This window comes from Ascidia mentula, chromosome 5, assembly GCF_947561715.1.
Source record: "Ascidia mentula chromosome 5, kaAscMent1.1, whole genome shotgun sequence".
NCBI classification, from domain to species: domain Eukaryota; kingdom Metazoa; phylum Chordata; class Ascidiacea; order Phlebobranchia; family Ascidiidae; genus Ascidia; species Ascidia mentula.
The window spans coordinates 8772693-8833640 of record NC_138570.1 but is presented as its reverse complement, the minus strand read 5'-3'; the positions used below and the strand labels follow the sequence as shown (position 1 = coordinate 8833640).

Genomic DNA, 60948 nt, shown 5'->3' with positions numbered 1-60948 from the left:
TGACGGTAATCGACCGCCATCTTTTAAATATTTTTTTGAATCTTTTAGGGCAATTCTTTGTTGAACCATTTGTGTACTCTTGTGTACCAACTTTCAAAAACTAAATTATCCTTTTATTTGGTTTGTTGTTTTGTGCGACAATATTTGGTCAGTATTTGATTCTATTATCTTGAATAATTGTGTTAAAAAATCACGAAAAAAAACAAAGATTTCCGGACGATATATGGAGCTCTGCCCTTTCTTGGAGTTATTTCGGTAAGCTTTTCATCCCATGACAGTCCAACGTAGGAGCCACGTAATGTTTTAGCTAAACATATAAAATGCAGACGAATACTGAAAACCTACCAAGATCCCGAAGCAAGAAAATTTTGATACGATGTTCCAATATAATTTAGGAATATATGACTATAAGAAAGTAAACAAACAAATAATATTGCATTCGATCAATTGTAAAAAAAATGTGCACAAAAATACAGAAAATGTTCGGATTCGGTCTGATTTATTCCTAACCAAGGTTGCCATACTCTCTTCATTTCTAAGATTAGTCCTTGTTTGTAACTGCTAAGCGTCCTTACTTTTAGGCATTTTCAAGCTGTGGCCTTGGTTTTTACCAATCCGAAAAAACGTCAAATCACAAACCTTTCTGCCGCCTTTTCTTTCGGTTCCACATCGGTGGCAACCCCGATAAGTGTGAAAGCATTACTGTCTGGATTTTACAACTGACTGTGTAATTGTGACCAGTTTAAAGTGCTGATACATGTTGCCACGGGTCTTTAGTGGAAAGCTTGCAATTATTGCGCTTTGGATTTGCGCTTAACGATACATGACATTAACTAATTTAAAATGAAAAGGAAACGCAAACCTTCTTCGCGTTACTTTGTTGTATTTTTTTCTAAATTTGTAATTGCTAAATATCTTATTGCCGAGTTACACTCGCTTAAGTTTGTTAAAGCACCCTAGGCGTAGTCACCAAGGTCTGCAGGCGTGTAATGTTAAGACTCATTTTACCACCACTGAACAAAGCAGCAAAGCAAGCATCAGGGATAGTAATAGCACAATCAAAGTAGGTCATCTAAACAGCGACAACCGAAAAAAATGGTCATGCTTTGTTGTGTTGCATAAAAAGGCCACTAAAACGACAGAGGCCTCTTATGGACTGTAGTCTCTTACCACAATATTTAAATCTACACCAGTTAAGTAGTAGAATTTTGCCATCAGCACTTTCATAAGTGACAGGAGAAACATATGAACAATGCGGTTGTCAGCATAACATGTCGTCTCAAGTTAACATCAACCACCGTAAATCAGTCCGAACCCCCGCCGAAAGTTATAGAAGCGCAGTTGCAGACTGTAGTATGAGTCGTTGGATGGGCAAACTGTAGCTCATCTTGTAAAGATGGCGTCACAAAAAAGGGAAACTTCCATATCTTTTAAGAATATAATACTACATTTGATATTTTTGTTGCAAGATAGCTTAGTTTGATACCATTCAAACAGAATTGACGAAATGCTGGCTGAAATAACTTCGGAACACTCGATATAGCAAGCGGGAAAAAATGTCAATGTCCTATTTCGTAATATTTTGTTATTTTTTGTTCGAAGGAATTCAAGAAGGTAAGTGTATAGTGATTGATTGTGTATAAATGTATATGTTTATCTTCCTAAACTCTAATTAATATTTTGTAATCAAACGCATACAGCGGTGATTCTGCCAACCCTGAACTTGTATTTGTTGAGTTATGGACCAAAGCAAGATTTCATTGGCATAATAATAGCTGCAGGAACGATCTCTAGTCTTGTGGCAGCTCCCATATTTGGACTGGTTTCGGATAAGATGCAGTCAATGAAATTGGTTCTTATCGTCGGCACTTGGTTTCAGCTTGTAGGTAAGAAAGCCTTGTTTCAAATTTAAAAATACAACTGTACTTACTTATGGGGAAAAGATACTGGCTCATATTGTAAGTAGAATTATGAGTAAATTCGTTTTCTTACAAAACCGTTATGCTGCAGTGCATACTTCGTGTGCGTTCTGTTGAACAGTCGTGCAACACGCAAACGTCCTATTGAGAAGCCAGCACTATGCTATGCGGTATTAACTTCCGTTACGTGCATGCAAGCCACATTGAAATTACAACACAAAGGCTGCGCATTAGCTGCGCGCGTGCAGACCGCTTGGTTATGTTTGCTTGTTCTTGTGCTGCCAGTTTTTTGTCATGTATTTTAACAATAGGGATTCTACTTGAATAAGGCGTGGCTAGTGTTTACGTCTGTTAACTGTGTTCATGTCTGATAACTGTGTGACATTGAATACAAGTGTTTGTTGTGTTCTGCAGGCTTGGCCACTACCTAGGAGAATTCGGGACACGTTTTTAACACATTAAGGCTAAAGAACTGCTGTGTAGCGTTTAACGCCGCCGATCCGTTGAAAAAGCACGACTGATTTCGCACAAATGGTTTGCATTCATTTCATTTCATTTGTTTATTTTTTGCCCAAAGTATTTCAGTTTAAATGGATGGGGAATGCGAGAGTATGGGCAGGGGGACGCTGGATGAACCTTCAGGTTTTCGGGGCCAAGCGTCACCCTTGGTGTAATTACTCAACAACACAAGATGAATAATGAAAACGAAAACATAAACATAAAGACGAACGGAAAAATTGTGCAAAAGTGAACAATGAAAATAAGAAAATTTTACAATAAGGAAATGTAAAGACGTTGTAGAAAACATAAATAGTAAATAACGAGAACAAAACAAACTACTTCAGTTACGCATGAGTACGGACAGATGCGTGCATGCTCTAGCGGCAGAAAGAAAAGCACGTGGTTCGCACATGTGCACGTGTTTGTCAACATTAAACATACTTTCAGTTGTATAGTTAAAAAAGATGTTGTTTGTAGTATTTTTTTAAAGCAAATTTTCCAGAGATTTTCATTTTTTGCGGCAATTCATTCCAAATTTTGGGACCTTGGTACAGCAGCGTATTCTGGGCAAATAGAGACTTCATTTTTGGAATAACATAATTTGAGCCATCTGCATGTCTGGTGAAATGGGAGTGTTTGTGCCATGACTGAGTAAAAAAATTATTGAAAAACAAAGGTAATTGATTAAAGTGATGCTTGTGCAAAATTTGAGCTGTTTTTAGTTTAACAATTTCAGGGAGTTTTAGAATTTCAAGAGTTTTGTATATGGGTGTAACATGACATGTTGCCTTGTTATAGGTTGCAGTGCGAAGAATAAATCATGCATTGACCAATTAACAGATTGGTTTATTACGTGACTTGTATATAGGCACGTACCAACAGGGCAGTACTATATCTTTACATTCCCAAGTGGGCAGTTGCTTTACCGCCGCTAAAATGACTTTCCACATTTATTTTCCAGCACATTTTCACTCTGTGCGACGAAATAGAGAAATGTTCGTTGAAAAAAAATCACACTAACCATGAAACAAACCCATGTTGTCAAGGGTCTTTAGCTTACAGTTTGTGCTCTTTGGAATTACGTATGATGAAGCATGACATTAGTTACCTTTTAAAATGTACGACAATCTGAACCCATTTTTGCAATACTTTTTTTGACCTATGCATTTTTAAGTGCAAAAATCAGCGTATCAGTACAACACATCGTGACAGCTAAGATATTATAGAAGTAGAAACTATTAAAAAACACCCTAGGCCTGGTCAGCAAGGTCTGCAGGCGTGTAATGCTAGGACACATTTTACCACCACTGAACAAAGCAGCAAAGCAATCATCGGGGGTGGTGGAGGTAACAACACAGTAAAAGTAGGTCATCTAAACAACGACAGCCGAAATAATTTATCTTTCTTTGTTTTGTACTTTGAAAGGCCACTGATACGACAGAACACTTGTGGACTGTCATAGTCTCTTACCTCAATATGTTTTAAATAGTAGGATTTTGCTATCAGCACTTTGATGAGTGGCAAGGGAAACTTATAGGCATTGCGGTTGTCAGCAGAATATACCATCTAAAGTTAACGTCGACAAAAATTAGAAGCGCAGTTGCACATTGTAATATGAGTCGTTATATGAGTGCATTCTGTAGCTTATCTTGTAAAGATAGCGTCACAAGAAAACTGAAACTTCTATGTCTGATCATATAATACTACATTTGAGTTTTTTTTTGCAGGATGATTTAGTTTTCTGTCATTCACACAGAATTGACGCAATGCTGACTGAAAAAACTTCGGAACATTCGATGTAGAAAGTTGGAAAAAATTCAATGTCTTATTTGATAATATTGTGTTATGTTTTGTTCGAAGGAATTCAAGATGGTAAGAATACATTGATTGTGCACAAATGTTCATCTTCCCGCATTCAAACTGTTATTTTGTTATCGAACGCACACAGCGGTGATTCTGCCAACCCTGAACTTGTATTTGTTGAGTTATGGACCAAAGCAAGATTTCATTGGCATTGTAATGGCAGCAGGAACGGTCTCTAGTCTTATGGCAGCTCCCATATTTGGACTAGTTTCGGATAAGCTGCAGTCAATCAAATTGGTTCTTATCGTCGGGATTGCGCTTCAGCTTGTAGGTAAGTTAGCCTCTTTTCAAACTTTAACTCGAAATAATTTTTGTAATAAGTTAAGGGAAAAACTACTGGCTCATATTGCGAATTATGAGTAAATCCGTTTTTCACAAGACGGTTATAACGCAGTGCATTCTTCGTGTGCGTTGGGCACGATTACCTTCTCGTCAATTTCCTTGTGTGAATAAATGTCTTAATCAAAACACGAACGTCCTATTAAGCAGCCAGCACTATGCAATGCGGTATTACCTTCCGTTACGTGTATGTATATATATTGAAATACGAATTAAAATTTTTAGCCGAAGTGACAAAAATACCACGTTAACCGACTTTACATTTTTTTTTCTCCCAGCAAGAAAATTGTTTTTTTCACATTGTAAAATCATCATCGTTTTTGTCCAGGATCTTTCTTGTACTTCATTGCAAACTCGGCGTATGTAATTCTTGCCGCAATCGTGATTACTTACGTGGGTTCAGGAACAATGTCATCTTTGCAAGGAAGTGTCGCCCGATCTGCCAATGGAGATGAAGTCGCTGCCTTTTCAAATGTGTACGCCACTTATCGGTTGGGTTACGTAGCCGGTGCCTTGTGCAATGTTCTATTCGACAAGCTGAATTTTTATGTGGGTCCATTTATTGTCAACGCGTACACTTCGCCTGGGGTAAGTGAAATGCTTTGTACGAATTATGCACTGAAATTTCACCAATTTACATAATTTTATGTCTCTAGCTTTTTTTCAATAAGGAAGCACTTAATCCCAAATTTGTTGTAGACTTTTTGTTTCATTTTTAAACGGCTTTGATGGAAATCTGTCTTTGTAGTTATTCATGGTGTTGCTCTGGGTGTTGTTCCAAGTTTTGTTGATTTGTTATTTCCGCGAAACCCGTCGAACATCGAATGATGACGCACAACATGAACCACTGTCTTGGCGAGTTTTATTCCAAGGTGAACGACGAAGTCTTCAATTACCAAAAACATATTGTTATATTTGGATTTGAACATATCTGCAAGTATTTATAATTCTGTAACTTGATACATTTTTGGTGTGGTTGTTATTGTTAATTTTCTGACATTTTGTCAACGTATTCTTAGTTATGTTCCGAGAGGAGGTCGTGGTTTGTCTTTATTCGTCGTTTATGTTAATGTTTGTGCAATCGTGTTTTACCACGTGGTTAACTCCTTTCACCAAGATCCATTTCGGTTGGGATGGTCTATATAACGCCATACTTATTGGAAGTCTAAGTATAATGGTATGTAAATGTCACGACTTAAAACTGCTGCAAAGCACACCCATATATTTTATATTTTTTATTCACAGACATTATTTGGTTACCTGTTGGTGTCAAAACTATCAAGAAAGGTTTCGGATCAGTCGATTTTGTTGTTGGGAACTTGCGCAATGTTTTTCGTTTATGTTATCTTTTTCGTATTGATGATGATATTGAAGTTCAAGGTTCGATTAGGTATTACTATATATAAGCGTACACATAACGTTGCTGGGTAAATCTAGTCAACTAAACAGCGTGCAGATTATGCAGCAATCATGATATGTTTTCCAGATGAAAAAATATCCTCAAAGTGGCAGGAGATAGTTTTCTCGTGTTGCTCTGTGGTTTCTTCGTTTTTCATGGCCTTTGTGGCAGCAGCTCAGCTTAGCATTTACTCAAAAATTGTGAACAAAGAACATATGGGTACGTACGACATATACCTTTGCCATAGAGCAAAATTCAGAATTCACATTGTAGGTGGATCGTGATAAATACGTGGTAGCCTATAACGAACAAGAGGTCATGTCTGTTGGAATTAGCTAAATTAAACTTGCATACTTTTGGTTGAAATTTTTCAGACATTTCTGTAGGCAAGTATGCATTGAAAAAATGTTTACCTTTACGATCAGCACCCAGCTAGTAGTGTGTGTCTTTTTGCAGATTTCTTTCAAGGCGTTAGTATGTTTGCTTATGGGTTAGGCCAATGCATTGGGCCTTTGTGGGCAACAGGATTGCTTGAAAATATGCCTATGCTTGTTTCAGTTTCTTGGGTATTGGTCACATTATCATTGGTAAGATATTTGAAATTTTGGAAGCAGTTATTGCGGTGGTAAGCATGACATTTATTATCAAATTCGTGTCTTGACTGGTTATTTGCCCATTTTGTCAGTTTCGTGATAATTTTAAGTCTAAATTGCGTTTTTTATTCTTCTGTTTAGGTTATGGTTGTTATTTCATACCAGCGACTTTCCATCACAATCGCTCCAAATGAACTCTCGATACCCGTCTCGGAATCTGATGAACCAACTGAAAAAACTTACTTGTTATCTGACAACTGAATATTGTAGTTGTTTTAGCACAAAATGTGTCGTCTCATAAGGGATGCATGATGCTTTTTACCTGTTTGGTGTGATCCACACGAAGCCATCATGTCACCACGCTGGTGAAATTGGCATCTTTTATCATATGATTGAATAAACGTCATCCAAGATTACAATACAGGTCTTACATTGATAAAGCCTAAAGCACACGATCTTCCAACAGAAAATGAAAAAAGAACCAACGTTTCTTCACGCTGATTAAACACTATTGTAAAGTTTTTTGAAAGGAAAACTCTCAAGGAATGAACCAGAATTTATGCAAGAAGTGAAACAAGGAAAGAGAAAGGATCAGCGTCAGAACGACTTTTACTTGTGCAAACCAACCCAAATGCGAATTTTGTTCTGTAAACGACATGGTCCATGTCTGCCTAATTAAAATAAAGCACGAACAGGCAGATATGTTGGTTACCACTAAACAATGCAGTATTGTGGTACTCTTTCACTTTAACCACCATGCGGCGCTACTGCTCTACATGTAATTTGACGACTGCCGCACATGCCACACAAGGTTTAACTGCCATGCACCATTAGCTTCTCAGACGCTCGAGACAAAGGTGTGAGCATGCAGGTCAGCTTAGCAATGCGTGAACATAACTGCTTTGATTGGTTCTTGTTGCTTGTCCTGTGCTCAACCCACAGTGAGTATACTTGTTATAGAACGTTTTGAAAATATTGTGTGTCAATGTATTGCATTTAGCCCGAACGTAGATGTTTTATGACATCACAAGGTTTGTCGGACTAACAAACCTAACCACGTGGGCGTACTAGCGTCAACTAAAGTGCGTTTTTGATGCAAATCGATTTCGAATATTGTTTATGCGTCATAGTGGAAAACACACACTAATACACGTTCCGACCTGTCATAACATAAAGTACCACGGAAATGTTGCAACTGTTTTATTATGCTTTTTGGGAACTTCATGCGATGCTCGTTAATTTTATCCAATGGAGATAACGACCTGTTTTGCCAGATTCGTTTCTAGTTGGTGGCATACTAACGTTTTCGTATGAGGGTTGTCAATCAGGCGAAAATGTGAGCGGGCTAACGTTTTTTCTAAGTATTTACCCATAAAATTATAACGCTCAGTAGCCTATCTATAATGTACTACGTAAATTTACTACTTATGGAATCCAAACTTTGCGGGTCATGTGCAACAGAATTTAAAACCTCGAGCCACGTAAAATAACGCACTTGGGACACCCCCGCCTTTTATATGACATTAATGCAGGAAACGAACATTCGAAAAAACAAAACATTGTTTGGCAACTAACTCTCTTAATAATTCGCAACATACGCCACAACAAATATTAGGTATTTAAAGGTATCAGAAAACTTAAAAAACTATAGGTCGTGAGAGTTTTGCGCCACCTAAATCGAAGGTTTCGCGAGCCACACTAATTGTAGCACTAAAATTGATTGTTATTTGTGGAATGATATTGTTTTATTGAGTACACTTGTACGTTTTATGAACAAATATGTATTCTCATTTATTGCGACAGAGAACAAAATTTAAACCTGATTGAAAATTGACTAATTTCGCAAATTGACTGAAATCGTTCGAATTGACCCGTTTACAGATACGCACGTACGAAACATAGCAGTACTATCTTGCATTTCAAAGTTACTTCACTTCCAAGCACATTTTTACTATGTGCGACGAATAGAGAAATACAAATTTTAACCTAGTTTTTAGGTTTCATGAAGATGTTTGCTGGTGAGACGTTTTCACATTTAAGAATGAAACAAATTTTAATTAAGGACAAGTGTTTTTCCTCAAACACATTTCGAGTGAGTAATTGACAAATTTCCTGTTGGCGGACCATGCGCCCACTCTACACAAACATTGGCACCCGTTTGTCCTAACAGTGACGTCCTGTGTTATTTTCGACGTAATCATGCCCTTTCGAGACCTTTCAATGTAAAAACAGGCTGTGTTGCAATACCAGGAAATTGAAAGAAAAAAAGATGCTCACCAAGCTTTGGAAAACTACGCAGCGCATTTAAAGTTTTATATTATTTACAACTGCATTTATAGATCTATCAGTTGTGTTATTTCATACGCATGATGAAAAAATGTTTAAATACGAGTTAGAAGTTAGACATAGACATAACAACCTTTATATATCTATGATCAAGTGCATATTAAATAAAGGAAACAATGATTTGCTGTCAGATAATACATCCCCCAACGGGCTGTCAAATAATTTCCTTGCACTATAACGAACCAGGTCTCTCAGCATAGTGCTGTGTTCTTTCCCCCTTTTCGGAAAATAACTAACTTGAATTATTTGTGTAGTGCGCTTTTCTGGCGGAAACTTAGACGGAGACTTTCGGATAAACGGCACTTATTCTGCGCAGGAGGTAAGTTTTTTCGTCTAATAAACACGACACGGTGATACATTGCCTTTAAACTGACAACCAGTTGATGCTAATCACCATACACATCCCTAACAGATCGAGAATGGGTTGGCTGTACAATTTCGAGACGGCGATATCTTGCTCGGGTCCCTGATACCGCAGCACAGCCGAGTCACGTCTACCGGGTTGTGTGGAAACATTACAAGTTATGGCGTTCAGGCTCTAGAGACGCTCAACATGCTTCTTGATAAGGTTATACTACTTTGTAGATTGTATTGCATTGTCCTTGCCCACTTGAGGTGGTTGACTTTTTCTTTTTTCTCAAGAATATTTTGTTTTTTAAATAATTGTTGTTAAATTTGGATCATTGCTTACTGTCGCTGCAATAAAATAAAGGTATTTGAACAGCAGTAGAGGTTCCAAAAATATAAATACATTATCACGTATATGACCAACCACCGAGCCAGATAGAATTGGTTGTGTTTGCTTTTATTTGAGCGTGCGTAAAAACGGTCTGTGTTGGATTCTCTCTGTGGGTGAATGTTTTAACGTCCCGGGGCAACACAACAGGTGAACGCCAACGATACGATTCTTCCTGGCGTGAAACTGGGAATGATTTCAATCGACACGTGTGGAGCCGACACCCACGCCGTACGAATGGTGAGGCATTCTCAAAAAAAAAATTTTTTTCATTGACCAACTATTTCTTATCTACGCAGACGGTTAGACGCACCTTTCCTTTGTTTTGGCAAAGTAATACAGCCTGCATGCACCCGAATGTACCTACCGACAGACTTAAAGAAGATAAACGACCCTTTGCCGGTTTCATTGGGGCGGTGCACAGCGACGTAACAATACTGGTGGCAAAAATTTTGCAAGTTTTTAACATTTCACAGGTATTGGTTTACACAAGTATGTCATGAATACACTATTGTAGTAATTTTCCGGGTGGTAACTGTTGACAAAGAGCAGCATAGCAGTAGCAGTAAGCTATAAAATATACCACATCAAAACGGCGTGGGCATGGTTAACTGCAAATTAAAGACTAGGTTTTTCTCACAAGTCGTGTTACGTTCTGTTAATCAGATATTATTTGGTGCAGATCAGCTTCTGGTCGACTAATCCGGAAATTAGCAACAAAAAGGAATACGCCACAGTGTTCCGAACAGTGCCCTCAGATGCCCACCAAGCACAGGCAATGCTCGACTTTGTCAAGATGAACGACTGGAATTACATCTCTGTGGTCTACAGCAATTCATTCTACGGAAGCCGGGCCTTCCAACGTATTTGCATATAGGCTATTTTTTGCAATGACTTATTGCGCTATCGAATGAGCCGAGTATATATGTTGGGCAGAAATTCGTTCGCGCAGTAAGACGATGGGAATTTGCATTGTCCACGAACTGAGCGTAAAGGATGACGCGCCGGACTCCGAATACGATGACTGGATGAAAAATCTCGTTCAAACGAAAGCCAGGGGTAGAGCCTTCGTATTTAACTCTAATTTTCACCTAAAAGGCCTTTATCAGTTTTACAGTAGCTGTTTTTAACTTTTTAATGCCTAATAAAGTTCAATCAAGGAACCAAAACGTCATTAAATTCAACATATTATTTACCGCAAAGGTATTCAAACCTATAATCTCCGGCATTATTCTGTCTATATTTCACCGCTTTCATTTGCAGTTGTCATCATTTTCACCGGATCGCCATCTGCTGACAGGCATCCGGTTCTTCGTGCTGCCTGGAAAGTCGCGCCAAGAAACTTTACTTGGATCGGATCCGACGGTTTTACTGAATCACTGCCCGATAACTGGAGAGATTATGAACACCGAGATGAATTTAAAGGTCAACATTTCTCCGCTCCCTGTATTTAGCCGTGCACTTGTTTCTAAGACAAAGTACAAACCACAACATAATTTCACAAGATTTCACATATTTGAAAACATTTAACCTAATGGATAGATTTTAGTAACGCTGACTTTAGCAACTTGACTGCAAACTGTTTCCGCGAGGTTAGTTTTGTGGTTAAGGTTCACCGCTGTTTGGTATTTTGGCGCATTCTTATGAGTTCAAACTGAGAGCAACCAACACAGCAATTCTACACGCGGCTATTGTTATCCAGGAGTAGTTGGGTTTCAACCGAAGGCAAAACGCGTGGTGGACTTGGATATTTATTTGGAGAACGTCGCTTTGAAAGATCGTTTGGGCAGCAAGAAATCACTTAACCCGTGGTTTGCGAAATACTTCGAGCAGACGAGAAATTGCACAATTAACGGTGAGCATTGGCAAAAAAATGTATCTTCTTCGACTTTGTTGATAATACGACAGCTAAATTTAAGCATACAGACTTTAAGGAAACCCTTGCATTGAAAACCAATATTATTGAAGCATATTATGTCATAGCGAGTAGCTTTCGTTAGGCCAACATGTACCTGTTTCTTTCGCTGCGTAGTTTCCAAGTCGCATCCGGGAAAATGCAACACAAGCGATCATTTAACGATCTCAACCCAATCCCCATCCACTCAGGTGAAAAAACTTTGTTGATATTTTTGTTCTCCACACTTTATACGCTGTGGTTTTCTTGCAGTACATTTCAGACGCTTTCTTGGCGTACGTTCATGCTTTGGATAATCTTCACAAGGACATCTGCAATGGGACCGACGGCCTTTGCAACGAGCTGAAATGTTCGGTGGGATCCAACCTCCTGGCCACTAAGCTGTTTCCGCACTTGCAAAACGTTTCTTTTCAAAGTAGATCTTTGTCAATCAATGAGACGTAAGAGTTTGTAGAGTAGTCGCTTATTTGTCGTTGTTTTGCAGATGCACATGGTGACCGGTTCCAATTCGACAAAAACCAAGACGGTCCCATTAAATACGATTTACTTACACTGACAGAATCAAGCAATACTTCTTGGGTCCCTATAGGACAATATATCAACGGACGTAAATGATCAAATGTTCCGTGAAATATGTTTATACTGGCTACATTGAGTTATTTAATTTCAGGACTTGATATTCACGATAAGATGAAACTAAAGAAAATAAAGCTTCGCAGCCCCTCTGTGTGTTCAGAAAAGTGCCAGAAGAATGAAAAAATTGTGCAAAAAGACAATGATGTGAGTAGCGATTGATCCCCTGCCAAAGTAAGGCTTATGTTTGTCGTCAAAGATGAAATACTAATTTGGATTAATTGTTTATGCATCCAGTGAAGAAAGCTGTTCATAAGTTTATGTTAATTATTGACTTATTATGTTAATAATCTAATATAAAAAACAAAGATTTTGGACTAAGAATAACCTTTAATCTATTCAGCAACTTTGCTGTTGGGATTGCATAAAATGTGACGAAAACTCTATTGTATCCGAAAACGGTACCCAGTGCGTTCCTTGTGGGGATAAAGAGAAACCTGATGATGAGTTTTTACTCTGCGTCGCGAGGGAAGTACGGTGGGTGATGGGAGTTGTTGAATTCAGAAATTTTAGGCAGAGGTTCTCCTATCAGTATCATACATGCATATCCTCTAGAACGACAGTGATATAAGACCTGATGACCGACTGGACAGATTAAGATTATAAAACCACCTTAGTAAATTGCTGCGAAGTACTAGAATCTAGTGATGTGTTGCGCCGGGTCCGGGTACCCGGCCGGATAATACACTTAATTTTACCGGATAGTTGGGAAAGCATTTTTGTCCTAAAAGCGGACAGACATTTCGCAAATTACTCGTTTTTGGGACCCAGTCTGTTATACTCGCCGACGTAAGATTTTTCTGTTATTTGTTATTAAGGTTTTTCGTGACGTATTATACCATATTAATAAATGCCCACGTTTAATTGTTCCACTCATGACAGGCTAACCTTAATATAGCATTCTGTTTGGCAATCAAACATTATTGCCATAATACACGAATCGGTGTTAACAAACTGCCGGATCCAAATTATCCGGCCGGATTTGATTACTAACTATCCGGATCCGGCCGGGCCGGATAATTTGGAACTGGGAACATCACTACTAGAATCCCGTTGACGCCTTTATTTCTATTTTCACCAAATCGTCGATGTTATGTCGTTAAAACCAACGCCTTATTTGTCTCTCGTCCAGTGGTGAAATCTCCAATATTTTACACAGAAATATTGCAGCGTCAGACGTGCGAACTGTGATTCCGGTAGTCGTTTCCACTCTGGGCATTTTAACCACTGCGGCTGTTATTGTGGTGTACGTAATAAACTGGAACACACCGATTGTAAAAGCCTGCTCAAAGGTAGGTGCGGTAACTGTATAAACGTCTCTATGGCGGGATACCATATTTTTCTCTCGCTGATGGGAACTAATTACCACTAAAAGTATAATATTGGGGAATTACATTGTATTGTTTGGTATTACACAATAATTGCAACTTTTAAAACACGAAACCATCCTATATAACGCGTGGCAAATAATGAGTATTTTGTGCTTCATCACTTCCACAGGAACTTTCCGTTTTCGTTTTCATCGGCGTTCTCCTCTGTCTTGCCTCCGGTTACGTCATGGCCGCCGGGGTGACGATGCGCACTTGTGCCACCGCACGGTCACTATTTGCCCTCGGTCCAGCGTTTATGTACAGTGGCCTGCTTACCAAAACCGTCCGAATTGTCATCATCTTCCAGTCGAAGACTGTGCTTAAATCATACGTAGGTGACATAATAAAACATAGCTAATCAGCGATAACGGGTAATGTCCATGTTGCAGATGAAGGCTTACATCAAATCGATGCCACAGGTCGTCTCCACGGCGGTACTTGTAGGCATTCAAGCATTTGTGCTTACTGTGTGGTTTCTTGTTAGTCCGAATGTTGTCATCAGTACCTTCACCGACAGTGGGGACTTGCACTACGATTGCGGGCAAGTTAACCTGAATAAAATAATGATAAATCTGATAAAATACATTGTGGCAAACACGCAGAAGGTAAACAGGTGTTAAATGCATATTGCAGTGGCATCAATGGCCCGGAGATTCTCATAGGATTAGCGTACCCTTCATCTCTCATCCTAACCTGCACAGTTTTGGCCACTGTCAACAGACACGTTCCGATTGGATTCAGGGAAACTCGATACATTGGTGAGAGTTTTTCCAAAATTATATTCACATCACACATACTGTAGTTAGGATTAAAACTATTAAGGTTTGCGCCAAACCCATTGCAAAATAAGATTAGAATATTTGTGTGAAGTCTGTGACGCACAACAGTGTTGCAAATAAGACTCCTCAAACGAACGAATCCATGCAGCATGTGCTGTTTTTGTCCTCTTCCCGTTTTTTGTCGCTCTAAAATGGCAGGACATGTTCTCTGTCGATGACCTTTCTCTGTTTCTAGGCTTCACAATGTACACCACGTGCGTCATTTGGTTAGCATTCTCCGCAATCGTACTCTCGAACCCAACGCAAGTGCGACTCCAGGTAAAATGCACCGATGAGAGTGAACAACATTTGTACTGTAATGTGCATCGTTTAAACACTTACAGATGATGACCAAGTCGTTGTGCTTGAGTCTCAGTGCCCTCACTGTGGTCGCGTGGATGTTCATACCACGGTGTTATGACATTTTGTTTCACCCTGAAAGAAACACGCGCGATGCTGTAATGGACTCATCTGTAGGAAGGTAACAACATATTTCGTGCACTGCTTGTGGCAACAAACCTTACATGCCATCATTTTTCATTTTACAGGAGCAGATCAAAATCGGATGGACAGGTAGTGTTGGAAAACAATGGAGCACAACACGGCCATTCACACAAAGCGACATTGTAATGTCAGTATGGATTGTATGTTATAGTACCTGTATCTTAGATATTGTCAATATATTTATGATGACGCAAACACCAGTTGATAATAGACTAATGCCAACAGGCGCGATATGACTATCGCTTGTCGTTTGTGTACATTCTTATTAAATTAGGCAGCAGCATCTGGAAAGGTTACAGACGTAGTGTGTTTGTTCAAGAAGTGGGTGTTGGCCTATACACCATTGACGGCATGTGTGACGCTGTAATGTCCAAACATCAATGTGGAGGTGTTGGATTTTTTGTTAGAGAACTCGTGTCAGAAATGTTCTAATTCTGTTTTGATTTATTTATAAATAAAATAACTAAAGTTAAACTTGTCCGTATCATTATCTACACCAAACACATGTGAAAGAAACGGACGCGATGCTCAAAATGTGCAAAAAGTACTTGCGGCGAGTAATTAATAACATTCAAATACAAATTTATGGCATCACATGTATAACTTGGTTTGATTTTTGTCACTGACATACGTTCACCTTTTACCGAAAGAAATCGTCACCATGTTTTCATTTACAGATGTAACACGAGCTAATGAGGAAGTCTGAATGTGAAATGAAAGAAACTTCCCAAACCCGATATGCCGTGTTGGACAGGCTTTCTATATACTCTCGAGCAACCACGGTTTCGCAAGCGGCTGCTGTTCCTCAATAACGAAACAAACCTTGATTTGAATTGAAATGTATATTTGCACTTTTCTGTAGAAAAGTTTCTTTGGAAACATATTTTTGTCAGGCGCTCAGCCAAGCTTTGAGCAAATGTTTTTTTTTTTCTTTACTGTGATAAGGAATTGTATGTTCAAATGCGAAAATATCGAAACAAACACTCAAATACTTTTAAGGACACGCATGGAGGCAAATACAGAACATTATTTACAAGAATAAAAAATTAATTTGAGAACATTATTTACAAAAATAAAAACCTCAATTGAGATATTGCACGGTCAACTTATAGAATGTAATTTTGCCACTGTGTAGAAGAGGAAGACGTATGCTACTTGGAGAGGTAATAATAGGAAAAGTGTAAAGTGGAGACAGGCAAAAATAGAAGTACTTCATCTAACATTTATCAGAAGCTATAGAAGAGAAATAGTCTGAAACGATAAACACGTTTTAGCAAAACCCTACAGAGTATTCATACAAGTTAGCTTTAATCATTTATAAACTAAAAATAGTACTAATGGGAATGTACAAAAGATGAAAAACCCAAGACAAAGGAAAATTAAATAAACATTTTATGCAGGATTTATTGCTTAGCAAAAGTAAAACTTAACAAAAAAGGGAAGAAAAAAATATTTAAATCAACATAAATAACCTTAGTGAGGTATATTTAAGCACGAAGCTAGAGAAATAGCAATTGCTGTATGTCGGTCACATCAAATGCAAGAGCAAAAGTGAAACCATTTCTTTACGAATTTGCCTTTTTTGCGGAGGAACTCTTTCGCATCCGGGTCTTGGCGTGATCTCCCGCTCAAGATTTCCTCCAAGAAATCAACTCGAAGATTTTGTCCGTCGGGTCCGTTAAAGTGGTAAAGCTGCGAAAGATACAGTTTTATATAGAACCATATTTCCATAGTTTCAACACCAGCCTTAATTAAAGCATGTTTGCGAATAGAGGTCTTAAGAAAGCTTAAAAGAGACAGTTTGTGCAACGAGAGGGGTGGAAAATATGCTAAGTACAAAGGTAGTCCAACTTACAGGTTTGTTTACTGCAAATGCGTAAAAATGTACAAAGTCAGGAGTGAAAGGGGTGAGGGAGGCGGTGAGATCACTGTCGTTGTCCGACTCCTGACGGGAGCCGGAGGAGCTGTTTGATGTCGGAGTGTGATGGGAGCTATCCGGTGTTTTCTCCTGCCACGCGATGTCGCTTGCGATGCTTTCTAAATTCGCAGCAAAGTAAGCGTGTGATTAAATTGATAGAATATATTGAAGAAAGTTATCGTTCGCTACTCGAATAATGCCCTAGAAAATTTGCAAAATTACAATATAAAATAACCTTGTGTCAAACGCTTTATTGTGTAATTTTGCAAACGTGAAGTTTCTACCTGTGTCACGCACAACAAGTGGCGTTAAAAAAGGTCGATTTCGGAATGAATATATTGAATAATGCCCTTGTAAACTGTCTTTATGCGATTTCTTTTTTTATTAGGCTAGTTTTCTTTCTTCGACTTGCCATTTGTCGTGTTTTACCAAAAAATAAGCTACCGAATTTTTAAATAAATTGCGTTAAAAAAAAGGAAAGCAAACTATTTTTTTTCAGAAATTGTCTCACCACAGCTGGAAGTGATGCTGTCGCCATATTCAATAAGGTCGGGAAGCTTTTTCTTCGAAAGGTTTCGAACAAACACCAGTTTGATGATTCCTTTCATCAGCATATTGCTGCACATTTCCTGGGCTTCCAGTTCAACTGCAATCAACGTGTTTGTCGTTAGAACAACTAAAAATCGCAGGGCGCGCTGCTAACCATTGGGAACAAACCTTCAACCGGATCTAACTTGCGTGAGAGGCTTTTTACTATGGTGAGAAATTGGTGACCAGCGAAAGACTTCTGCTGTCGGTAAAGATATCGCATCAGTGTCGCATCAAATCGGGTGGACAAAGCGTTCTGTGAAGACGCAGGACAGTTTAACAAACAAGCTCATACACACTTCTGGTATATGACAGGTTTTTTACGCAAATTTCTGCTTTCTTTGGGTGGATGGCGCTTAAATAAATATTGATAACAGACTTGTGTGCATACATCTGTGCGGTTGGATTGATATTTAGGTTTCTATGTTGCAGTGTGTCTATTTAAGACCGAAACTCAAACGATAGTCATTACCTTCAAGTCCTCTTCAACGTCATTGTATAGACCGACCACCTGTTTGGTTGGCATGACAAAGAGTTCGAGTACTGACAAGGTGTTTTGCAGGTCTTCCGACAAATCTTCTATCGCGAGTATCTCGAAAGAATTGAAAACTTTAAGCAAGGTTCGGTACGTCATTAAAAGGAAGAAGGCGCGAGACTTTGTAGACTCTCCGAAATCTTTGAGCATTTGGGTTTCTTGCGAAAGTTTCTTGAAAGGAAAATGCAAAATGATTTAAAAAATAAGCAAGGGAGCAAAAATCCACCTAAAACTGTGAAAATTAATGTTCTTCTAAATTTTAAATGTAATACTCATTTCATTTATATCAGTCACATATTTTGGCATTCAGTTAGAACAGTAGTAGTACGCGACGGCATTCCAGGTGGTACACGAGCACCTTTCTGCAAATTGCGGATATAGTGCGAATTTAAAAAATCGTAAGTGATCTCAAAATGTTTGTTACTTCATCCCCTAAGTTAGTCTGTAACACTCAACTAGGTGGTACGCGATGAAATTGTTTGTAACCACGTAACCACAAAAAGGTTGGGAATCACTGAGTTAGATTGTAAATACTTACTGACATAAGCTCCTTCCAGATAGCGTTTTGCACTTGCTTGATGACGGCATGCCCGCAAAACCATTCAGTGATTTTTTGTAAAACCCGGCTCAATAGCGCCACCACAGGCTGGCAGTGCTCTTCGCACGTGACCAAATCGCGGAGGAGGGAGGATCGCTTCAATTTGAGCCGCAAAGCAAATTTGTTGAGCGTCGCATGCAGCAGACTCACCACAGGTTGGGCGATGCGAAATCCCAGCATTCGGAAAAGCGTCTGAGAATCGGTTTTAACTGTTTCCTGAATCGTAATCTGAAACATAAACAACTGTTACCTTCAGAAGTGTCAAGACCAGGATAAAGTTATGGAAAAGTGTAACAAAAAGTGCGTTTGGCGCGAATTGTTCACAAACGTGAATATAAGTGTGCGTGTGGCGCTTTTTACATCGTTCACCACAAAGTACTTCAAATTGAACTTGACGTTGATGGCATTTCATAACGACTAAACATTGTTCTACTCTGCGGTCCGATGTCATGCGATCATTCACTTATCTCGTGACATTTCTGCGGCTTAGTCATAAACACAACGACTGAAGTCCATTAAGTCAAGTGTCGTCGCAATGTGTTTTCTGCTCTGCTGTATTTATAACTTTTATGTACTTTGAACAACCCTAAGTACTACAATGTAACGTATCCCCGTGCAGAAAATTATTCAGGTAAGTTGCCATATAATAAAGATCGCGGGATGCGTGGGTCAAGCTTACCCTCGTGTTGTCCAAAACACCAACCACTGACGAATCGGCGGATGAACATCCCTCAGTGGCGCTGCGTACTCTTAGCGCGGTTCCACCCAACAAACAACGTTCTGGTTCACTCGCCACGCATGTAGCCGATGTCGAGGATCTGTCTCTGTATCTGTCGCGTCCTCTCTTGTAATTTGCGTGGGTGGGCGAGCTTGCGTCTTTCGTAAGTGGAATTCTTCTTTTTCCTTCGTGGTCGTTGTTGTTGTCGTCGCATGAGGCGCCAGAGGGCCCGATTGTGGAAGACGAACGACTTTCCGAACTCACGTTGTTTATCTTTGGCGAGTTTGGGCCGCGGAGTCCTTCACTGGTGTTGCTGCTATCGGAGTCTACGTAATCCTGGAATGCATTTACATAGAGACTGAATAGCAGTTTGTGTTTATAATGTGTTGGACTGTTAGAAACTTTATGGCCATTTTTTGTCCAAAACTCCCCCTGTGGAAAAGTCTGTCAGATAGAAAATTAGTTAGAGGTTAGTTAGTTAACTTTTCATTACCAGGCCAGGGCGTTTGATTTGAATAGACAGAGTAGAACTGCCGTAACCTCTCATCGATGTTCCAGTTGACGAAATCTGGTGGATTTCCAATGCTTTGGAAAGTTGCTCCCAGATTGAATTCAGTCCTTCAGAAATGAGAAAGAGGCTGTTGGACCTGCGAGCCATCTGCAAACAATATCATTTGTTTCGAATTGAGAAACAATCGTATCATTAAAATTATAAAAATTCTGTTGAAATATTTGTTATTCGCACACTCATCCTTTACCGACTCTGATAAGACTTCTTCCGTCTCGCAATATACTAATTTTTTTTATGTATCGCACCAATGTCAGTACCTTGCTGTAAAGGGCGTTCTTTTTCAAAAAACTTTCCGATTTTATTTCCTCGTCGGTGCAAGGAAGATGATTTCCCTTAATCTGGTGGCGACAACAGCTGATAGTTCCATTAACCCTTCTGCAAAAACAAAAACACGTGATGCCACTTTTGAAGTTGGGCAAGCACCGCTGCACAGAAATACAAAAGATCGTTGACGTACCGTGCTTTCAACTCCCTCCGTTTTTTTCTTGTAACAAATTGTGAAACTTTCGATTTTGGGAACTTGCAGAGGTCCAAGTTCAACATGCAATCAGAGTATTGAGCAATAAAGCTGGACATCGCCTGAAACATTTCATATAACAGATGTAACAAGCTAAATACAATAGACAAGCCCCACGAGAAGGGGAGAAGTCGGTGCGACGTACCAGCAGGACCCACAAATACCCAAGACAGCAGGACCCACAATTGTGTGGCCATTACACAATTTCGTTTCAAAAACCGAGAGATTTCTATCGTGAAGACTTCCTCCCCTCCTGCAACGTCGTATGTGATCTCTATGGTCCTCCCAGTGGCACATTTTTTTAAAAATTAACGTAACAACGAAAAATCTTACCGACAAAACCGAAGTGGAAAAGGTTTCTTTGCTGGTGCAAGTAACCTTCCTATCTCTCCATTCGTTGGGGAGTTGATATATCGTTTCGAAGGTTTGTTTCGTAAACTCAATGAACCTTAATATCCAAAACACGGGTTTGTTAATGTTTAATCAACCTCAAAAAAGCTAAATCCTTTTCGACGGTTAAGACTTCGGTGGAAAACAGGAAATTAACCGCACAAGGAAAGAACGTAACTAAGCTTTTTACATGATAATAGATGTTGATAGATCTTAGATTGCTTAAGTATCCGAAATTGCATTTTGCAGGCAAATATGCATATGGCGTGTGGGCCAAGCTAAGTACACATATTTTCGTTTGTGCATGCGCTCGACCTTTGTAGCGAGTTGCAGATGATTGTGGGTGCGTGCATGTTTGCTGTAGGGCGTCCTATTAAAATACCGGGATGCAGTCACAGTCCCTGCGTGATTCAGCAGTTTCGGAAAGGTCATACATAGTTCCCTTACATACAGGGAATAAACAAAATGTATTTGTTGTAATTCAAAAAAAATCAGTACATTGGCAATCCCTTGGACAAAATAGCGATAAAAAATAGCCGTTTGTATTGTCGAATGTACGCTATAACATGCCCAACCAAGTGAATAATGCTGGTTATAACATAACATTGAACTTATTTTTTACAGCACTATGAAGGTCATAAACAAATTTCTGGAACCAACCTCTCGTTCAATAACCGGTGAAATATTAACTTGTTCACCGTAACAACATAAACTTTTAAGAGGGTCGAAAAGCCAATTTACCTACAACGTAGCGCAGCCCACCTGTTCAATGCCACAACTAGGTCAAGCGCGGATCGCGAAAAGCTGAACGAAACGGTTTCGCTCGCCCTAACACCACCAATGGCCGCTGTCCCGTCGGCGATGCATTCACCCGCTTCTGGGATAAACCTCGACTCGCTGAGGAGACCGTGGGTTGATTCGATGGGATGGTGATCGATGATCGTGTTCATTCTAAGTCGTCCCGCATCCTACGTGGGAGTGCAAAGTACATGTGCTAATTATAACATCGACAAACATACAAATCACACGCTCGTTATATGTTAGTTTGAGTTCAATGCCCTACAAATGTTGTTGTTGATTAGGCTTTGCCAGTGAGTATCGCACGCACTGTCTCCGAAAACCAAAACGCTGATGTCAATGCAAGGCTTTGATACTATTTTCCACAACTGTATTTTTATTAAAAATTGTTATAATAAAACAGAAATATCAAAAACAAAAATTTGTGTTATATGCCAGTCCACCAAAAAATGTCCGGACGTTAAAAACGTTCTTTTCAAACGGCTTGTATAGGAAAATTTAGTTAGATAAAAGAGTTGATCAACTACATTTTACCTCGTAGTTTCGCTGATCGACACCGGCAACTGCAGCGTTGCTTGTGTTTGGCTCCTCCACACGAGTAATAACGCAGTCGCTACTGGCGGCGCTGCTCGTTTCCTCATCTGTGACGTTTTGCGTAAAACTATTGGGAATGGGAACGTGGATGAAAACCGATTCGTCGTCTCTAACACATCTCATGATGTGATCTCCTATCATGCTACGGACGAATTGAATCCAAAAGGGAACAAGTTCACAGAAAATGGCTCTCCAAGATCTGTGGACGTCGGCATCTTGTAACTTGTATCCAGTATCGAACACCAATTTCTCAAACATCGCCAATCTGTAATCAAGAAAAAACAGTCCGAGTTGTATAGTGAAGTACATGGGCTAAAATCCCTAATGTTACGAGTTCAATTCAAGTATTGGCCAAAAAAAATGGATTGATTATTTTAAACTGCCACAGAATCGTGGCTTCACCACACCTGGATGCAAGAACAACCGATGCTTGTAAATCCGTTTTATTCCCCAGTTTTTCAGTTTGGAGCTTCGATCTTATCGATTCACCAAGCTGGGCGACGTCGTTGAGAACGCAGTCATACAGCACCCCAGCAGTTAGGAGGTCGATGTTTTGCACGTGCTGCTCAAATATTGACCGATAGTTGCAATCGTTTTGTTGCAGAGTGAAAATGGAATAGTCCACGCTTCGTAGCAGCGTTAAAGTAGGCGATTGACCAAATGCATCGTCGCATCCACAATTTAGGGGTTTGTTGCTATGGTAATCGTATGCGATCGCCCATCTGGTAAAATAAGTTTGGGTTTGGCAGTATGTCGACTTTAGTCTAAATTGCAAACAAAAACACAGTAAAGATTGCCAAAGATATAGTGTTACAATGCTGTTTTGGGTTATTGGGTTCACATTTGGCGTTTGCTTTTTTGTGTATGGAACACTGTATCGTTAAGACCCAAAAAATTTAATACGTACTCGAACCAGCGTTTAACGCAGTCTGGAAAATTGCACTCATGGCTTTCTCCGAACATAGATTGAAACTCGCAACATTTCTCGAGCAACGCGAGGATGGCGGTCAGTTGATCAAGTTCCGGCTTCCATTGTGTTATGAAGTGGCTCAAAAGCTGTTTGATCATCTCGATCATGTGATCTGTAAACGTTAGAGGCGTGCGATCAGGTGTTTCTGCTTTATACATGCACAAGTGCTTGAGTCAACCCCGCCAAAGGTTAGAAATGTTTGTAGTGCTCAAACAGGAACGGGCGATAACATTTTCGGCTCGTGAGTTAGTATATTCTCCTGCGTGTTGCATTTACGGTGCTACAAAGCAAATACCACACTCGTAAAGCTTGGTTATTGCACCATAGTCGATCAATCCAGAAACTTTCATTAGGGTTTTTATTAGTACAGATCATTTGTCATTTAAAAATTGCGTCACATGATCGTTTTTGCAAATGGTGACGCAATGGGGGAAGATTTCGGTCGGGGGTAAAACACAAACCCAAGTTGTCCGTTTTTATTTGACGAGACATTGCAACATTAATTTACCTTGTTGCGTTGGTTGCAAATTTAAACATCAACTTTATAGGGGTGCCAACGCCAGTGGTGCAACCAATATCTTAGACCCAATTAAATTTAATCCTCATGGTATTGTGTACCGATTGTGGTTTCAGAAGTATGGTGCAATAAGCTAAATTCGCACCTGTTAATTCCAACATAGACTCCAACTCGGGGATTAAAATAAAGTTTTCATCGGTTTTCCCAACAAGTATCAGCAAATCTGACATCTAAACAAGCACGTCAGACGTAAACTGATTGAATCAAGTATTTTTTATTCGAAGCATTACCTGACTCTTTAAATCTCGTAGGACCATCAAGTCACCAAACTGCAAAATTTCGTCTTCGCAGCATTCCTTGATGCACTGTAGAAATATCACGTGACGAGTGACCGCAGTAACCCTGTACAGTTGGCTAAATTCCGTCAGCAAACGCTCTGCCTTCGGGGGGAGACTGTTTTTGCCGCGGTGAATGCTTTCCCGTGAAGATGAAGACGAAATGTGGATACGTATTTCGGACATAGCGAGTGATACGCTGTCCGGACGTTCGATATTGCAGCCAGCTTCGTGTTTTAACATCTGTCGTACACATAGGTTTTTTTGTCTTTTTCATAACAATATATGCTTTTATCCATTGAGGCCAAAGCTCTTTTCTTCATAGATTTTGGTTGTAAAGCAAGAAATAAAAAAGTTTTACCTTCAGAAGTAAACTTCTGTAATCATCAACACGATTTCTGGGGGTCCTTAATGTATCATGGACACTTTTGTCTGAAGGAAAATTGTTTCCGAGTAATTTGAACATAGTTGTCTGCTCATCTGAACGCCATTTCTGATAATCATCTTTGGTCTTCAGACAAGAGAAATGTCAAAAAATGTTTTTCCCAAATATGTACACAGCATTTACATCAAAAAATTTACCCGAAAATGCTCAGGTTTGTAATATGGGTTTTCATTTTGTTCTACTTGGCGCAGGTGAATAAACAGTTGAAGCCTTGTGAGGTGGTCAAAACTGCTGTTTGCATCAAGTTCAAACAACATAGACTGATACTGGCGATGCTTGTCTTTTGAAAGGGGATGAAAAACCAATCGAAGGTAATGGCTTAGAATGTCCCTTGTACTCCTAAAAGCATAAAGGAAGCTTAACACTGAAGTAAAGAGATTTTTAAGTGAAGTTATTACCTTAAGCTTCTCTCTTGTAGAGGAATATCTGTAGAGTTTAGGAAACAAAAAAACGGTAAGTTGTTCTCAGATCTTTGAGTTAAACATTTGACTACTTGCCTTCTGTTTTATCAAGACACTTCTTTGCAACAACAGGACTTTGAACACACAGTGAAGAAGCTTTGTAAACATCAAAATCACCTGCAGGAAACCGATGGCTGCTGCGGCGTCGAGTTGATATGCTTGAGGAGGAAATATTGCCTGTAAATACAAACACATAATCATAACAAACACTAACAGACAAAAATAACACTATAAACAATACCTGCACTGCCAAATCCAACAAGATTATCACTGAATACACTGGACACATCACTGAATGAATCCGAATGGTTCCCTTGGACAGAGAGTTTAGCAGGAAGAGAGGCAAAAGACTGGCAATCATAATTTGAAGTCTGGAACTTTAGTGATTCACTGTAACTGGATCTTCCTCTTGCTCCAGGGAAAGTGTTTCCTTTGGTTATGGGTTGGCGAGATGGAGATCTTTGCACTTTTTTGTCTGGGCATTGATGAGGTTTGGCAACACTGTTGTATGTGAGTTGACTGAAATTTGAAAATCATAATCGGTATTTGATGAGTCCACAACGACACTCAATAAAAACAAAAAAATATTTCACCTCATTTCTGAAAATTTTTCTTGAATTTCTTTAGCGCAGGATGATTGACTGAAAAGAATATATGATAAAAACTACCTGATGACCATTTGTAAACACTTTAAATATATTTTTTTTAATGTAGAAGAAATTAAACTTTGTCTTCAATGTCATATTTTTGCACCTGATTAAATTTCCCACTGTGCTGAAACCTTCTTTTGTATCAGCATCAATCAGCATTCCAACCACCTTACAACACAAAATTTGTTCATCCATTGTTTCTTGTTCTTACATCCAGCAATTAGAAAGTTAAACTTTTATGCACGAAAATTTTTTGAACTATGTTATAACTGCAACAGCAAAAAAACAATTTGTTTCACCCATTAAGTAAAGTTAGATAAAGCAAATGACGTTCACCTATTCATTGAACAGAGCGTGCCATTTTAACCTGCAGTCACAGCAATAAAATGCCTTTTTTGCATTTGCGCAGCATTTGTCAACAGTAGTCTGCATTGACGTATGTTACGTCATATACAAAACGTATATTAATGCATCATCATAATCAAGTGAAACCACTTTTTCATAGCACATCATAAATTTGGCGACTACGTTATCTTCGTAAATTTGCATTTATACACTTTGCAAACCTTGCCGGTGTTTACATCAATAATCATCCATGCGAATCCAAAACTGCATGCTTGAATAATCAAACCAATCAAAGTCGTGCATGGCTGAACAGCTGATTCATAAAGTATTTGTGATTGTCTTTACGGTACTTTATTTTTTATGAATTTTGGTACCGCTATTACAAAGCAAACTGATGGTACAGTGTAAATGCAGTAAACTTCAGCATCAATAAGCTTTATAGATTAAAGATGTCTTCCCAAAATGTCCCTGGAAAATGTGGCTACCCAGTAATTGGAGAAACATCAGTGGAATTCTACAGGTATGCCACACTACTAACTTGTTTACCATTGTGTAAATAAACGTATTATTCCAAAATGTCGTAGAGATCCTGTGAAATACGTGTGTAGCCGAAATTCACACCATGATTCTCAAATATTCCTTGTTCGCCTTTTTAACAACCCCACAATTATTGTTTCCTCACCATGGTTGGTCAAAGAGTTACTGACAGGTAAGTGTTTAAAACGTTTGCTTGAGTGTCAACAAAATTTCTTGCCATAATAATAATAATTCCACACTAACTTGAAAAAATACCATTACCACTCCACCCATTAGCACTGATGGGACCTGATAAGTTATTGTCGTATCAACAATATAGGCCATGTTTGCCTAACACAAAGCAGATGATTTATAAAGTATGGTATGTAATGTCAACATACTCTGTAAATTAAGTTGTACATGTTCCATTAAGAACAACATAAGCGACGCTGTCGACTTACGTCTGCAATTAAGTTAATCTCTTAGTGGATAAAATTTCACGTCCTTATGTTTTTAACAAGTTTATATCTAAAATTTTAACTACAATCTGTAGACAGTAGTGACATGTCCCATAAAAAGTAATACTACTAACTCTTGCTATTTGCTAAACTGTTGGTGCCATCTTTCTGCCTTTTGTTTCAAGAAAAATATTTTGTCATTATTGAATAACACTATTGGTGTGTTGATGTTTTAGAGAAATTTGGTGATTTTGGATTTGGTTATAAAGCATTTCTGCATCGAATTTATGGAGACAACATCTTGTTTGAAGATGAGATACAAGCACAACATTTACGTTCACTTTTTCAACCTTTATTTCATGATTCTGCCAAATACCAGGACAATTTAAACAGGTAACAAATTGCATAAAAATACCTGTCTGATAAATATATATATTGTAACACATTAGTATGTTTGACATCTGTCGATTAAATTGTGCTGCAAATGTCAAAGGTTTTGGACTTAACCTGTGGTCTTTGATTTTGCAGTGTCATTAATCCATTCATATCATCGTTAAGAAACAGGTTAGTCAATGCATCATGGTTTGGAATATGCATGTTGAATGTTTTATTAATGAGCTCGCTTGTAATTTTTCGTCCAAGGGAAGATCCGGTTTCAATCTATGAAGAAATCAAGCTTATGATGACAAAAATGTGTTTACAGCTGTTTCTTGGGCTTGATGCTTCAACACCTGATGAAATTGTTGAAACACTTCCAGAACTTGCAACTAAGCATTGGCATGGTGCGAAACACATTTTTATTTTTTATATTTCACTTTATGTACAAACTTCTCATTGGTTGCAACCTATTGATGACTTTTAGTTTCACTAATATACACCCCCGATACATTATTGAAAATAATGCAAAATGTTAATTCACAACCGCTGTTTGCCAAAAATGTGTATTTTTAAAGGTATCATATCAGTTCCTGTCAGTTTTCGAATTCCAATGTCTGGTCCTTCTGGTTATAATCAAGCACTTCAAGCAAAAGAGAAGTTGCTCGCCATCATAAGAAATGTGATATCACAGACTACTGCACATACAGGTATGGTTGCAAGATGAAATGGGGTCAAACCAAACACACAATACATGCATAAATTGTATTTAAGCATATATTCCATATTCTGTATTTCCGATCTTGCAAAACAAAATTTAAAAAATTATTTTGCCATAAAACACTATAAACTAAATAAAGTGTGACTTTTAAAAACACTTCTATATCATTGCCCCGCCAAGAACAGCTGTAGCGTGTACCACTTTAGATTTTAATTCAGGAAGTCCAAATGTTTAAAACATGAAATGGAATGTTTAAAATTATGTGCTATATAGGTTAGGAACAACAGACTCTGTTTCATATTACAGTGGTTTATTGTGCCACCCACACACACTGCTTCCTTTCACGTCTGGCTAAAGAGTCATTAGGAAGGGCATTGTCTCAGCTTGTTTATGGCAAAATTAAGTCAGTAATCACCCAGCAATTCTTCCTTGGAACATAATCATGTGACAATCAATTTTTAGCGGTTTTTCAGACTTATCAATCATAAAATAAAGGTCCCCTAATTGGTAATGTATGGCTTAGCACTTCTATGATCATTATTGTTTAACTTGTACACCTGGCTTGTTTTCCAGCGTTTTCGTGGTTTTAGCATCAGCACATCTCATTTTTAAATCAAGATCTTTCTCACAGATTGCCCGAGCATTTTGGGCGAAATGAAATCGCTCAATTTTCCAAATCACAAAACAGTCGAACAACATCTTCTCATGTTCGTCTCAGCGCTCATTCCGAAGGCGTTCGCCTCCATTCTCACATCATTCGTAATCGTCATGTCGGGCAGCAACAAGGTATCACTAGGTCTATATGGGCACCGAATCACATTACAGTAAAGGGGCATTACTGGTATGGGTATGTAGGCGCTCTGGGGTCCCACAAAAATCTTACTATGTAAAAAAATAACTTTCGAACTTGAAATAAATGGGCTACGGACAGTGTCACTGTTTCGACCTATTACTATCTTCAGTGCAGTTGGGTGGACAAAGACGGCTCCTTTATCACTATTTACTAAATAAATAAAAGTGTTCTTCAATAAAGTAACAAGTTTCGGTTCGATGTCAGTTGATATGATTGAAAAAATCAATTTTGTACACTTTCCATAAACGTGATCAGTGCCATTCGAAAAAAATAAAGTTTATTTTTAAATCAAATCATAGGACCGTTGAAGGGTTAGTTCATATATATCCTCACGACGCGAGCTTATTTTTGGTGTTCCTGTCATTCCTTAGCCACAAAACGTCAATCTTTGCGGTGCACTAAATCTGCTGCACGTTTGTCGGTGGCGAAAATTGAGCGGTTGCAGTTAGGCTTGTGGTAGTGACTCCACCTTGTAAGTGTTAACAGTGTGAATATCGGATTTTTTTGCAGCGCGCTTGGAGAGAACGTGCCCGCAAAGAGGATGGCTTCCTGGAAGACGTGCTGCTGGAAGTTCAACGCTTGTGGCCTCCTTTCTTTGGCGGTCGAAGACTGGCCCTAAAAACCACAAAATTGGGGAACTACAAGATCCCAAAGGTATCAACGGGCCATTGTTTTCCGAACAAGTAGACATCTTAATTTGTACAAATGTTACAAAATTGGGCAATTTTCATGCACTGGATTATTTAATTGCGAAGCGTTTTATCGACAATATGCGTATTGTTCAGCTTCTAATTGTCAATGTCAAAACAATGGACTTTCAGTCGGTGAATTAATTTCGAACACGTTTCTGACACTGGGTGACGCTTGTGTGCCAGGAAGCGGACTTGCGGTTAATTCGTGACGTCATACCGGTCTGAGATATGCGACCAATTCTGAACAATATAGGAAGATCAATCTTCACAGTAACGCGCTTTAAATTGCCGCCTGCCGCCGCCGCTACGCTGACGAATTGAATTTGGCGGTAATTGGGGGTGATGTCAGCCCTCGCCGAACGATGAAAGTCGCGCTTTGTCCGACGGCGTGAGAAGTTAGATCGACCCGATGTCGGGGTAGCAGTGCTTTCCCTTCGATCGTCAGTCAACCGATTGCCACGTTTGCATGTAAATTGGGCGGGTGCTCCATTTCCGAGAAACAGCGGTATATATTGATAATAAATATTAAACGAGCTTAGATATATCCATAAATGGTTCGCAGTATCACACACTTATACCCAATGCCATTCACAATATTATGAAATTTAATATAAATTAGTGACGTGTTAGAGATAAGGGGTTTAAATAAGGTGTGGTCGACAGTTCCTAATTAAGTTCCACCATTTCAAATCGTTTGCTGCACATCTACCTCAAAATCTAGGAAAAGCGAAAATATGTACCTTTAGGCAATCCCATCGAGTGGTTGATTTTCCTTTATTGCTTCCTGCTCGGTATTAAAATTTTTGGCTTTTGTTTGTGGGCCTGACAAACAGCTCGCGTTTCAATCGTTTTGCCGCGCCGTAATTGCACCTGACATAGCCCGGCGGTTGCCAAACTTTTAGGAACCGCTTCGTCTGGCGGATCGTGATCCAAAATCTGCTAAAACATCGATTGAAATCCCGATCGGCGGGTGCCGGCTCACAACCCAAACAAGGACCGCCGCCATTTTTTGTCAACACCGAGGCGTAAATAATTGAAATCGTGGGCATGGCTGTCAAAGATTTCGAAAGACGCGTTTCATTAGCGCTGATGTCTAACATTTTAAGCCGGGCGATTGTTTAGAAATTTCGCCGTACTCTGGCCAAACGCTGACGGGTGAACAATACGCGGTTTTTGATTTAGTGATAATCCGACGCATTTGCGATTATCATTTCTGCTGGCTTCTGAGAGGAGGAACGAAACCTGTTTTGAAAGGTCCGCGAATCAGCTTTGCGGATGTTGCCCTCCGTAATCCAACTTGTGTTTGGACACGATTTTTCTACTCAATTCCATGTTTCTCCCTATGTACGTGACTGTGGTGGGAAAAAGAAAACGACTCGACATAAACAATCCTCTAATCCGTCGTAACGCCACTGTTCACTACAAAAAAAGACTGCCACCTTTTTTGGAAACATCAATCCGCCTACTTATATATACCAACTAGGTGTGCACCGCACGCCTATTGTAATGCGCGTGGAAATTAACGGTAGCTGTTGTTTGCAGGATTACGCCGTCGTGTACGCCGCCCATGTCGCCCACCGTGACCCGGAGGTCTTCCCGCGACCCGAAGAGTTTCTACCTGATCGCTGGCAAACCTGGTAACCACATGCATGTTTGTCTGCTCACATTTCTAAGATACTTGACTCACACGTGGGTAAAAGCAGATGCGACGTAAATAGTTCCTGTCACGCCCACTTTAATTGACGGCTAAATGTGTGTCGTTGCTCAAATTTCAAATGAAACTTGTTTCTATATAAAACAAACGTGTGTTACCGTGGACTATTCTCACTATTCCACTATATATTTTTTTTCCTGCGTGAGTAAGATTTATTTAAAGTTCGATGTAATGGAATTACATTACCACTGGCGTCACATTTTGTAAAAAAACTTTTTAGCTTACTCGTGTGATTCTTTTTTAGTTTTGACCAATCGCTTTTAACTTCAAAACTTGACACCTTAATATGATAGTAGTAAGTTTTTCGGCTTCTCGCATGAGATCAAATCTGCATTTGATTCCGGGCCAAAGCCAACACCTTGCCGCGCGCACTCGAATTACAAGGGGCCGTTGTGTGCTTGCCGGGACCCGGGGACAAAAAATTCCGCCTTTGCGCCACTAATTTGGTGTTAACTGTACATTTATATATTTAAATATACACGAAAGCCCGTCGCTATATCGAGACCATTTTCAACGGGACTTATGTCATGCTCAGCAATATCGTGAAACGAAGAAAAACTTTCAATTACACGGAGGCTCGAAAAACACGGATCACTGCAGATCGATAAACACAACCATTTAACATTGGGCGCTGGGAGATTTTGCTGCGGTGTAGTTGCCCAATGTCGGAGTCACCCTTCACTCCAGCGGTGACGTCACCGGTTGCAGGCTGCGGCCTCGATTTACATCTCAGACATCAAATATTCATCGAGCCGGTGACACGTCCGTCACCTTGCGATCTGTCACGCGCTAATGACATCCGTTTTGCTGTTACTTTTCGCAAAGCCCCGGAAGTGTGGTGGGACGAGGGAGCTCCCTTCCGATACTAAACCGATATCTCGAATTACTCCGATCTTTGCGAGTCATAACATCGATTAAGCTGTTTGTTTATACGGCAAATCTTTTCCCTCTTCTCACAACACACGTAAACGTACGTCCCGACAGGAAAACAAGTCGGAATGTATCTGACTTATTTCCTGAGTTATTTCCATTTGTTTAAGAACTGTCTGTGTCGGTGATATAATTACGGCTTAGGTGTCATGGTCATCGTTACTGCCTTGGGACTATTTTAGTCTTCAAATTCTCGCGATCAAGGCCACATGCTGATTAATTTATGTCTACTGGTTGACTTACCCCGAAATTACAAAGTTGACTGAAAGACTATTTTTTTTCGCACGTTGAAATCCAAGGAGCCGTCGTTTTCATTACCAGCTGTTATACCTAATTAAGTTATTTAAACCCCTTACAATGAATTGTGATGAATGCAATGCAATTATAGCCGAAAGTTACAAGATACGTTTTTAATAATATTGTTTTTACAAAATATTGACGCATTTTCGCACATTGAATAATTCGCAACCGCATGACTTACATTGCTGCGGGGCTACGACGATGCGTATGTTCTGAGGTGGCGGTGGTGAACTCTTTCTGCGAAGCGAAGTGACTCAATTTCGCCTCATTGTGGTTTTGTTAAAGAGAAACGAGTTGCAGGACCTTATGTAGCGGTCTCCGGTATATTTTGCGCGGTTGCGGGTGATGGGCAAGATGAAAGACATTGCTGAAAACAAAGGACCCGTGCCAGGCTGTGACTTTATCGCCGTAATCATCGCTGGGCATTTTGTTTGCGTGTTTGGGTACACGCAGTGCACAGAAAACACCTCGTGCAGCTCAGGACTCGCTCCTAAAGCTCCGTTCGCTTGTGGCTAGTCATTGCGGCTTGGCAATCGAACGTGTTGGTTGTGTATGATATCCATGTAACCGCGTACTTACTTGACATGCAGGAACGTGGAACATCGCGATCTTATTTTCTGTTTCGGTGGCGGACCGCGTTGCTGCATTGGTCGGAGGTTTATCTGCCAAATACTGCGCGACGTTGCCAAGCATCTGTTGCTCGCCTACGACTGGGAGCTAATTCCTCCCGACCAGGACTTGACTTACAAGTACTTGCCCGTCGCCCGGCCAGCTAAGCCGACCTCGGTCAAGTTCATACCGTTTACTGAGGGTTGAACCAAACCTTTACATCGTGCCGCGGTATATGGTACAGTCTACTAACATTGTGTTTATGTTTTGACGAAATTTTTCTTTTTCTTCGACCACCAGTACATATGCACAGCACCTATATTACCGCCAAGTGGATTTTTCATATTCCGTCCGTCATTTTAACGTGGACCCGATATTTCCCGTTGCTTGAACCTCGACTTATTGCGGTCCGGAACCGTTTCACCTCGCCCGCGGTTTCATAATGTCTTTAATCCGGCGACGCGTTCTAAACCAACAGTCCGCGGTGCAAAGATGTTATCGACTTTATCTGCCGTCAATCTTAGCAACGTATGCAGGACTCGCGCCGCTTGTCGCCCACGTGCATGGATTACACGATCAAACTTAGCAAGAAGTTAATTCCTCTTTGAAACAAGAATCAAAATGCTGAGCGAAAGCTTTTCCGTTCCATAAAAAATTCGCTGTGACTCACACTGTATGCTTTCGCTTCAAGGCCGACCGTTTTCTCTCGCCGGGCAAATCGAATGCATCAACGTTTAGTGACTAAGCGAATCTGAATCTAACGGCATGCCGTTTAAAGCGCCGGCACCTATTTCTGTCATAAACGGAATTATTTTTAACTCGCCCGTCAACTTTACCCGGTTTAAACTTGACGTGTTGGTGACTTTTAACTTGTTTTACGCAACAAACTGAAATGAATCTTAATCGCGCGATGATTTGTTCGGTGGCAAGTCAGCTTTTTTGGTCCGGTGTCGGGCGGGGATCGCGCCAAAGATTTTGCCGATTCGAAATCGCGCTTACGGCCACGGATGTCCCCGGTCGTTGTCGATTCGGTCAGCGCATATTTACGACATCCAACACGCACGAAAAGTGTCACAAAGATATGCTACTTATACTGCGCGTAGGGGTCGCCAAATGTGATTTCCCCACACAACATTTATAATGGGACGTTTATACGCTTCGTCAGCGTTTAGGCTGCCAACACATCAAGAGGTAGAAAAGGATTTTTTTTTACTAAAATGTGGACGAAGAACAAATCCCTGGCCGAAAAACACGAGCTTGTATGTTGAAACTTTTACCTTTCCATCAGCCCAAATTGTAATGCGAAAGTAATTGAATTGGTTATTGGTCAATTAAAGTTATAAACAGTATAGGGTTTAAATTTTTTCAACGGACATTACTAAATCTAGTCTAAATTTTTGAGTTCACGTATTTCACTAACTCCGGTGCGCACGAGACGTTTGAATCCTGGAAAGCGCGGTCCCAGTCTTCAAACAGGCGACAATACTCGACCTCGGTGTCGCGACCTTCCAAAATTGTCACTTTGCACCGATTGGCAAAGTGCTTGCCTGGTGTCCGCCCTTTCACCGCGATTTTCCAGCTCGATTGGCGACGCGCGCCGCCCGGTTGAAACGAGGGTCACTCGCTTTGATGGTCGCTTGTTTTTCAATTTCGTGGATTCCATGTTGCGCGGGAATGATTGTCACCGACCAACGTAACACGTCAATGTGGCTTTGGCGAGAATAACAACCGCGACGTGTATATTTTGCTCAATCTTTGTATATTTTGCTTTTCACCCGATGATGATTCTTGTTTGTACTGTACACGGATTCGCACAAAGGCTAAGTCTCGTGATACAAGATTTAGCGGCTGATTTTCACTGCCTAGCACCGCAGACTATTGTTTTTTTCTGCGACGTCGCCTTATAGAGTAATGTGTTCTTCAGCTTATCGATGCAAACATATTTACGCTGACGTGTAACAGAGCAGATGTTGCCGTCGTATTATTCATACCAACACCTGTGCGTTGCGATGTTAATCACCGTACCCAAGTCTTCAATTTCCACATCGCCCTTTTTTCCTTTTCTTGTCGCCCTATTAGCGTGCAACCGTCCCTTTGCATATAAGTCTGTGGTTTAGCATGCAACGCGCTCGCGATGTTCCGACAGGAAGCTTGTTATGCATAGCATTGGGAAGCACTTTTTACACTGATAAGTTGCAACATTTCACCTCAAAACTCTCATTTAAGTGTCTGCGCCGATCGCGTACGCTCTAGCGTTTTAATATTACTTCTGTGTTTTTGTGTGTTGCGCATCTTGACCAACTTCAAGTGATTATTTTTAATGTGTGATGCAACGATAGAGTAGTGTTCAAATCGTCAATATTTTTATTACCATTTACTCGTAATTATAATGATTTTTGTCAGCAATGCTTAACAAAACCTTGCCTCACATATCGTGAGATATTTCGAGCGTCTCCAACATTGCCGCATTGCAACCCTTGCATCCCGCGGCACGTTGTAGAACGAACAAAGCGTGTTATGTCGCAAAGCAGTGTTATTTACTGACGCAATTACGTCGGCTTGCGTCCTTTCGGTTGGCGGTCACGCTTGCCTTTGTTTCTTGAACATCTTGACGCACGCAGCGACGTAAATAATTTGCGTCGGCCTCGTTCACTGCTGATTGGATCGAATTAGTCCATGCCGGCGCACGTTTTAATTTGCGCCTGTACGCTTGCCAATAATGGTTACATTATCCGAGGGTGATTTATTTAAGGTTTACGGCGGAAGGGAAGGAGGATCTGCTCTGTTTCTGGCTTCTATGCAAACTTGGTGAAAGCGTACGCACGCCCTTGCGTAAGTTGGGGCAGGGACGATTTTGCGTGCTCACGCATTCGTCAAGTTTTTATTTGCGTCAAGTTTTAAATGTCAAATAAACACGAACGACAAGCTTTGGGTCTATTTTTGACCTGTTTTCGTTGTGATATTGCAGTGCAGCCAGATTTTTGCAAATGAAAGCGTCACAAGTACCGCACGGTAGCCTTACTATTAATTACCCATCGTTTTTCAAACTCGAAGCTGATTGGCTGCTTCACGGATTTTACGCATTTGACGTTTAACGCAATGTGGAGTGCGTCAGGAGGATAAGGTCGGAAAAGCTGGATTCCGAATATTTGCAAAAAATCAGACACCCACGCTGCATGTGCGCGTTCTTGCTGCGGACGAATCACTCGAACTGTGCATAACCCACGCAAAATCCCGCCTTCTAAGAAGCAGTAAAAGTGGCACTTACAAGCAGAATTGTCTAGTAGCGCGGAGGCGCTAACAACGAATTAGGAAGAATGGCATCCTACTTCACAACTGACACTGCTGCGAAGAAACGCTCCATACTACAGCCCGTATAGTGTTTCGCTCTGCGGGCTTTTATTGCAGTTATCGGTCGCGCAGCGGAATAGTCTGACCGCTTTGCAATCAACGGCTTACGAAGACTTTTGTGGTGTTTTCACCTTCGAACACCGGTCAAATTGTATTGCTCTGTTTGACAAGGCCATGTTTGTGGAATGAATACTTCCGTTTGACGCAAGCGCAAGAACGCTGTGGTCGCTATAATGATTTATAGCCCGGTTGGAAATTCTCGAGAACAAAGTTACGTTATACAGCGACGTTTTAATTGCTGCGCTCGCGATTAGCTTTTATAATCCAATAAATATTACAGGTCGTAAGTTCATGGATTCTTATGCGATAGTTTGAATGCTTCAATTAATATAGGTAGTTGAATGAATGTATATTACGACTTAACTTTATCCAACTTTGCAAAGAGAGTTATTTAGACTCTGTACAACTGAACTGAAACACTTCTTTTTTTCGGTATTTTAATAGAAAATCCGACAGCAATCCGCTATTTTCATCACACTGCGCGCCGGCGCCACTCGCTACGCTCAGCAAAACAATAAACAGCGTTCCGCCTTCGTATGTAAATCATTTTTGCGTAAGCTGTTTCATTTCCAAACCGGGCTCACTGGGAAAGAGTGTGGAATAGCACAATCCGTCTATTGAACGCCTTACGGAAGCCAACCAAAATTTATTTATGCCACACCTTAACGCCATCAAATAGCTTTCGTTTTCCCGTGCAATCGTTCTGGAATCAGCAGCGGTCGGCACTTGTCGTTAAGGAGTGGCAACTGTAGTGACATCATGCAGGTCGACCGGCAACAAACAACGTCATCGCCCCGACATGTAGGGATCGCTGTACCATATATGACCTACAACAAGCTGTTGTGATTTTCAAAATACAGAGACCGAAAAGTCCCGAACCCGCCGAAATGACACCTTGCATAATTCTTTCTCGGTAAAGGCGACCGCCTGTTTTGCGAAGAACAATGGAATAAGCTGATTTTCCAGGAAGGTGTTTTCAAACTTTTTGCTGGTCTGTTTCGGTCGGTAGGCAACTTTTAGAAACAAACCCGCAGCTGAACACAGATAAACATGCTGCCTGTTATGGCGATTTACATGTGTTTTAAGCCGATCGGCACGGTCAAAATTCCACGTGGCTCGGAGTATATACACAGTCAATTTTTCGATTCTCGGAAGCGGCAAGCGGTTTGGCTTATACATTAGATCGCAAACAAACACGTTAGAACGCTCGTTTCGCGCCAAAACCTCTTTCAATCGTTTACGTTGAAAGTGATTTGGGCGGTTATGCTTGGACATATTCCTAAATCGCTCTTCGTGTAGAATGACGAACGTGTAGTTTAGTCTGCAAACTATTTAGCGCGCTTTGCTTGTGAGATTGAATTATAAGGCCGCCATCTTACACCTGTACCGAAATTGCCGCAAAATTCGTCTCTGTTCAGATCACTTAACAATGAGTCATCGCTTGAGTAAGATCTCATAAGTGTTGGCGGTGGCGGTGATGTCGTTAATCTGATATTAATATCTTGCTTCCTATGTCAACCCAACCATTGGAAAGAGCATGTTATATCGCCTTACCACATTAAATCTAAGATGTCGCCAAATTTGAAGTTGCTACTGTCTTCGTGCGACAAAGGGACTTATAATCCATAGGTAGGTTCAGTGAGTGTTGTTTAAGCCCGCCTCCAGGTTGAATTCCTGTTCGTTGACGTACGCATTTCCGCCGTTGGTTAACGGTAATTGGCAATTTTGCCCCAAAGCGTTTAATCACGGAGTCCCAGTGATTGGTGTGCGCGTGCGAGGCTGCCACTGTTACTTCATCCGCTGGATAGAAATGAGCACATTTGGCGTGCAATTACAACAAAAGCGTGAACTCTCGCACCCACGAAATCACAATATTCATGCGCACACCTGTGTTCCTCGACATTTGCCCTTTAACCTCTCTTTTTGTTTCAAATATTCTCTGTGCCGTTTCATTCACAAACAAGGGATTTTTACTTTTTGCAATGAACGCTCGTGTTTTCTGGCAAAACAGGCTTCTAAGTTTGGAATCAGTGACTAATGGTGACTCGTCAATAAATGTCGTCACAGATCGACGTAAACGCATGTTTGTTGGTTCGTCGATATTAGTTGGGAGCGAGAACTATACGGGTGATTGGACGAATTTTTGCAGAATGTTACGCAGTTGTCATTGGTACGTCAACATTTGCTGCGGGGCATGAGTGTTTTTAGCCGTACGAAAATTGCTTTCGTTTTTTTAACAGAACAAAGCACTCGGTTTTGAAATACAATGCGTGTTTTTTCAGTGACCAAACGGGAGTTCATGGATTTTGCCATGTTCGTTACAGCTCATTGTAACCAAAATAGCAACGATTATGCGTGGGCGCAGTGAAGAACTATAAATGGAAATATGACGAGTGTCAACAAACATTCAGGCCGCTCATTAAGTTTTCTGTCGTACTTTGTTGAGGTTTTTTGAAAACATGGGTACCTGTTTCGCATTTGGCTGCCGAACTTGCCACGAAGCACTTGAGCCTTCACATTCATATCCATAAATTCATTAATTTATTCTCGTATAAATACTCCACAACACACAAGACTATGAAGGGCGCGCAATCAATCAGTAAAGTTGCCTCACAGGGTAAGCGGGCAAGAAGTTGGCCTGCTTCGGGTGGGAGAAATGAGTTTGGGCGCAAGCCATTCGCTCAAGATCTCCAGCACCTTCCACAAGGCGGTATATATACGCTATCTCTGCAATAAATTAGCGGGAAAAACAGTCGACAATAAGTTAGCGACAAAACATACTGCAAATGCGACACATGATATTAAACGGATCTGTCGGTAAAATTTAACATCACTAAAAACAAAAGCGACAAAAATAACATTTTTCTGAGCTCTGGTTATACGGGGGAAGCAAGGTAAAAATACACGGTTTCGGGTATATCTTATCGGTCTCCGGACAAAGGTTTTCTTGATAAACGCGAGCGTGTAGTTGGCACCGTTTGGGTGCTATTGGCAGGAGAGCCATTTTCTTCTTCCTAATATGGGGATAAACACGTTTACGAATACCTACTATATTAGACAGTATGAACAATTTGTTTACGGTCAACTATTATCTTGCCATTAAAGTAATAAGTCTGCGCAAAAGAGAAAGGGTGTCTATTGACAACCCACGATGATTAGGGCAGCAGGCAAGGAAACGGTGGCAGGGCGGCAGTTGAAGAAATAAGTGCATAAAACGAAAACAGGATTCTTGTGTAAGCGCCATTATATGACAAGCAGAAACTGTTACATTAACGCAGAGAACGAGAAATGGCCAACAAGACGAAAATAATTCGGTGATATCTTGAGTACTAAATTGTCTTAAAACGCTTGTGCAACACAATGAACTTGTCTAACACCGTCATACCTGTTATAGTGTATCGCAGGTAATGCTTGCATGGCGGCGGCGGCCGAAAAATCGCCGCCAGTGATAAAGAAGGTGGAAAATCGCATGACGAGCGAAAAGAATGGAAAAAGTGCTGGTGAATTGCCGCGTCGACAATGAATGGGAAAGCCGGGCATATAGAAGCAGCAGTGATGAAGTGTGGGCACACAGGTCTTTCCTTTGTGCCACGAAGAAAAAATGAGATGCGTCCCTCGAGCGGCCCCTTCACCATGCTCGGCGCGTGTTAATTGGATCGGCTACTAACGGTTGCGGGAAGCTGTTTCGGCATGTCGGCCGATGCATCCGCTGCCCCACAACCGCCACAACAGTTGCCATTATCTGGGGAATACCCGCGCCTATAGAAATCAAAGCCAACGGTCAGTGTGCGGTAAAGGCGCAAACTGTACAAGGGGTTAGTATGTTTTGCATTGCACGGCGCGAGCTTTGACTTAGAAACACTTTTCCTGTTACATATGGTAATGTGCTTCGCACATTTTTGGTTATCGCTTCAGTTTTTAAGCACGTTTGCTTTTCGGATTAGACATTTCATTCACCACCTCGCGCACAGGTTACAAACAGGGCCAAGTACTGGGGGATTAATGTATCACATACACTCATTCAAAAGGCCAGTTAATACCAAACAGCCCGGGAAATTAAACTAACCTTCTTGCAACCACGCAATATGCAGTCTGTAGGGCAAGCATTAGGCCAAGTAGGCCAATGCAAAAGTAGAACCCTAATCTGTAGTTTATAGTCTCCGCTGTCTTCGCGCCGACACCTCTCAGTCTTACAGTCTATGTGGTATAGATAGAGATATATAGTATATGTTCGCGAGGGTTTTCATTGTTCCACCGCTGTATAGGTTACTCATGCGTCCCACGTCGATGGCCGGGGTTAAGTAAGTGATATACTGGATTAATTAGCGACTTATTTGACGATTGCAAGCTTGTTAATGACTTGGCGCTCCGCTGACGCAGCGCAACGCTTGGTGACGCAGTCATCCACCAGCTCTATGTCCTTAACCAGAATTAAGCCGTATCGATTAATACGCGAGGTGTGCGTTCATGCATTTGACCATTAGGGACGACAAAACCCGGTTGGAAACTGTCGTCCCAGTTGCCACTGGTCAGTTTATTTGGTTTTGTCGAATACCGTCCTCACGGTCTCGCGCCATGCAATGCTTCAAACAGTATAGTTTCAATGTAAGCGCCGAAGATACGGCGACAAACAGTAAACTGGTGGCGAAGACAAAAGCAGCATTCGTTTGTTTAGTGCTCGGTAACGCATGCAAATTCGCAAAAAGGTTAAATATACGTGTAAAGTTTATATACATGTGGCAATTAGTTGCAACTTGTTGCCCCTTTATTATTGCATTACGCTGTTTCCACATTACGTAGCCAACTGATTTTCCAACTAATTGCCACACTTTTCAAATCAATAACGTTCTTGTCTTGAGCCACTTACCGATTTAAATTGGCATCGATCACCAGTAAAACTTGTGAAACACCTGTGGGAAGAGGGGGTATTTAGTTTGACGATAAAACTAATTTCTGTGACCAAGAGGTGATATTCCAAAGGGTATTACCTGCAGAAGGGCTGGGGGTTTTGCGTTCCCCTGTGTATCATACAGAGTCCTCCTTCTGAGTTGCAATATGACTGTTCTGCTTCGTTACAGGGTTCGATGTTTGGCTCCAGAGCTAAACAAACAAGGAACATGGTATACGTTTTCCATAAAAAGCCCAATTTAATGAGATGAAAATAGCAGAAATTCTCGGGGGAGATTGTAAAAATTGCGAGAGCGTTCCCAAAGGGGACATGGTCAAATTAGGGACTATTAAAAAATAAAAAAGCTTCCTGTTGCTTGACATTTACAAAAAGCCGCGTAAAGCGTAATAGCAACCTGCATCAGCCCTTTTGGTCAACGGCTGCCGGCTGTGATATTGCTCAACGCATCGTGCTTTTAAAAGCGCCAGTGCTGCCAAATATGTATCACGCACAATCGAGGAAAAGAGAGCAACTTACGTCGGCAATCTTCGTTGCAGATACCTAGGCAGACCGGTTTGATCGGAGCCTGGATCAGGCACTGTCTCATGAGCCGGCACAACTCATTGTAATAGTTTTTCTTTTCCCTGAAAAATAAGCAACATTTTGACAAACACCATTTCCTTAATAAATATTACGCTACTACCCTTACCCATTCTCCAATCCGCACACTGGTTTCCTGGGCAATATAGCGTAACACGGTGCTGAGGGGCATTCGCAGATGTATCGCTCCTCCGCAAAATCGTTGATCGAAATCTCGGGTATCGAGCGCACGGGAACGCACTTGCCGCCGAATCCGCAAGTGGACGGGTCGTTTGGGTCGCAAAAGCTTGCCTCGACTTTGCAAACTAAAGCAGCAAAAACGAAGACCCAAGTCACACATTGGGTCACGCGGAAAAGTTTTGCCAACTTTCGGCAGGTGGGGGCAACTTTGCTTGATCCTCCAAATTCCCGGCTTTGTGCAACAAACGCTGTTCTGTAGGCGGCGGTTTGTCGGTCGCAGTCTGACATTGCTTTGTTTTTGAGAACAAAAAATAAACCTTGAAAATACTAAAGCTAACGAATCTGCCAAGTAAAGCATTTATTGAAAGAAACAAAGTTTTCATGCGATGTCTTTTCCATCACGCCCCAGCACGAGACAATATTTTAGGTTGAATACACACTTGCAAGCTGGCGACTTCAAACCAGCGACCTAACGCACCTGTGTCGGCAAGGTCAATGAAAAAGCGAACGGGCAATCAGAACTCCTCAGTTGCTTGAGGCGCAAATCGCCGAACATTTGCTTTCCGGCCACCTTTCCACAATTACAACTCACTTATCTAACAAGCGGTGTCCGAAAAGGGTGCAGCTCACGGCTGCGATGCCCTATTGTCGTCTCGACCGTCGCCAGTATATTTGCCCCTTGAAATTTGCTCTGCCGTTAACACCCGCAAGGAAGGGCGTGGGTCGGGAAGAACGACTTGGAGTCGCAATTGCAATTGCCCATTTGCGTTCTCATTATCTCCGCACGCCGCGTTTCTATTGATATAATGGACTAAAACAAGTGATAGCATTGTATGCATATGTCTCGCTTGCATCCTGGAGACACAATGTTCTACATCCTGCCAAGTTTGTTTCCTTGTGTTACCGCTTCACGTCTACTGTGAATGTTAACACAAACTCGCTTGATGATAAATCGCCAATCGTGTTTTTACACCTGGGGAGCTTAACACCCCTCAACTGTTGCATTGCCTGAACTCCGCTCGCTTATTATATGCGCTTGGTCGGCATTTTCCTTTTTTCCTACATGATTGGTGGTCGCTAATGTAAACAGTATCCAACATGCTATTGCGCACACACGCTCGCATCTCGTATATAGAAGCACCAGTTGGCCACTGTTCTTTCTTTTTCGGTCTTCCTCCGTAGCCTCGGGTCCTCTGTTGCGTTTTTCCTTCGCGCCTCAAAACTTTGCGTCGCCGACCGACGGGACGTCTTTTGAAGAAGAGATACCGCATGCGCCATGGCTTAATGTTTTCTCTGCGATGACGCAAAACCACCCGGAAGCAAAATACGTCGTCGGAGAAGCGCACGTCGCCGTAATGATCCTCAAGGGTTTCCCCACTCCAATACGAACCCGAAAATAACAGGATGTTTCGTACCTCGAGATACTGAGCACCAAACACCGGTTTACGCTGAAACCCGATTCCGCGACTTTTTGACTCGTCATTGGGTGTAAACAAGCCAGGGGGCGATTATTTCTGTTCCGGCTTGATCAATAAAGCATGAGCTCGAAGCTCTGGAACAAAACAAACGCAGATTCGTGCGTTCTACACTTTCCTTCGAAGACAGCGCGCGACCCGCTATTTGATACGATGTTGACTCCACCCGAATGCTAGGTAAAATATTTATGACAAACTCGCATTTCCCAAGTGTTCGAGAAATGCGCCAGAATATGGGCCCTCCTGTTACTCGGCCCTCTAAGGATTAGACATCAGAGAGCGATGGACCTGAATAGGATATCTCAGACTAAATCACTTGCTACCTGTTGTCAACCGCACTGTGGTCGCGCCAAAGCCCTGCTTTTCTCAAAAAAACTTTCTCCTGTGCACTTACGCTGTACGCATTTGATAAAAAGTCCTAGTTTCGGCTATTTTTGACCTCGACTGCGAACCGCGGTTACTCATGAACTCGAATAGACCGCTTTGGAACCGGTGATGAGACACGCGCACGGCACCTCGGTGTTGCAGTTTGTGAAAGCAATGTGGCCAGAAAACAACGCGATATTTGCGTCATTAGATTGCGATCAACGGTGATCGTTTGTACGGCGATAACAACTTGCAAATGGCCGTGTAACATGACGACGTTTCGTTAACACACAAATGGTGTCTGAAAATATGTATTTTGACTTCTAACTTGCCGACATATATAACAGACACCGCGTCCCACAAGCAAATACCAAAGTCGATGATAGGTTTATGACGCTATGTTCAACCACTCGATTTGTTGTACAATCAGATGCAGGTGAACAGTGTATAGATACATAACGTTCAGCTGGAAAACGCACGAGGTCACTATCCAAAAATACATGGAATCAATCTTTTTTTTCCAATCTCAACTAATCGATAAATTGTTTGCGGAACGGTCAAAATTCTTAAAATTTACGCGCCCTCGCAACGATCGAAAAGATCTTACTAATGGCCTGCTAATTTAACCTGCTTCACGTTTGTGTTAAGTCTTGCTTGATTACTTGCTTTTAAGTTGACGCACCCAATTATTAATCATCGTGTTTGGCATCGCAACGTCACGCCGCACATAACGTCATATTTATCAAGCCCCGGATGGCGTATTGCTCGTCGTCACAAAATGGTCATTGCGATTGGAAAGTGCGTAAACATAATTTCCAACACATTTTCAAGTCATTCCCATCCTTATAAGTTGGAAAGTGGTTTAATTCACGTCATTGAAATGGGTTTGTCGTAAATCACAATGGTGATCCTTAACAAGTTCGTTATCCTTAACAAGTCCTTTACTCGATGAAGTCAATGCAAAATAATGACGAGTTCCGAAGAAGTTGCGTTAATCCGTTTGACCGCAGCCATGATCAAGAGGTGCACCGAACCACCTCAAGGTTCTCACTTGAAATCTTCGTTAAGAAACCAGGGACACAGAAGCTTTGAGGTGACAGCGTTCACGCCCTTTCCTGTCACAAATTAGCGGGTTTCTGGGCAGCTTAACAGGGACCACCATCTTACCTGAGTCACAAACTTTCCCAGGCCAGGCGAACGCTTCGGCTGTTCATCGCGTGTAATGACAAAGATGACCCCGGCTATTACACAGTGACGAATAGACGAAAGGCAATGCAACATTATGGACGATGCTGCACTTGACGCACTCTGACAAGCCGGCAAAAGAATTATTCATAAGGCAGGTATTGCATTGCGCCTTAAATCCAAGGTTGACGGACAAGTTTCCCGGCATCGTGTATTTATTTTATCAGCGCGGGAAATTAAATATTCACGTATCCCACGGCTTTCCCCACATTAAAAAGCACGTTAAAATTTCGTGAATGGAAATGTTGCAGGATCGTACACAATCTTGTATGCCCTTGCCGAGACAACTGAAGGTGAGTTTGTGAAAGAGAAAAAGTAACTTTTGGAAGAGCACAATTCCCGGGACTGAAAGCACATCTGCACGTTGCGAAGCAATCACGATCGTCGCTCTTGTAGTGGAAACACATGTCAACACGCCGTCGCTTGCTGCGAAACCGCGAAAGACAATAACTTGAACACGACTGCATTCCGAGTGGCTTTGTGTAAGAAGGTCTGCTCTGTCGAATAAGCACGCAGAAGAAACGGAACGAATGAATAATCGGTATTTTTACATAACCATCTCCGACATAAAGTTAAAGATTTTCTGGTCGCCTAATTTGGAGACGTTTTCTCACTGTAGTATAACAACTCCTTACGTAACATTTACCGCTTTAACTACAGCGGAAGCAATGAGACTTGATTCAAAAAGAGGTGCATGACAAATCCACTTTAATTTAACTTCTAGCATGTACTTTAACAATCACTTGTTAGGCCTGTGTTTTGTTGAGAGTGCAGAAATAGGTTCTACTCAATTGACTTAAGTGGTTGTTAAAATCTGCACTTCCAGTTCCGGTTACCACGTCGAATGGTTATTTTTATCAAAAGAGTTGACGCTGAGGACATCATTACGTTTTCGTGACAACTTCAGTACAAATCGATTCGCTGGCGTGGTTTGTCCTGCTGACCTTCCGATGGACAGATTTTTTTCCAAAAACTGACCGAAATGAGCGTCCCTGAAATAAAGTCACAGATGAAATTCACCATAAATATTGATATTAGTTCTGTGAACATACAGTTAATTAACTGCAAGTTCTTATTCTCATGCTTGTTAACATAAAACTCAGATTAGCATTACGCAGTTTGAATAGTGGGCTGTTTCAAAAACTCAAATATAGCTTGGCATTCGAAGCCTTGCATGGTAACAATCAAGCAAGTGCGGTATGAGATACACCATAATGTTTTGTGGGTATTATTTTGAGATACTGTAAAATGTTACATAGGAATAAAAGTTTACGTGTTGTCTTATCCCATGGCAATTCAGTAACCAAAATCCGCATTGTTGTGAATTTTCTTGATCCTTGCGAAAAGTTAACGCTCTCTAATGTCATATATGTCATGTATAAGTCAATTATCATTTAGCTCAATACTAAATTATTTCACAAATATACATCATTACCCAAAAGGGTGATTTCGCGGTACCACAGTATATAAGTAGGCAATAAACCAAATCAGATTGAAAAGTGACATTACCATCGCGACACGGGAACAACCCTATTTGATTACTTGATAACACGCCAAAGCATCTATATGCCCCTCCCTCGACTAAACTGGTAAGTATTCAAGAAATTATATTTAAATGTGACTGAATTTTTCTTGACATTTGCTTGATTTGAATCAGGTTCCACCGCGTTGCGTGCGTACAAGTTTAGCTCGGCGTTGAGTAAGCACCCAAAACCGTAGAACGCGGGAAACCTCAAAGATGTTGGCAGGTAAAATACTCGAGCTCCTACCACGTTTAGAGCAGTTTTTTACCGCAGAAGCGGGCGTGTGCCCAACCGTGTAAAACTGTCAGATTTCAACAGGTGGTGATTAGTTTTCGGTACAAGAAAAGATGTACATACAAATCTACAACACTATAGAACAGTGTGATTTGCAAGCATTCGTTTGATTGATTTACTTACATACAGTTAATTAACTGCAAGTTATTACAAATATACATCGTATACCCAAAAAGGTGGTTGCGGTACCACAGTATATAAGGAGGCAATAAACCAAATCAGATTGAAAAGTTACATTGATACCACCGCGACACGGGAACAATTTTTTTGTATCCTATTTGATTACTTGATAACACGCCTATGCCCCTTCCTCGACTGAACTGGTAAGTATTCAAGAAATTATATTTAAATGTGACTGAATTTTTCTTGACATTTGCTTGATTTAAATCAGGTTCCACCGCGTTGCGTGCGTACAAGTTTAGCTCGGCGTTGAGTAAGCACCCAAAACCGTAGAACGCGGGAAACCTCAAAGATGTTGGCAGGTAAAATACTCGGGCTCCTACCACGTTTAGAGCAGTTTTTTACCGCAGAAGCGGGCGTGTGCCCAACCGTGTAAAACTGTCAGATTTCAACAGGTGGTGATTAGTTTTCGGTACAAGAAAAGATGTACATACAAATCTACAACACTATAGAGCAGTGTGATTTGCAAGCATTCGTTTGATTGATTTACTTCGGTTTTCACATAATGAAAATTTATACTACATTTTTTGTTGTTACATCAAACAAGATACTTACCGGTTCAAATTTGTCAACGATAGGCTATTTGCGCAATGATTATAACACTGCACCGCCTACTAACGGAAGCTCTAAAATCAGACCGCATACATAGTAAGTCAACTCGAAATCTAGAAAGTGTTTAAAACTTTGGGCCAGGTCTGCAGTCAAAACACACAATGTCAACTTGCAATTCAAACCATCATTTAATAAGAATTTTGCAAAGGTCACTAAAAGCATCAGCATCGCGGCATTAGGTTTGTGTAATAGTAGCGGATATTGTACTTATAGGCGTTACTGTGCGACAATTTCATTAAGTGAACGCCAAAATCGATAAAAAATTGTTTTTCGCTTCGTGCCTTTATTGTATTTAAGTACAAGGCCTCGTTATTGGTACATATATGGAATAAGGTTTGGCCGTTACGTAACAGTTCTCGATCTGGATGACTATCGCACATTTACACCACTTTTATGGGCGAGTTGTATGCGGGCAAACACACGCCCATGGGAACAACAGGAAGCTGTTTTCTCTATCTTTGGACATGTTGTGTAACTTTCATTCGGAATCAATCAGCGCAGCCACAAGAAAAATTCCAGTCAAATTATAAAAATAAAAGGTTTCTTTGATAACTGGCTGAAGGCATGACTTGCACTGGTTTGCGATCACATATCATGCCTGCGTATTTTGAAAATTTTGCATAGGGATAAAATTTTACGTGCTGTCTTATGTATAAATCCCATGGCAATTCAGCTCCCAAAATCCGCATTGTTGTGAATATTCTTAATGCATTGCGAAGGAATAACCCTCTCTAAGTCATATAAGTCATGTATAAGTCAATTATCATTTAGCTCAATACTAAATTATTTTACAAATATACATCGTATACCCTAAAAGGTGGTTGCGGTACCACAGTATATAAGGAGGCAATAAACCAAATCAGATTGAAAAGTGACATTGATACCACCGTGACACGGGAACAATTTTTTTTGTATCCTATTTGATTACTTGATAACACGCCAAAGAATCTATGCCCTCCCTCGACTGAACTGGTAAGTATTCAAGAAATTATATTTAAATGTGACTGAAATTTTCTTGACATTTGCTTGATTTAAATCAGGTTCCACCGCGTTGCGTGCGTACAAGTTTAGCTCGGTGTTGAGTAAGCACCCATAAAAACAGTAAAGCACGCCGGAAACCTCAAAGATGTTGGCAGGTAAAATACTCGGGCTCCTACCACGCTTATACTAAGTTTAGAGCAGTTTTTTTACCGCAGAAGCGGGCGTATGCCCAACCGTGTAAAACTGTCAGATTTCAACAGGTGATGATTAGTTTTCGGTACAAGAAAAGATGTACATACAAATCTACAAGACAATAGAACAGTGTGATTTGCAAGCATTCGTTTGATTGATGTACTTCGGTTTTCACATGATGAAAATTAATACAACATTATTTGTTGTTATGTTACATCCAACAAGATACTTGCCGTTTCAAATTTGTCAACGAAAGGCCATTTGCGCAATGATTACAACACTACACCGCCTACTAACGGAAGCTCTAAAATCAGACCGCATACATAGTAAGTCAACTCGAAATCTAGAAAGTGTTTAAAACTTTGGGCCAGGTCTGCAGTCAAAACACACAATGTCAACTTGCAATTCAAACCATCATTTAATAGGGCGTTTGCAAAGGTCACTAAAAGCATCAGCATCGCGGCATTAGGCTTGTGTAATAGCAGCGGATATTGTACTTAAGGCGTTATACTGTGCAACAATTTCATTAAGTGAACGCCAAAATCGATAAAAAATTGTTTTTCGCTTCGTGCCTTTATTGTATTTAAGTCCAAGGCCGCGTTATTGGTACATGTATGGAATAAGGTTTGGCCGTTACGTAACAGTTCTCGATCTGGATGACTATCGCACATTTACACCACTTTTATGGGCGAGTTGTATGCGGGCAAACACACGCCCATGGGAACAACAGGAAGCTGCTTTCTCTATCTTTGGCAATTTCATGTAACTTTCATTCGGAATCAATGAGCGCAGCCACAATAAAAATCCAGTTAAATCATAAAAATAAAAATTTTCTTTGATAACTGGCCGAAGGCATGACTTGCACTGGTTTGCGATCACATATCATGCCTGCGTATTCTAAAATACTTTAAAATAAAAACAGTTTTAGCGCCCGAGATATTCGAAAAATATCAGCTTTAATGTGTTGTTTTATAGACTGGCCATGTAGTTTCCAACCAAAAACTTTGAAAATTGCAAGGTTGATATAATAGAACAAATATACACCATGTGGCTCATTTTTCAATTTATTTTGTAGGAAATTGCAGTAAAACCTTGAAATTTTCAAAGTTTGTTTTTTGTAGGAAATTGCAGTAAAACTCATAAATTTATGGAATGAAATCATAAATTAAACTCAACATGTTATTGTTGTTTTTATGTAACATTTCGTGGCTGCATGTATATGGTAGGCCTATATTAACATTTGTTGACTTCGGGGCCACTGGGCATGATTGTAATTACGGACACATTGAGATTATGTTTTTGCGTTTTGCACCCGCGCCCATGTGACAATAGACACGTCGCCACACATGCAACGTGCCGACAAAAGATCATCGGGGCAAACATAAAGGCCACGTCCCCACAAAAACAAGCTCGTTGGCTGTAATTGTGTTGGTGAGTCATTACACTGGGAGGCACATAAAGATATTGCAAATTGCACCTGTGATGGGTATTTGCAAAACAATTCTGTCAAAAGGTCAGACGGTTTGCCCGAAAGGAACTTCGTCGCTTTTAGCTCGTGGGGCTTTTAGGAGAATAGGTTTTCAAAAATTGAAATACACGTCTTCCCTTCTCTAGAGGAGGCAAATGTTAACTATTTGCGATAACATAATGTGAACCTTTTGGCAAGGCGCAAACTCAGATAACGTTTAGTTCAACGTATCTATCATGTCCTGCAATGAAAGCTGCTTTATCGCGAAGGGCATCATTTTTGTCTTTTGTACTACAAAAAACGTAGCTATAACTTCTGAATAAGCACCAATATTACATACAAACGAATGTAATCTTTATTAAATAGCTTTGCTTCACGAAAAGTGTATCGAAATATCAGTGTATCAAAGGGGACTGCGATTTTATATGTGTGTGAACACGCTGGAATTTGTGAAATTTCATTCAAGATTACTGCACAGAACAAACGCCACACAATCTCAAGCAATAACTTCGGCTCGCTCCTTGCACACGAGGTAAAAGACAAGTCCGGATACAATCAAGGCGAGCAACTCGGAACGAATCCACAACTTCGATGACAAACCCTGAAAACAAATGAGAATTAGCTAGGTTACAACGCTAAGTCAGAAATAAGGCAATTAATGAGACCTGTTTTTTTTCAGGATTGGAAATAATGCATGTACATTGTTACTGACGCTGCCAGGCATATTTTATTAACTTTATTTTAGACGTTTCTCAACGTTTCGGCTGTTATGCAGCCGCCTTCATCAGGAGGTAAGAAATGTGGACAAAGTTGAGGCACATAAACATAAACAAAGAAAGAACGCTACAAAAGAAAAGAAGTGAAAAACGATAAGGGTGAACTGTTGCCAGAAGAGCAGTATTCAGCAATAATAATGCATGTATTTAACAACCGTTCTGAGCTTTATAAATAAGCCTAATTTAGTGACAAGTTATTATTGGACAGGTGGTTTGGAATTATAAATAGGAAACAAACAAAAATATGAGTTGTTATAAAAACAGAAAGCCGCAGCTAATTCTTTAATTTCTTTTTTATGGAACTTACTGGGTGCTGAAATTCTACGTTAAATAGATCTTTAACAGTGCTCGTATCCTGATCACTTCTGATTGCTTTCCTAATATTTGAATATCCTTCTTCATCAAAGAACCTTTGAAAAACAAAACATTTAAACAAGTTTACAGGTATTTTTAGGGCTAATATTTACCTGATTTTGTAACTCCTACTGGATTTTGCCAAATTGCTTGTCCAACTTATTTGAAAGTTGTTACCCTCTGGTGACCTTGTAACAGGAACTTGGTTCCCTTCAATATCCGCAAAAAGAAGCAGGCCCTAAATTGCAATTGAATTTTCAAATTTGAATGAATTAATATAGTAACTGGTTTCATTTTTTAATTGAACACATCTGTGGTTTAATCTAATGGCTTCCATGTTTGGATGATGGGGTAGAATTGATTTTAAAGACCAACCACTTACATATCTTGATATGTACACAATAATATCTTTTAAATATAACATAAAGCTAAATCACACGAAAAACAAAACTTACATCGATATCATTTTTGCATTTGAGTGTAAATTCAACCACAACTGAAGCACTTTTACTCAGCTTTTCATTGTTGCTGACGTAATGTGAAAATGTGGTAGTTGGCTGAACACAAGTGTTCCCTCTTGTAGCTATTGCATTAAACAAGGAAACAAAGTTAATCTAAAATTAACCAAAATAGTCGGTTTGTAAACCACATATGCTACATTAATATTTTTTCTATACACAAAATCGCTGGCACAAATAAATTAATAACACACAAACTGCAACAAATAACCAGAAGAATCATCATGCACCCACCTTGGTTCAAAGCACAGACAACAGCCAGTAGTAAAACAGCTTTGTAATACATCACAATGATCTGGCATTTATTTACAAACTGCACAAAACCTGCGCAAAAAGTTTTAAAAATTAAATTATTAGTAAAGAAAATAAACAGTACAAAACCAAATCAACATCTTGCAGCACAACTGGATACGCTACGCGCTTTGAACATTCGCTCATCCGTATCGGTTGTTTAGATCCACACCAATAGAATTCAATTTCAATTCAACCTAAACCTTCCCAACTACTACTATTTTGAAATAAAATTCGCAATAAAATTTCATAGTTGCATTAAAAATATGTTTCTAGGAATAAAATTGTTTAATTAAAATATTAATGTGAAATTTACCCACACAGTTTTGGATTAGTCGCACTTCTACCCACATAAAGTCAACGTGGCAAAGTGCTAACGTGTGTGATAGGTGTTGTCACAAAAAAACTTTCCTATTTTGACAACCTGCCTGTCAAATATTATAACAACTTAATCCACCACTGTTTTTTCTTTTGTTACATTTCCTGCGGTTTGTTACTGCGATAGGTTTGTCTTTTCCGTCGATTTACTGTGTAATATTGACTAGAACTAGTGATGTCTTGCTCCGGATCCGGGTACCCGGACCCGGACCCGGACCCGGCCGAATATTGACCAATTATCAATATCCGGACCCGACCGGATATTCCGCTTAATTTTACCGGATAGTTGTCAAAGCATTTCCCAAATTACTCTTTTTGGGGACCCAGCTGTTATACTCGCCGACTTCCGATTTTCCAGTTGCTTGTTTTTACGGTTTTTCGTGACGTGTTATTCCATATTAGTAAATACCCACGTTGATTTGTTCCACTCATGATAAGCTAATCTTAACATAGGATTCTGTTTGGCTATGAAACACTTTTGCCTAGCGGTAAAATACACGCTTGAATCGGTGTTAAGAAACTGCCGAATCCAAATTATCCGGCCGGATTTGATTGATAACTATCCGGATCCGACCGGGCCGGATAATTTGGAACTGAGAACATCACTAACTAAAAAGTTGACTGCAACGAAAGTAAAGCACCCCATCTCCAAGTTCCTATTTTTAACAACATTTTTGTTTTTCGAGAATGCGATGGTGCTGCTACGGAAAGGGTACCCAAAACGATTTCAATCTACTTTTGTATAGTCACCATAAAGTGGAAGTCTTTGCTTGGGTCAGCAAAGTCATTTGTTAGTCACACCAGCTGCACTGATGATACCTTATCGGTCGAAACAGTGGCCATTTCTCTGAAGCTTGTTAAACTGTTACATTTCTGTTACGAAACTGTTTTTGTTGAATAAATACTATTAAATGTACAGGACACTTGTGCGTGGTGATTTTGTTTTGCAAGTTCAAAACAGCAAAGAGTTGAACTTAAAATAAGCCAGTGAATCTCTATGAGTGGTTAATTTGATTAGACGGGAACTGAACGTAAACCAAGAAAAAATATATGTTTTATTAAAAACGAGTCGAACCTCAAAAACCCCGAAAGGGAACTGAATCCGTGGGACAAACTGTTCGATCATGGTGTGGTGAGTCGACTAATGGGGTGTGTACTAAGTGCATTGCAGTTCGAATCTCTGGTCAAAACCAACCGTTGATATGTTTCGTTTATTTGAAATTTATTGTTGACCTGGTCTTTGTGAGTAAATACTATAATTTACTCTATAATTCATCAAACTTCTCAAGAAACCAAACCGTCTGTGAACTTTTTTGTTTCAGAAATAAAATTTTAACCTTTCCCTCATCGGTTTTGCGCGCATGCTTCTTTCCAAACCAAAGTTGCTTTTTTGCGCGCAAAGTTAGGCAAGTAATTGTTGTGTTTCACCAAGGATCACGTCCTTTGTATTTTGTTTCCACCAACCCAACTACCAATAACAATGACGGTGAGTGCAGTTAACAATTCGATTGATAAATTGGTAACGGTAAAGTTGATTTGACACTTGTTTTTATATGTGCAGACTTTGCCTATGAACCCAAAGCCCTTTTTGAATGCGCTCACCGGAAAACCTGTGTTGGTCAAGTTAAAATGGGGGATGGAATACAAGGGTTATTTGGTGTCTGTGGATGGCTACATGAACATGCAGTTGGCCAACACTGAAGAATACATCGAAGGTGCACTTTCTGGACATCTTGGTGAAATTCTGATCAGGTAAATATGGGCACCTTGTGCAGAAAGATTGGGTAGTTGGTTTGGCTTCTGTATTTACAACAAATATTAAATAACCAGCAACAATGGTTTGGTGGAGAATGGAAAAAAAAACTTGATTGTATAAAATTTCTTGCAGATGCAACAATGTTTTGTATATCAAAGGCGTGGAGGAAGAAGATGAAGATGGGGAAATGAAAGAGTAATTTTTGTCGAGTTATTTTTAAAGCTTACTGATCCACTTTTTTACAACTATGTCTTTATGTGCACCAACATAATGAGTAGGTGTTGTGGGCAGTAGCTTCAATTTTGTGCTTCAGTGCATTTTTCGTAAATATTACACCAAACATTGCAAAATGTTCATTCAATTTCTGATACCTGGGATGATTCAGTTGAGAGCAGGGTTTTCAAATAGCAGTTATTCATATGATATGGTTCTGTACTGTCCAAGAATATGAATTTATTGAAATTTTTATTCCAGACAGGTGTTACACCAGGGTGCTATTTTTTAGGAGTATTAGAAAACGGAGGTGCTTTTTACTAAAATAGTGCACTGGTAAACATTTTACTGTGAATTTCTGCAATCCCTTTGACAAACAAACCTAATGGGACTAAAAAAGGTCATCCTAAATCAATAATCAGGAATATATTTTTTTCCCTTTGTCATCAAAAGGCAGAGTAACCGGTAATTATTTTTGGTTCTAGGTCGGTGCTTCCGAACCTCAATTCTATCTTGTACCATTTTCAAGAAAATTGTGCAAACATCTAATTGATTGCAAACCATTGCATAATTTTTGGTTTGATCAATATGCAAGCAGCACAATAACAGTTCATGAGTTATTGTAAGAATTTCATGTTTTAACAAATGGTGTGCCAAAGTTGTCAGAAAAAATCTTAAGCAGGCTCAAATGCATTACAAAAAAGAAATTGCACAGTAACCCACATCAGTCCCATGTTATTTGAAAACAGTCGAAATATTGGGTGAAATGTTTATTACGGAAACAGATGACAATGAATCAAATGCTTGTCTTTTACCTGAAATATAAATATAGTGTAAAGCCACTGTTGCAAACTGAAAAATTATCAGTACAATATGGTGGTAACATCAGAAAAAAGCCGCAATGTTTCTTCATGAATATCGGACGGTAATTCCAATTTTTCATCATTTGTTAAATTGTTCTAAACCATGTATAATAGTTCTGTAGTGTTACATACCTTTAGTGGTAAAACGAAATCTTCACACTTGTTGATACACCTGCAAAACAAGTTGATAAATATATAGTACATCCACTGTTGCAAAGTTAGTAATTATCAGTATCATATGGTGGTAACATCAGAAAAAAGCCGCAATGTTTCTTCATGAATATCGGACGGTAATTCCAATTTTTCATCATTTGTTAAATTGTTCTAAACCATGTAATATATAATAGTTCTGTAGCGTTACATACCTTTAGTGGTAAAACAAAATCTTCACACTTGTCGAATCGCCTACAAAACAGGTTATTAAATATAGGGTCAAGCCACTGTCGAAAACTTAATAATTATTAGTATCACATGGTAGAAACATCAGAAAAAAGCCGCAAGGTTTCTTCATGAATATCGGACGGTAATTCCACTTTTTCATCATTTGTTTAGTTGTTCTTAACCATGTATAATAGTTCTGTAGCGTTACATACCTTTAGTGGTAAAACAAAATCTTCACACTTGTCGAATTGCCTGCAAAACAGGTTATTAAATATAGTGTCAAGCCACTGTCGAAAACTTAATTATTAGTATCACATGGTAGAAACATCAGAAAAAAGCCGCAAGGTTTCTTCATGAATATCGGACGGTAATTCCACTTTTTCATCATATGTTAAATTGTTCTAAACCATGCATAATAGTTCTGTAGTGTTACATACCTTTAGTGGTAAAACAAAATCTTCACACTTGTCGAATTGCCTGCAAAACAGGTTATTAAATATAGTGTCAAGCCACTGTCGAAAACTTAATTATTAGTATCACATGGTAGAAACATCAGAAAAAAGCCGCAATGTTTCTTCATGAATATCGGACGGTAATTCCACTTTTTCATCATTTGTTTAATTGTTCTTAACCATGTATAATAGTTCTGTAGCGTTACATACCTTTAGTGGTAAAACAAAATCTTCACACTTGTCGAATTGCCTGCAAAACAGGTTATTAAATATAGTGTCAAGCCACTGTCGAAAACTTAATTATTAGTATCACATGGTAGAAACATCAGAAAAAAGCCGCAATGTTTCTTCATGAATATCGGACGGTAATTCCACTTTTTCATCATATGTTAAATTGTTCTAAACCATGCATAATAGTTCTGTAGTGTTACATACCTTGAGTGATAAAACAAAATCTTCACACTTCTCGAATCGCCTACAAAACAGGTTACATGATAATTTAGTACAATCATAATGGTAGTTTGTTCTGGCAAACAGTCAGATAAAATGCCAGTTTACCGATCATAAGATAATTATTTTTCGGTAAATTATTCCAAATACAATCATCCTTCTGCATAAAGGCTATATTTCACAAAAAAGTCAAAATAGCTTAAACATGTTTAAGACTGGGACCATTAACCTGCAAACTTCATTTTTTGAATTACATTTTCTTTAAAAGAATCTATTGCTATATCTTCATCAAAAAAAGTCAAGTCAGAAAATAACAGCCAATATATTTTCTGTCAGCAATATCTGATGGTAATTCCAAGTGTTCATGAGTTATAATTAAGAAAAGCAAGAAAGGAAACCAAATTACCTGAACAGGCATCCAACATAATTCGAACAAATCCTGCAAAACAGTTTTGTTAGCGTCTTGCAGCATGAAACAACAAATTTCAAAACTCACCTTTACAAAAGTAGGTACATGAATCATGAACGAAACAATTATCTTTCGAATCAAAATACAACACACAATTTACTAGGTTATATATCTTTTATTTCTCATCATTACGATAAAAATCGCACAGATAAGATGTTCTGTTGTGTCAGAAAAGAAACGCTTCCAGCAGCTTAGTCCAACTGTACAAAGAATTAACAATTTAAAAAAAAAATTTCAACAGATTCACTCCATAGTTTACCTTGACAAAACCAATATCTTTGGCAAACTCTCTGAAGCACTGCCTTTGGATGTTCAGGCCATATTTTCTGATAAGACCATGGCGGTTACCGGTGATGCGACTAAACATAATCATGAAAACCCATGTTAAGTTGTCAGGACAAAAAAAAAAGTTTACATGGAGCATTTTTGTTGAAATTTGTATAAACTTCAAATCGTTTTTATACGTACTACAAACGTTTAGTGTATATGTTAACTAAACATAAATTACTTTATTACATATTGAAAACATTTCTACTGAAATTACGCACCAACATCGCGATCCACGTCCATATTTTCGAGGGTGAGAATGCCAGATATTTTGGTGACCCATCGTGCTTGTTTTCGAAGCGAGAAAGGAAGCATTGTTGCGAAATGCATCATGGGTAATTTAAACCGGTTACTGGAGGCGCTTTAGCATTTTGGTATTACATTTCTATTAAACTTATTATGACACCTTTGGCAGCCACCTAGGTTGATCCAGTTGATGATTTCTGGCGTATTTTTACCGTGCAGCGCAACCGACATTCTGCTATCTAGATTCTAGATAACGTCACATAAAAAACAAACATCCCGAATAACACAGATCTTTCCCTAATTTGGATAATTTTTTCAGTTACATCGAATTCTGATTGCATGGTTTTTGTTTCGTTTCCAGGGAATGTGTCTTGTTATGTGAGATAAGACAAATTATTTGATACTTTTTGTATAATTTCTGTCTCTCCAGTAGTTTTGCTTTTAAACCACAAAACCTTATGATGTCTTTGCTGTAGCCTGGTTATCTCGTTCAAGTTTCGTCTTTCAACGCGCAACAATTATCTCTTTCTGCGTGTGTAATTTTTTGTATCGTCGTATATATTATAACACTTTTTACAAATAAATGGACATAGACCTCAGATTTTAAGACTAAGAAACAGATGACAGGCTCACAAGGCTTAGATCTGCTGGCCTTTGCAACTGCCGTGGACCCGTCACGTTTATGAAAAATGCAAAATAAAATATCTAATTTGAAGCAGTTTAACTTGAGTTCTCTTGGGATTGGGTGACACAACCTTGTTTCTGCTTCGATTGTTTATTCAAGCCGAAAATAAGCTTTTGTTATAATGCATGCAAGTTTATCTGGATTTACACAATGTGGGTATCCAAAAAACCGATGTAGTTTGCAACCTTTGTGTACACTCCGAGAGTGTCGAGACGTGTGCAGCCGGCACTGGTACCAAATGAAACTATACCATTCATATACCACTTGTTTGTATTAAGATCTCTAAACATCAGTGGTCCTCCTGAATCCCCTTTACACGAATCTCTACCACGATCTCTGTGGGTCAACATGGATAAAAAGGCATATAAGTTGTATCACTATACATGCTACTTCCCTATGCTAATTTAAAAAGAGGCGCATTTTTTTCCGTAAAACAATTATTAATTTTTTGTTAGAATCTATTTCTTTTTACCTCACACTACATTATATAGCTATAGCTTATGTGCTAACAGAAATACACTCACACGAATCCAGCACATATCATATTCAATGTTATTTTAATTCTTGAATAGTTTGGATCATTCTTGGTTTGCTTGGCAAAGGAAGCAAGACATATAGTTCGATTGACAAATGGAACTCTGGTCATCATCAGCCAAGTTGAAGGAAGATTGTTTTCTGTTGTTTTTTGTTGTAACGAAAGCTTAGTCAATGGGCAAAAACGTGGTTATACCGTTTTATCTTTTAAGAAAATTGCTGAAACGTAGTGAAAAAAACATTGTACGTCCACTGACCTGTTTTTCCCCAGCCAGTGATAATTCCCCTTTTTTGATATCCTTCTCTTTGCTGCGCCCCATATTCGGGAAGTAGTTGTTGTCTTGGCGTTCGAGGAATACAAATTGGCCGGACCTCAAACACATTTACATGACCGAAATGATATAATGAATAAAATAAAAAAAAATGCGACCAGTGTCAAAAGACAGGATCTGACAAATGAAACGTATGATGGGTGATATAAAAAACCTTACATATTGTCCTATAACCGCACTAGCGTTCAGTTTGATAACAGCAATGTCATCATCCATAAGATTGTTCAAATCGGGGTTAACGAAAAGAGGATGCGAAGTAACTTCGATTGCACGAAATACCTGAAAGTTACAACACAGTTAGTGCAAAATGTTTTAACCAACCGCATGTAGGTTGTGTGTCTCATCACCTGCATGTGTGGATTGGGTGAACCCAACCTGTCGGTCACACCGAGGAAAACGAGGAAGTTTCGTAGCCTGTTGGATATTTAAAGTCAATGAAAGGTGGATTTGTGAACAACGGTTTTCGGTCAAGCGATTGGGCTTGTTTAAGTTTGAGAAAGAAGATTGTCCGTATAAGTGGTGCTAAAGTAGCCTATAATACGCTGTATGTGATACAAAGCAAGACATTTACCCGTCTGGTACGCAATGAGCGGCAGTGACCACATATTGTGTTTCAACCAATGATCCGCCACAAAATGTCGAACTCTGAACTCCACGACTGGCTGTATAAGTATAAAGAACATAGTTCTAGCTTTGATCATTAACTTCAAAATACGTCACCTAAATCAAGAAAAGCCATCCAAGGCCACTCTCCGACTCTAGCCTTGCGACCACCTATAATTTGAGCTCTGGCAATGGACTCTGCAACTGTGTTTTTCTTTCCACAATCTGGGGATCAATTACAGCTCAGTTACAATTGGTAACAAGTGGAAGTGTGTTGTACATGTGGAGAAAAACCATAAGCCGATATCAAAATAACATCCCCTTATGAGGTATCAAGATAACTTCTTTATAGATTCTTAACAGCATCATGAAATGATTTTCCTCGACAAAGGTAAAAAGTTTAAACTATCACCTATCACACAGAGAGGTAAGTTATCATTGTAGACAATGGAGATTCTATTGACTGGTTGCCATGTCTGGTCGTCCTCACACCTCCATGACGTTGAACCAGAATTTAGCTCGTACCTAAAGGGAATACAAGACAGCAGTTGGACCTGATGAGTTATCAGCATTCACACGTTTTTTTACCATTCTATGCACTCAATCTCCAAGGTTGATCCGTAGGTTAAATTAAGGTTTTCTGAGTTTTGTACCAAGGAATTTGGAATGTTTAATAATTGCTCAGGTCTCGGGCAAACTTTAACTACAAAGCAAAAAGAATATATTTAATTTGTAATATGTTTTACTGCAACGAAGCAAAGAATTTAAATATAAAATTTACTCACTTTCACATGTTGGTTGGTCGTTGTCCCACGATCCATCAACGCCACACGTAAGTGTGTCCGACCCAA

The 60948-nt window shown here is 39.8% G+C and overlaps 8 protein-coding genes and 1 long non-coding RNA gene across 12 annotated transcripts in view; 3 read left to right on the top strand and 6 right to left on the bottom strand.

The window, feature by feature from the left end:
* The first annotated feature begins 7469 nt into the window (after positions 1 to 7469).
* On the top strand, positions 7470 to 15941 carry LOC145902309 (metabotropic glutamate receptor 7-like). Of its 2 annotated transcripts, XM_082990235.1 has the most exons (22): positions 7470 to 7555; positions 9215 to 9279; positions 9373 to 9528; positions 9847 to 9936; positions 9996 to 10172; positions 10379 to 10559; positions 10633 to 10755; positions 10960 to 11121; positions 11399 to 11551; positions 11729 to 11802; positions 11864 to 12026; positions 12096 to 12218; positions 12282 to 12391; positions 12588 to 12721; positions 13404 to 13536; positions 13745 to 13945; positions 14004 to 14155; positions 14248 to 14372; positions 14629 to 14711; positions 14777 to 14913; positions 14981 to 15063; positions 15614 to 15941. In XM_082990235.1, exons 1-21 carry the CDS (start codon positions 7480 to 7482, stop codon positions 15060 to 15062), a joined length of 2700 nt encoding a protein of 899 aa, XP_082846361.1. In that variant the 5' UTR covers positions 7470 to 7479; the 3' UTR covers position 15063; positions 15614 to 15941. The 2 variants fall into 2 exon arrangements, with proteins under 2 accessions (XP_082846361.1, XP_082846362.1); XM_082990236.1 differs by lacking the exon at positions 15614 to 15941 and having other exon boundaries at positions 14981 to 15153.
* Positions 15942 to 15946: 5 nt separating this feature from the next.
* LOC145902308 (uncharacterized) lies at positions 15947 to 25742 on the bottom strand. The gene is made up of 24 exons (XM_082990234.1): positions 25645 to 25742; positions 25485 to 25532; positions 25133 to 25410; positions 24928 to 25068; positions 24829 to 24862; positions 24568 to 24769; positions 24347 to 24496; positions 23941 to 24228; positions 23796 to 23880; positions 23071 to 23245; positions 22571 to 22885; positions 22104 to 22428; positions 21534 to 21739; positions 20715 to 20829; positions 20322 to 20443; positions 20122 to 20239; positions 19787 to 19951; positions 19255 to 19629; positions 18516 to 18803; positions 17915 to 18148; positions 17572 to 17698; positions 17366 to 17500; positions 16792 to 16973; positions 15947 to 16628 (listed from the first exon to the last, which is right to left on the bottom strand). Exons 1-24 carry the CDS (start codon positions 25734 to 25736, stop codon positions 16470 to 16472), a joined length of 4359 nt encoding a protein of 1452 aa, XP_082846360.1. The 5' UTR covers positions 25737 to 25742; the 3' UTR covers positions 15947 to 16469.
* A 479-nt stretch (positions 25743 to 26221) lies between these two features.
* LOC145902286 (cytochrome P450 26A1-like) lies at positions 26222 to 35915 on the top strand. Its single transcript, XM_082990206.1, has 10 exons — positions 26222 to 26406; positions 26471 to 26595; positions 27097 to 27253; positions 27389 to 27424; positions 27503 to 27642; positions 27814 to 27945; positions 28588 to 28742; positions 29320 to 29463; positions 31044 to 31138; positions 33036 to 35915. The coding sequence occupies exons 1-10, from the start codon at positions 26336 to 26338 to the stop codon at positions 33259 to 33261; spliced, it is 1281 nt and encodes a 426-aa protein (XP_082846332.1). The 5' UTR covers positions 26222 to 26335; the 3' UTR covers positions 33262 to 35915.
* A 3099-nt stretch (positions 35916 to 39014) lies between these two features.
* Positions 39015 to 42471, bottom strand: LOC145902375 (uncharacterized). 3 transcript variants are annotated; one of them, XM_082990313.1, is made up of 6 exons: positions 42063 to 42471; positions 41891 to 41997; positions 41454 to 41565; positions 41333 to 41375; positions 40532 to 40662; positions 39015 to 40224 (listed from the first exon to the last, which is right to left on the bottom strand). In XM_082990313.1, the coding sequence occupies exons 1-6, from the start codon at positions 42419 to 42421 to the stop codon at positions 40113 to 40115; spliced, it is 864 nt and encodes a 287-aa protein (XP_082846439.1). In that variant the 5' UTR covers positions 42422 to 42471; the 3' UTR covers positions 39015 to 40112. The 3 variants fall into 3 exon arrangements, with proteins under 3 accessions (XP_082846439.1, XP_082846442.1, XP_082846440.1); XM_082990316.1 differs by lacking the exon at positions 40532 to 40662; XM_082990314.1 differs by lacking the exon at positions 40532 to 40662 and having other exon boundaries at positions 39015 to 39479.
* Positions 42472 to 50806: 8335 nt separating this feature from the next.
* Positions 50807 to 52462, bottom strand: LOC145903343 (translocon-associated protein subunit delta-like). The gene is made up of 5 exons (XM_082991420.1): positions 52352 to 52462; positions 52055 to 52182; positions 51713 to 51837; positions 51553 to 51655; positions 50807 to 51070 (listed from the first exon to the last, which is right to left on the bottom strand). Exons 1-5 carry the CDS (start codon positions 52401 to 52403, stop codon positions 50966 to 50968), a joined length of 513 nt encoding a protein of 170 aa, XP_082847546.1. The 5' UTR covers positions 52404 to 52462; the 3' UTR covers positions 50807 to 50965.
* A 1667-nt stretch (positions 52463 to 54129) lies between these two features.
* On the top strand, positions 54130 to 54896 carry LOC145902609 (small nuclear ribonucleoprotein F). The gene is made up of 3 exons (XM_082990645.1): positions 54130 to 54272; positions 54348 to 54538; positions 54675 to 54896. Exons 1-3 carry the CDS (start codon positions 54267 to 54269, stop codon positions 54739 to 54741), a joined length of 264 nt encoding a protein of 87 aa, XP_082846771.1. The 5' UTR covers positions 54130 to 54266; the 3' UTR covers positions 54742 to 54896.
* A 516-nt stretch (positions 54897 to 55412) lies between these two features.
* Positions 55413 to 56201, bottom strand: LOC145902392 (uncharacterized). Its single transcript, XR_014402601.1, has 3 exons — positions 55984 to 56201; positions 55751 to 55790; positions 55413 to 55570 (listed from the first exon to the last, which is right to left on the bottom strand). It is a non-coding gene; the product is annotated as an uncharacterized LOC145902392 (long non-coding RNA).
* A 1264-nt stretch (positions 56202 to 57465) lies between these two features.
* Positions 57466 to 58004, bottom strand: LOC145902391 (small ribosomal subunit protein uS14-like). Its single transcript, XM_082990338.1, has 3 exons — positions 57919 to 58004; positions 57630 to 57729; positions 57466 to 57570 (listed from the first exon to the last, which is right to left on the bottom strand). The coding sequence occupies exons 1-3, from the start codon at positions 57978 to 57980 to the stop codon at positions 57562 to 57564; spliced, it is 171 nt and encodes a 56-aa protein (XP_082846464.1). The 5' UTR covers positions 57981 to 58004; the 3' UTR covers positions 57466 to 57561.
* A 710-nt stretch (positions 58005 to 58714) lies between these two features.
* The window catches only part of LOC145902557 (mannan-binding lectin serine protease 1-like), a 5052-nt gene continuing 2818 nt past the window's right edge, over positions 58715 to 60948 (bottom strand). Inside the window, exons 8-17 of the mRNA XM_082990577.1 lie at positions 60883 to 60948; positions 60686 to 60800; positions 60510 to 60622; positions 60215 to 60322; positions 60066 to 60156; positions 59842 to 59908; positions 59654 to 59773; positions 59420 to 59534; positions 59153 to 59303; positions 58715 to 58964 (exon numbers count right to left, since the gene is read on the bottom strand). The exon at positions 60883 to 60948 is cut by the window's right edge and continues 123 nt beyond it. Of these exons, the coding sequence (XP_082846703.1) occupies positions 58772 to 58964; positions 59153 to 59303; positions 59420 to 59534; positions 59654 to 59773; positions 59842 to 59908; positions 60066 to 60156; positions 60215 to 60322; positions 60510 to 60622; positions 60686 to 60800; positions 60883 to 60948 (1139 nt within the window). The 3' untranslated portion in view covers positions 58715 to 58771. The remainder of the gene's footprint in view (positions 58965 to 59152; positions 59304 to 59419; positions 59535 to 59653; positions 59774 to 59841; positions 59909 to 60065; positions 60157 to 60214; positions 60323 to 60509; positions 60623 to 60685; positions 60801 to 60882) is intronic.

Coding starts and splice junctions, on each gene's coding strand:
- LOC145902309 (XM_082990235.1), top strand. CDS start 7,480: ATGCAGGTCAGCTTAGCAATGCGTGAACATAACTGCTTTGATTGGTTC. Junction 9,529..9,846: donor TCAACATGCTTCTTGATAAG/GTTATACTACTT, acceptor GCAACACAACAG/GTGAACGCCAACGATACGAT. Junction 14,712..14,776: donor CAACGCAAGTGCGACTCCAG/GTAAAATGCACC, acceptor AAACACTTACAG/ATGATGACCAAGTCGTTGTG.
- LOC145902308 (XM_082990234.1), bottom strand. CDS start 25,736: ATGGATGAACAAATTTTGTGTTGTAAGGTGGTTGGAATGCTGATTGAT. Junction 24,770..24,828: donor CTACAAGAGAGAAGCTTAAG/GTAATAACTTCA, acceptor TTATGCTTTTAG/GAGTACAAGGGACATTCTAA. Junction 18,149..18,515: donor TCTGGAAGGAGCTTATGTCA/GTAAGTATTTAC, acceptor TTTCCTTTCAAG/AAACTTTCGCAAGAAACCCA.
- LOC145902286 (XM_082990206.1), top strand. CDS start 26,336: ATGTCTTCCCAAAATGTCCCTGGAAAATGTGGCTACCCAGTAATTGGA. Junction 26,596..27,096: donor GGTCAAAGAGTTACTGACAG/GTAAGTGTTTAA, acceptor TTGATGTTTTAG/AGAAATTTGGTGATTTTGGA. Junction 29,464..31,043: donor GGAACTACAAGATCCCAAAG/GTATCAACGGGC, acceptor TGTTGTTTGCAG/GATTACGCCGTCGTGTACGC.
- LOC145902375 (XM_082990313.1), bottom strand. CDS start 42,421: ATGTCAGACTGCGACCGACAAACCGCCGCCTACAGAACAGCGTTTGTT. Junction 41,566..41,890: donor CTGCAACGAAGATTGCCGAC/GTAAGTTGCTCT, acceptor TTGTTTGTTTAG/CTCTGGAGCCAAACATCGAA. Junction 40,663..41,332: donor ATCGATGCCAATTTAAATCG/GTAAGTGGCTCA, acceptor TATACCACATAG/ACTGTAAGACTGAGAGGTGT.
- LOC145903343 (XM_082991420.1), bottom strand. CDS start 52,403: ATGTATTACAAAGCTGTTTTACTACTGGCTGTTGTCTGTGCTTTGAAC. Junction 52,183..52,351: donor TGTCTGTGCTTTGAACCAAG/GTGGGTGCATGA, acceptor TTAATGCAATAG/CTACAAGAGGGAACACTTGT. Junction 51,071..51,552: donor ACGTAGAATTTCAGCACCCA/GTAAGTTCCATA, acceptor ATTTGTTTTCAG/GGTTTGTCATCGAAGTTGTG.
- LOC145902609 (XM_082990645.1), top strand. Junction 54,539..54,674: donor CTTGGTGAAATTCTGATCAG/GTAAATATGGGC, acceptor AATTTCTTGCAG/ATGCAACAATGTTTTGTATA.
- LOC145902391 (XM_082990338.1), bottom strand. CDS start 57,980: ATGGGTCACCAAAATATCTGGCATTCTCACCCTCGAAAATATGGACGT. Junction 57,730..57,918: donor GGACGTGGATCGCGATGTTG/GTGCGTAATTTC, acceptor GATTATGTTTAG/TCGCATCACCGGTAACCGCC.